The sequence below is a fragment of the Schistocerca americana genome, chromosome 4 (assembly GCF_021461395.2).
Source record: "Schistocerca americana isolate TAMUIC-IGC-003095 chromosome 4, iqSchAmer2.1, whole genome shotgun sequence".
Taxonomy (NCBI): Eukaryota; Metazoa; Arthropoda; class Insecta; order Orthoptera; family Acrididae; genus Schistocerca; species Schistocerca americana.
In genome coordinates this window covers 110,755,192-110,827,280 of record NC_060122.1, presented here as the reverse complement: position 1 = coordinate 110,827,280, position 72,089 = coordinate 110,755,192, and positions in this window count along the sequence as shown.

Sequence of the window (72,089 nt, the reverse complement as noted above, 5' to 3'; positions counted from 1 at the left end):
CCACAACAGATGGGAATCAACCGAGAGACACTGCGACAAATTGTTGTTGAAGACCTCCATCTCTTCCCACACAAAATTCAAACCCATCATCCATTAAGCCCCAGGGCCATGGAATGGCGGTTGTGTTTCTTCAACACTATTGTCCACAAAATTGACAAAAAGGACTTTGATGTGAATATGGTTTGGTTTAGTGATGAAGCTCACTTTCATTTGGATGGGTTCGGCAATAAGGAAACTGGCACATTTGGGAGACTGAGAATCCGTGATTCGCGATCGAGTAGTCTCTTCACCCTCAACGGGTGACTGAGAGGTGTGCAATGTCCATTCAGGGACTAATCGATGCGATATTCCTTGATGGCACGGACACTACCGAATGGTATGTGAAGGTTTTGGAAGATGATTTCATCCCCATTATCCAAAGTTACCCTGATTTCGACGAGATATGGTTCATGAAAGACGTAACTCGACCCCATAGAAGCAGCAGTGTGATGTCCTGGAGAAGCACTTTGGGGACCGCATTCTGGGTCTGGGATACCCAGAGGCCACTGGCATGGACTTCGACTGGACTCCACATTCTCCGGATCTGAACAATACGACTCCTTTTTGTGGAGCTATATTAAAGACAAGGTGTACAGCAATATCCCAAAATCTGTTGATGAGCTGAAAAGGTCATCGACTGCATCAATGTTCCGACACTTCAGCGGTTCATGTAGAATTTCGCTATTCGCCTGCGCCAGGCAATCGCCAATGATGGCAGGCATATCGAACATGGCATAACCTAAATCCAAATATCTGTAGTGACGTGTTGAATAAAGTGTGTGCTGTTTACGTTTTTTCTATATAGGTCAACAGTTGTCCCCTGTATATTCATCGTTACTATAAACATGTAGCTGTTTGAGAAGAGGGGAGAGTGGGCTCCGCGCAAGCGCTAAGTAAGGTTCTTTTTATGTCACTTCTACATCTACATACATACTCCGCAATCCACCATACGGTACGTGGCGGAGGGTACCTCGTACCACAACTAGCGTCTTCTCTCCCTGTTCCACTCCCAAACAGAACGAGGGAAAAATGACTGCCTATATGCCTCTGTACGAGCCTTAATCTCTCTTATCTTATCTTTGTGGTCTTTCCGCGAAATGTAAGGTGGCGGCAGTGAAATTGTATTTCAGTCAGCCTCAAATGCTGGTTCTTTAAATTTCCTCAGTAGCGATTCACGAAAGGAATGCCTCCTTTCCTCCAGAGACTCCCACCCGAGTTCCTGAAGGATTTCCGTAACACTCGCGTGATGATCAAACCTACCAGTAACAATCTAGCAGCCCACCTCTGAATTTCTTCTATGTCTTCCCTCAATCCGACCTGATAGGGATCCCAAACGCTCGAGCAGTACTCAAGAATAGGTCGTATTAGTGTTTTATAAGCGGTCACCTTTACAGATGAACCACATCTTCCCAAAATTCTACCAATGAACCGAAGACGACTATCCGCCTTCCCCACAACTGCCATTACATGCTTGTCCCACTTCATATCGCTCTGCAATGTTACGCCCAAATATTTAATCGACGTGACTGTGTCAAGTGCTACACTACTAATGGAGTATTCAAACATTACAGGATTCTTTTTCCTATTCATCTGCATTTATTTACATTTATCTATATTTAGAGTTAGCTGGCATTCTGTACACCAATCACAAATCCTGTCCAAGTCATCTTGTATCCTCCTACAGTCACTCAACGACGACACCTTCCCGTACACCACAGCATCATCAGCAAACAGCCGCACATTGCTATCCACCCTATACAAAAGATCATTTATGCAGATAGAAAACAACAGCGGACCTACCACACTTCCCTGGGGCACTCCAGATGATACTCTCACCTCCGATGAACACTCACCATCGAGGACAACGTACTGGGTTGTATTACGTAACAAGTCTTCGGGCCACTCACATATTTGGGAACCAATCCCATATGCTCGTACCTTAGTTGGGAGTCTGCAGTGGGGCACCGAGTCAAACGCTTTCCGGATGTCAAGGAATATGGCATCCGTATGATACCCTCCATGCATGGTTCGCAAGATATCCGTCTGGAGCAGATGTGTGTTGTAGGTTTAACGCCTTGTCACGGCTGGCGCAGACATCCGACTGCCCCTCCACACAGGGTGCGCACTGCGGGAGCGATCGCCGGAGCTTCGGCGCCACTTGATTAGCCAGCAGGCGGGCGTCCGCCTCCGCCGGCCGCCATTACGCGCTCCCCGCCTCCGCCAGCTTCCGGTGCGCATCCCGATGAGACCCTGCCTCCCCCACCCCCACCCCCTCACGCACCGCCATTAACGGCCGCGCGTCCGCCCCGCGCGCTTTGTACCCCGGGGCGGACGTTCGCTCGCGACTTAGGGGCCGTACTCTGTAAGGCTCCCCGCCAGTTCAGCGTGCGCCTTTCTGTTCCCAGAAGGGCTGTCGCCCTCTCGCGTAAGCCGCTTTTACGAGTGCGACTTCCTCGTCTCAATCGACTACCCGCGGTGAGTGTCTGGTGCTTTCGTTTACACGACAGCGATGAATTTGCGTGTGGTGTGACACACTATGCTGCGCAGTCTGCAGCCCGAACGGTGAAAGGTAGGTTACGAAGGGACCATCCAGCTTATGAAAATATCAGAGTTTTTGTAACAGCGTGTAGGAATAAGAATGGCCATAGAGTTAACTAGCCACAAAATATAAATTCTTAGTGCATGCTCTTGGGAAAGTTAATTCCCCACAGACCTGAGAACCGAACGGATAAGAAAATTACCTTTCAAGCATTTTAAAACATCAAAATTTATTTCCTCGACAAAATACGAGGCGCGTATTTTAAGGAAATAACGTTTTGAAATTTAAAAAAAAAGTGCTAAGATATCTCAATAATTTTATTTTCACGTGAAAGCCTGTACTTTGATCTACGCACTGACGCTATTACAGTCTGATTCTGCCTTGTTTACGTTATATACTGAGTGTTTAAGATGCCTCCAATAATCGTGAGTCCCGCCGACTGTGAAAAGATTTCTTAGTGCCAGAGCCCTAAAAGCTATCGATATTCATCGTGAGATCTGTGCAGTTTACGGATGTAATGGTAAGAAAGTGGATGAGAGCATTTAAAGATGGCCGCACAAATGTGCATGATGAACAACGGAGCGGGCGTCCTTCGGTCGTTAATGAAAGTTTGGAAGTGGATAATAAGGTGAGAGAGAACAGACGCTTTACGATTCCCTCCTTGCGGGATGACTTTCCTAATGTTTCTCGTAGTGTTTTCTATGGCATTGTGACCGAGCACTTAAATTACCGAAAATTGTGCGCACGTTGGATACCGAAAATGTTGACGGATGTGCAAAAAACCAAACGTTTAGACAGTGCATTGACTTTCCTTGAGCTGTGCCACAACGACGGTGATGATTTCTTAACCCGAACTGTTACGGGCGATGAAACATGGGTGGCCTACGTCACACCAGAATCAAAGCAATAGTCCATGGAAGTTGAGCAAGGGGATCGTTTTGCTGCTAGATAATGCCCGTCCACATGTGGCGAATCAGACCAAAGATCTCATCACATCTTTTCGATGGATGGGAGACTCTAGATCATCCTCCGTACAGCCCCGATCTTGCGCCCAGTGACCACCATCTGTTCCTGCACTTGTAGAAACACCTGGGTGGTCAGCGTCTTCAAGACGGTGACGAAGTCGAAACAGTGGTGATGCAGTGGTTAACAAGTCAAGCGGCAGACTTCTGTGAGGAGGATATTCAAAACCTGGTACAACGTTATGACAAGTGCCTCAATATTGACGGAAATTATGTAGAAAAGTAGATTAAGATACAGGCCTTCATGTAAAAATAAAATTGAGATATCTTACCACGTCTTTTTTTAAATTTCAAAACGGTACTTACCTAAAAAACATGCCTCGTACATAGCGATAGTTGCAACTATAGCCAACAATATTGAGACAAATGAAATTTTTACTCTGCATGCGCTAATATGAAAACTTCTGACAGATTAAATCTGTGTGATACTCGAATTCGGCATCGTCGCAAGTGCTCTACCAACTCAGATAGCCAAGCACAACCCACGGCCGGTCCTCACAGCTTTACTTCCGCCGACACCTAGTCTCCTACCTTCCAAACTTCACCACACTTCACACAAGATCTCCTGCAAAAAGTTAACCAGATTGTGACTAAACTATGCCTGCAGAGTTTCCTATCTTTCTGGAGTGCTTCCCGCACAAGTTTCACATGAGATCTTCTGTGAAGTTTCGAAGATAGGAGACGAGGTACTGGCGAAAGTTAGGCTGTAAGGACGAGTCATGAGCTGTCCTTGGGTAGCTCTGTTGGTACACCTGTCGCCCACGAAAGGCAAAGGTCTCGAGTTCGCGTCCGCGTCCGGCACATCTAATATTCAGAAGGCTCAAAACAAGCACCTTTTTTCCTTACCCTTTGTATCTTCTTTTCTTATTGGCCGGCCGCGGTGGTCTCGCGATTCTAGGCGCGCAGTCCGGAGCCGTGCGACTGCTACGGTCGCAGGTTCGAATCCTGCCTCGGGCATGGATGTGTGTGATGTCTTTAGGTTAGTTAGGTTTAAGTAGTTCTAAGTTCTAGGGGACTGATAACCACAGCAGTTGAGTCCCATAGTGCTCAGAGCCATTTGAACCATTTTTTCTTTTCTTATTAAGTGTAAAGTAACACTGAGCCGTGGTAAAACTTTCGTTTTGATGAGCGCGCCGCAGCGCTTAGTGTGAAGCAGTCGCCCTCCGTTTCTGCCGATGGCGCCGCTGTGGCAATCGCAGCTTTGGTGTCTCCCTCTGGTGGGAAAGGGGAAAGGTTGGCTGTTCACGTGCATTTAAGGGGCGCTATGAGCTCGTCAGTCGGGCAGTCTGGAGACAGTCTGGAGACAGTCTGGAGACAGTCTGGAGACAGTCTGGAGACAGTCTGGAGACAGTCTGGAGACAGTCTGGGGTCAGTCTCTCGTCCACAGCTTGCTAGTCTATCTGTCGTCCGAATTTGTGGCGCAGTGAGAGAACTCAACGAGTTGTCGCCCGGTCGAGGGCTTAGTTCCTGCATCTGCCGCGCGGGATTAGCCGAGCGGTCACAGGCGCTGCAGTCATGAAGTGCACGGCTGGTCCCGGCGGAGGTTCGAGTCCTCCCTCGGACATGGTTGTGGGTGTGTGTCTGTCCTTAGGATAATTTAGGTTAAGTAGTGTGCAAGCTTAGGGACTGAGGACCTTAGCAGTTAAGTCCCATGAGATATATAAAAAAAAAATCCTGCATCTGAGTCTGCGCGTTAGGCCGCCAGTCTGCTCGAGTTGCTCAGGCAACGGTCATTGGTGGTTGCATCGATCGGTTGGTCGGTCGTGCACTGAGACACAAGATGACTTGTCCGCCTTGAGCGTCGGCGCATGGGAGGTCGCCATCGCCACGTGAGTCCAGTGGGCCGCGCCGTATGTGAGGAGTAGTGTTGTTAAATTCTACCTGTTTTCTTGGTGAGGTCACCAGCCGCTTTGTTTTGGGGTCGTCCCACCATTCTTCTCCGTTTGACCCACCGCGGGAAGGTGGTTATTTATGAATTGGGTGGTCCGTTTTTTCCCTTGTGGAATAGGGGCGGGTTAGAGCAACCTGCGGTTCGGGTTGTTCGGTAATCTCCCTATCAATCTGCCGTACGTTAATAGCTGCCTCTGTCATGTTTGCCGGATTCGGTGTTAACGAATTTATTGATTGAAGTGTAACGGCCTAATTCCTGAAATAGGTTTTTATCTTGCCTATCATCTTGAGAGGCGGTATATGTGTACTGTAGAGCATGTTAACTTGTTTGGCCAACCTTGTATAAATTTATATAGGATTGCATTTCATAGGCTTTTATTTAAATAGTCACTTGTAGTATATAAAGTTGCCACCCTTCCACCGTAAGACTTTTCTTAGAAGTTAAAATCAAGTTGCACCTTCGGTGGCAAGTTAATCTTTTAATTTTAGTGTTTTGTACCATTTCCATCCCTCCTACGGGGTGCATAGTTTGTGTGCTTGTGTGAATTGTTAAAACTTTTACTTTAAGGTAATCTGGTGTGTTGCAGATTTGCACCAGTGTAGTCTTTCGGAAGGTTGTTGTGAGCGGTCGTGACTACGGCCGTGTCAAAAGGGAGCGGCAAGGTTCTCAGCCCGAAAGCTCATAAACTCAAAAATTTGTTTATTTCTGCCTCTGAATAAATTGTAACTTGATATTTAGAGGGTGCTTTCTGCATATAATTTTAAATCTGTTTCTAAAAAAAGCTTTTAGAAATAAAATTCCCATTTTTTAAAAGCAATTTCATTTTGATTTCATCAGTTACTCCCTGGCAACTACTTTCACGCTCAAATAGTGTGATTAAATGTGTTAATGTTCTTTATGAATCGATAGTAAATAAAGTAAATTCTTAAGAAAAAGTTTTGAAAGTAAATTCACGGTTCCAGCACTAAAATTTATTTTCCTCGTTCTAGTCAAAGTTTTCACAGTTGTAATAATTTTCATTAAAAATATGTATCCACTGAATCAGGCCTGGTCAACCTTTGGTGACCCATGTGCCTGAATCATATACTTATTTCAGCGAGCACTTCCGCCTCATCACATGACTCGTAAGCAGCGCTCTTACCACATGAAGTCCAAAAAACGAAAACGCGCTTTTTTGAGAGTACATTTATTTTCAGTTCACCCCATTTGAAGATATTTAAATATCTTTGAGTATTGTGGACATTTCTTCTTGGCTTATGTCCTTTTGCGATAGCTCCCGCAAAAATTTCCAATGGAAAAACTGCAGCTTCCTCGCTCTCTGTATCCCACAAATTTTCTTCACAGGCTGGACTGAAACAAGTCGCAGACTGGATCTGACCCACAGGTCACCAGCTGTGCAGCCTTGCAGTAGCCGTTACCTGTAGTTAATCTCACATACCAGCAGTTTTGTTATGATGGATGATGGTGGATAAATAAGCTGTAGTACCTGTAATAAAGTCAGCTGCCCTCACGTATTGAGAGGTGGCATGCCATTCTCTTACTTTGACAACTTTTCAGTAAGATTAATATTCGTATTTTAGGGCATGACCTCGCAGTTCCCCAATACTACCTTTGCTATGTGTGGCTAACGACTTTTTTTAGACGAGTAAATTGTGGGCAGAACGTTCTTGAAACTGCTTGGGTAACCTGTAGAGAGACAGTGGAGGCGACCAAGAACAGGGTGCGAGATGAAATGGGGGGCAATAAAAGCTGATCGCAGCGACTTGGGCGTTGTAGTGAGTCTGGGAAAGTTTAAGTGATTCTTACACGCAGAGGGACTTCTGACCGAAGCTCTCTCCTCCTCCTGCTTCGGATTGGACAGAAGGGTACCAGGACGCAAAACATTTTACTTGGGCCAGGCGCCAGTCTGGCGTGGAAGACAGCCAGAGGGCTGAAATTAGGCGGAGAGAATGCTATAAATTCAGCTTTTGTGCAAATGATCCGAAGGTCATAAAAATTGATGCATTCTCATGTTAGAAGTGGGACGATATGGACAGAGTGGCTGGCGTATATGTCTAGTGTAAGAAGGACTATACCCCCCCCCCCTTTCCCACACCAGGTTCTTTTAGTGAGTGGCAAAAACATATATTTCACAGGCACAACTGTCTGCGAATCTTAACATCCTTCTTTCAGAAACTGTAAATAGTTCAGATGGTTCAAATGGCTCTAAGCACTATAGGACTTAACATCTGAGGTCATCAGTCCCCTAGACGTAGAACTATTTAAACCTAACTAACCTAAGGACATCACACACATCCGTGCCTGAGGCGGGATTAGAACCTGCAACCGTAGCAGCCGCGTGGTTCCGGACTGAAGCTCCTAGAACCGCTCGACCACTGTAAATACTTGGCACAGAAGGATTAGAGCACTTTATAAATGAGGAACTGTGGTCCCATCTAGGTAGATGCTTTTTGCCATGCCTACTGTGAGAGCGATGTCTCCCCTGTTTTAAATCTTCCTCTTTCAGACAAGAGAGATTTGGAGTCGCTGACTAGCTCCTCTCAGTATACGCAAAGGAGAAGCGTGCCCTCCAGCATGGGAACCCCGGTGCTGTGTCTGGACTGGCTACCAGGCCATCAGAACAGTCAAGTTCAATGAGTAGAATACAACTCGATTGGTTTGTGCGATGTGAGAGCGATTTCCTTTTTACTAGTTCGGGTCCTGTACCGTGGCTTGATGAAAAGTGGTTGTGATTCTTTAGGGAACTTCGTCTTTTGTTCCTCCTCTGGTGGAGAACTTCAGGTCTTGCCTTAGTGAATGAGACTTGGGGTCTTGGTCTAGTGGTGGACTAAGAACCTGTGCCAGTTTCCAACAGTACCAACAGTGGAACTGCATATCATCTCAGACATATCGTGTGTCACAATGGTTGCCCCAAGTCAGTCATCTGATGTTCGACAATTCCAGCAGGCACCATTGTGTCTGTGAGTCAAATTGGTTTGGCCAGACCAGTGAACAGGTGCACCTCACACTGACATCTATTTCGGGGCTCTGATAGGGGAATTCGCCCAGTTCTGATAATCAAAACTGCATATTTGCACAATTGCATATTCTCGTGGATGTGTCAGAACAGTACAGATGCCACTGCGACCGCTCCTCACCCACAGCGCGCCATTTTATGCCGCTGACTAAGTCAAGATGTAAGGATACAGTACTGCTGCAGAAGCTTAGGGTTGCTAAATGATATTCACAGTTCCCTGTTCTCAGGTGAACCATAGTTTGTGCTGTATTTGATTGTAGTTTACTCCACTAGAATGCAGTTGGGTCCCACAGTAGATAAATGTGAACCAAGTCAGGTTGCTTTGTAAAAGGGATGAATTCTTGGGAGAATTTGTATAGCTTCCACCCCAGTGTACGCTTTGCCTATCAAACACCATTCCTTAACTGATTTGTGTTTGTCATTTCTTGTGTAAGATTTCTCAGCTGGTTCTCCAGAAAGTTGTAGTTATTAAAGGCCTAATAAAATTCGTCAATATTTCGTGAACTTAAATACGCCACTGTACTCATTCATATTCTCTCTACTATTCCCTGTTTTTATTTTGTTGCGGTGGAACATGAGTACATCACCGATTTAAAATTCAGTATTATTAATTTGACTTCTGAAAGTGATTACATGCATAGTGCAACAAAAGTGCCACGAGTACTCACTAATTAATACAAAGGACTCATGTAAATAGGACGCGATTTGAAGGTTATTGGCAAGATGAGACTCTTCTTTATGTAAAGGTAATAACATTATCTTCACTCTGACATATGTTTATGGTTAAAGCGACTGACGGTTTGCAGTATCTGCTAGCTGTGGTAAGCAGTTTGCACCCTCACCCTCCCTCACAATTGCTCTGCTGCCATAATTCACAATGCGCCCATGCACAGCATCATTGGCGAGTAGTGTGTGCGGAGAGGTGTGTACAGGAGCGTGTATCTATGGCTGGTGCTACTGAAGTAACTGTACATCATATAACGTGTACATGGTGTAATAAATTTTATAATGTAACATAGTTGATGTTCACTGGTGTAAAAAAGAATTCTATCCTCTACCTCACAATCATAAAAATCAATTTTTTTAGTTTCTAAAGTAGCCTATGTTCATCATTATAGTTCAGGCAATCTCCATACTAAATTACATCGAAATTTTTTTAGCAGTTTAGTCATAGAAGCATAACACACAGGGTTATATTTGCACTTAGAAAGTATGGATTAAACATGTTGAAGATTGTGGAAGCATTGATTTCATCACTTTCAATTGTGTTACATAGAATATATAAATCAATTAAACATTTTCACAAATATGATACAGTTCAGACATCAAATAGTAAACACCTCTTTCATAGACTAGATATGTTTCCCTGTGTCGTGTTACAGCTTTAAAATACGATATATTTTTTCCCCTGCTCTGATTTTGATGAAATCTTTCCCCAAGCTATGCTCACATTACCTGTGAAAACCTGAATGAATATTGATCTAGTGGTTTTGCAGGTTAGAGTATTCCAACAGATAAACACATCAGTTTTACACTGTCCAGTCACATGTGACTTGTGACCACCTGTCAAAATCGTGATTATCCGCCTTTAGCAGAGTGGACTGCTGTGAGACATGCAGGAAGACTCTCATGGAAGTTCTGGAAGGTACTGACAAGAATGTGGAACCATGCCAACTTCAGTGCTGTGGTCAGCTGTTCTAGTTCCATTGCGCAAGCAGCCCCCTGGTTACCAAAAACCTCTGTGTAGTGGAGCAACTGTACCATATCCTTCGCTAGGGCTTTGATTATCTCATCGTGCCCTGAAATGAGGGATGTCCTACCCAGGATACTTCCAATCCCTCCTAAAGTAGTGTTCCATCACCCACCCAGTCTAGTCCATCCCTATGCCACTCCCACTCCCAGCCACTTGCTACAGGGGTCATATCCCAGTGGCAGACGAAGGTGCAAGACCTGCTCCGTTCACCTACCTAGAACCTCCTACTCCAATCCTGCAGAGGCTTATCCTATTCCTTCAGAGGCCAGGTTGCACTTATACCAACCAGATTGGTCTTATACCAACTCTGCTGCAAACACTGCACAGCCTTTTATGTTGGTATGAATACCAACCAGCTTTCTAGAAGGATGAATGGCCACCGCCATACTTTTCAAGATCAAAATTGACCACCTCGCTGCACAACATGCTAAATTTCAAAGGCTGCTTCACAACCTGAGTCATCTCCATCACCAGCTGCTCTGAACTACGCAAATGGTAGTTACTCTAACCACACATTATCTGATCCTTCAATTGTCCTGGCGTCAATTTCAGCTAACCCACTGTCCCCAGACACTCCGCCCAGCAGTTTTCCCTTACTCCGTCCCTCTCCCAATTTACCCCATGTTACCTTCAGCGTGTGCTGCTTCCCACCGGGTTCTATAACCACATCTGGCACCCGTCCCTTGTGCACTCCTAGCTGACAAACCGACCTCCCTCTGAGCTGCTAGTCACTCACCCTCAGTCCCTCACCCTTCCTCCCTCTGCTCGTCCCAATTCACATTACCCCCAGCACAACCATCCCACGTGCTGCAAAAATAGCATTGGTATTGCCAGTCTAGCTGACACCATTTAGGGGCATAAGGAGTGTGTATGCGTGTATGTGAGTGTGCGTACATTTGTGCACTCTAGCTCATCAGAAGATAACTGTGAAAGGTAGCAAGTTTTCCTTCTTTTGTGTGTCCCTATGGACAATTCAACGGTTCTGCTTTTCAGTGAGTGGTTTTCTTTAATGCTAAAGTATTTACAATAATACAGTTTTTTTCCACACTAGTAAAGAAATTTTCACTCAGATATGTTTTGACATGGTCAGATGTTAGTTTACCAAATGTCGATGTTGCCACAAGAATACTTGTGGCTTCAAAGAGAGAGTCTTGGTTTCTCAGTACAAACTCTCCATTACTTTCTTTTAAAACTATGAAAATTTGAGTAGTCACTGTGAAAAAACTGTTTTAAGCATCATACCTGAGGAAGAGGAACTTGTTCAGTTGGTGATCCCAAAGTGCTCAACAAGACAGGTACAGCCACTGGACTTCTACAGCTTTTCGTGGTTGTAATAATGAACTGAAGATAATAACAGTATAGTTTATTACCGAGGGAACGGCCTTGCCGCTGCGGATACAGCGGTTCCCGTGAGATCACCGAAGTTAGGCGCTGTCGGGAATGCCGGCGCTTGGATGGGTGACCATCCAGGCCGCCATGCGCTGTTGCCATTTTTTTCGGGGTGTACTCAGCCTCGTGATACCAATTGAGGAGCTACTCGACCGAATAGTAGCGGCTCCGGTCAAAGAAAACCATCATAACGATCGGGAGAACGGTGTGCTGACCACACGCCCTCCAATCCGCATACTCAACTGAGGATGACACGGCGGTCGGATGGTCCCGATGGGCCACTTGTGGCCTGACGACGGAGTGCTTATTATAGTTTATTACCAAAGACATATAAATATTAATACAATAAAACAAACCTTTGTTGACAAGAACATTACAAAAATGTCCCCTACTATATGTATTGCTAACTAAGAGTTCTATGAAATAGCCACAGTAGCCAGACTATAAGGATCACAAACATAGTTTGTCTGGAATCAACATGCAAGAATCCTACAGATCTGAGGAACTGCTGATAAATAAGTCAGTGTTAGCTAACTTGCAGCTAAATAACCACATTCTCTGGTTTTCTAACATGCCTGTAAGCGATGTTGACTGTAATCTTCTGTGAGCTATGAGCAAAGTGGACATAGTGAGTCCCCAACTTGAGAATGAAGCAATAATCTGTCTTCTGTCGGCGGCTTTAGGTGCATCAGCTCTGATCTCATAATCACTTTCTTTCAATCTCATACCAACCACACCCTTTGCATGTATGACTCTCCAGGTTCTCTGCATTCCTAAAAACATAGCCTGCTACTGTCTTCCTGCCAATACTACATGCCCACCAAGCTTTCAAAAAGGTGCCAGAGTCACCCAATGGAGTAACTGTTTCGCAGACAAGATTTCATTCTCAAAAATGCCGAAACGCCAACAAGCCAATGAATCACATTTATTCCACTGTTCTCCAAAACACTTGCTGACGAATGTTCCATCCTCATGACACTACAATCGATGCTCATTCTGCCATCAACTAGTCTTGCATTAGAAATTCCATGAAAACGTAAAAAAATTTGCTTGGTTGTTCTCTAGTGTCCATCCGTAAAGTATGTTTTCAAGTTCCATAGGAAAGCCAGGAATTTTTTTTATCTCCAAAAGTACATCACATTGAAGATTAGAAACAGCTCGCCACAGCTGCGGCTGCTGGCTACTGTAGGTGCAGAGAACCATTTGTGCAACTTATGGCTAGGTCAGACTTGGATTGTTGTGAGTGCACCGCTGACTAGGCTAGACAAAGTTCACACAGCAACTGCAGCTGCAGCTGCTGCCTAGACCTTGCAGTAGCTGCAGTTGTTTCCTAGGCCACATGCTGCTCACCACAATAGGGGCCGCTGGCTAGGTCAGACATTACTCACCATAACTGTAACCACTAGCTAGGCAACAGACAACTACACAACTGCAGCCGCTTGCTAGGTTTGACAAATTTCACTGCAACTGTGGCTCCAGCGGAGGACAGATGTTAGTATGACAATGGCTGCTGCGTAGGCAGGATATGACTCACGATGGATGGTTAGGTCAGATGTAGCTCGCGTGACTCACGCATCTGTTATAGTTGCACAAGGAGAGGCAAGAACACAATGAGGTCATGTTTAAAGTAGTCAAAAATGGTTCAAATGGCTCTAAGGACTATAGGACTTGACATTTGAGTTCATCAGTCCTCTAGACTTAGAACTACTTAAACGTAACTAACCTAAGTACATAACACACATCCATACCCGAGGCAGGATTCGAACCTGCGACCGTAGCAGTAGCGCAGTTCCGGACTGAAGGGCCTGGAACCTCTCGGTCACAGCGGCCGGCTTTAAAGAAGTCCGCCACTGTTTTGTTTTGTGGTGGGCCTGCTTTTTGCATGATACCAGGGTGTAGCGTATCGACCGTATCTGGTCAAAAGTACACCAGAGTAGAAGTGAGTTGCAACAGAGCCAACCGCAGGCAGGTAAGAGTGATGTGCATTGTGAAGTAAAACGCAGCCAACAGGCATATGACACAGAGCCAGCTGAGCGTGGTATAGCAACAGCCGACAGTGCAATACGTTAGTGGAAGGAAAGTCTTTCCTCTCTTGTCACCATGGAAATGTTTAGAGTACACACGCCAAACCCTAAACGAACATAGTCTGGAGTGTGTAAGTACTCAGCCATTTGCATACTAAGATATCCTCATGTCAGTATCACAGCCTACACCACGAGCCTTTGACACCTGGAGTGAGAAACCAGAATCCAGTACAGGATCCACTGTTTGACCACAAGACGGAGCAGCCTGCCATGAGTAATGAGAGCAGCCGCCGCTGGAGCCGAGCCGCCCACTCGCTGGAGGGAGGTCACAGACTTGTCAGCTCCGCCGCTGAGCTGTCAGCACGGTCACAGCCGGAGATGTTGCTGACAGCGGCGTTTGAGTGATGCCATGCTCGACCCCGCTCTCTGCACTGTCAGCAATGACATGTCTATTGTTTCACATAAGAGGCAACTGGGCACTTCCATCTAGCTGTTCCTGATTTACTTCGGCTGAGGGCCGGAATAAGGAAGTTAATTAAACAAATTTACTGCCATCCTTATGACTTATTTCACTCGGTACAGATGACAACCAGAGGATCATCTTACAGGAGACTTTGTGTAGCTGTGAGCTATCTGTCGCAAGAATACCACGCTTAATATTATCTACCTAGACTTGAGTGCCAAATAATCTGAATTTCAATGAATATTAATTGAGTACTAGCCCTAGCAAACAGTACAACAGAAAATTTATTAGTGAACTCCACAACGACTCATCAGGTTTTACACTTTACTAAACATTTCAAGTAATTTCCTCTCACAGGGTACATGTGGTAAGAGATTAAAGGAGGGGAAAGGTGTGCAGGTATGCAAGTTGTGGAAATGTGTAAACAACTAAGTAGCTGCATAATGAACGTTTATTTCATAGATTGAAACTACATTTACGTGGACCATACATAAAAATGTTAATCCATGGAAGCAAACGGTAATAACTGCCAGATCATGACTAGTCAGCAAGGATTTGTGGACTAAGAAAACGCAACGTGGACGCACAATTGCCCACTCACAAAGATTCAAGCCCACCGAATTATCGAAAGAAAAGTCAGCCGTGCCGGCTCGTATCGATTGATCGATCGGGTCGGCATGGTGTGATCTTTGGGCGCCGCCGTTTGACGTGGCTTTTGGCCGCGACGGGCGTGTGGCGCTAGAGAGGGGCAGCCGGAGAGCCGCGCGACGCTGGGGAATCGGAGGCGAGCGTGGTTGAGCAGGCCGGGGCACGACGCAGAGGTTGTGGTGTGTCTGACACGTCTGCAAGACCGAACTTGGCTTGTAGTGTGGGAACTGTACTCGGCAACATTACCCGAATCGAGTCGTGTGGCCCTGATTTGGATCTGTAAAGGATTTCATAAAAGATTTGGTCTATCTGGATTTTGGTGATGTGATACAATCCGAGGAAGCGAGGTGTATTAATTGGTACTATTGCTGTTCGGAGTGACGGACGGCACAAGCCAGTATGGTGAAACTGTAATATTTTTCCTGGTACAGTGAGCTCTGTGGACGTTGGTATAGTTGGTTCAAAGCACAGGCTTAACATTGAATCTGTACGTTCTGTGTTACCTAATTGCATTACTTGTTCACTTGTGAACAGTGAAATGGTAGCCTTACTTGACTGTTTAAGTTTATCAGTATCCTGTTAAGGGGTAATTTAAATGAGCGCTCCTGTTTCAGTGATCATATGTTAACCTACTAGTGTAGTTTAAATTTCTAAGCTGACTTGATATTGTGCTCTTAGCCCTCGTCCTTTAAGGTTACGTCAAGGGCATTAGTTATTGATTCACCCTTGACTATTTTATTTCACTGTTTGTGAAATAGGCTATCATTTTATACATCGTAGTTATTTTACGTTTGAGGAATTAATGTTAGCCATTTTCTCCCCCCCCCCCCCCCCCCCACCTCCTGCCCTTTCTCTGAAATTGTATAGTAGCACGGGCTCTAAGACCTTTTTTCCTCAGTGTGTTTTAGTGTACTGTGTGCGGCACCCTGTCCAGCTCGCCCGCTTGCTGTGGGTTCTGGGTGTAGCCGCCTCTGGTATGGGTCCAGTGGGCCCCCCTTCTGCTACTTGAATTAGCCCGTGCCTTTGTGACGTCACCTGTTTTGAAAATGTGTCACGAAGGGGCGTATCTGTTTGTATTTTATTTTGTGTTAAAAAATTGTGATATCCATTATTGGTTAAAGTTTATCTCATTACTGTAGTCTCCTTTTCGGAGCTTTACTGTGTATAGAATTTATTTAACTTGCAAGTCACTTAATTCTTGGTTGAAGATTAATGTTGTTTGAATAGGGCAGTTGCCCGTGCTTGTAAGGATTTTGAATTTTAAAGATAAAATTTTATTTGGCCAAAGAAAAGTCAATAAAATCGTTGTTGTTATAAACTGTGAATGTTGCTTATGTGACCCGGCCCTCCCGCTCAGCACCAATTGGCTGATTGGGGTGGATTAACCACCACAAAAAGTTCAACACTTTCCATTAATAAATAAGTCATCAAAGCCACCTCATGCGTCAGAACGAAAAGAGTCGCGGAAATTAACTGGCCACATGATGCCTGAAGTGATTCCTCACCATTAGGGGCCAAGTTCAAATTCATCTGTAATTATATAAAATGTTACTAAATCATCACTCGCGAGAATCCTATGCTGCTCCTAATGGTCGAGTTTAATTCTTATAGAGAATTTTAACTCAAAATCGAGATAATCCCATCTAGAAACCACTGTTTCTGTGTGTACAGAAACACTCAATACATTGGCACGTTATGTTTACTGCTCTCTTGTCTTTGTGGTCTTTTGCTGCTGAATTGCACTTGAGCGTTGAGAAAGTTTCTGAATGAGTCGATCACCTGAACTAAGTAAAAGGTACTGTATCCACTTTTACTTTAACCGTGATACGCTAGGGGATAACACATCATTTAAAATGCTGGAAGAAGTAGGATTTGGACCGTATGGTACACCTGGGGTTAACACAAGGCAAGCTACAAGCTCGGTAAAATGACATTAAAAAAAGGATACCTCAGTTGGCTTCCTTTCCAACCATCTAATTATTAAAGCCGGGGCCGATGTCTCACACGGGCAAAGACTGACACCATCACTGTTCAGAGAGGAATGACCAAATTGTTCGTAACATCTCATGCGGGAAACGAATGCAAGATACATTAAGACGATATTCATTTAATCTTAGCACCACTGCTTGCTATGAGCAAAGACAAACTAATGACAAAGCAATGCACGCTCGGCCATTACGTCTCTCCACAGTGATCTTCCAGTTAAGCTGGTTTCAGTTTGAAAAATATTTCAAAGCACCAAAAGTTTTGAAACTATCCGCACTGGAAGTAGGTAGATTTGAAATAATTGCAATAGATGTAAATAGACATCATTTTCAGTTACTCTAAGCCATCAAAACAGTTAATTTGATTGTAACTTACATAACGTGTCTGTTCGTGACGACAGCCTACAGTAGAAGAAAACATAAGAGAGATAAAGCGCACTCTTACAAAAAATTTTCTCTCTTTTAGCGACAGGCCATTTCAGTATCGCTTTAGGTCGACATATTTCCACTACGAGGTGACAGAATACAGTTGCTATTACATTACGTAGAACAGCTAGAAACTGTGTGAAATCTTTTCTTTTTCCTTACACATAGACTATTAAAGGGAAAAAAACACACACCCATATGCACGTTGATGAAAATATATTTTACGCACAAGAAGAAACACCTCGTCATACTTACTCGATCACAAAACAGCGACTGTTAACTGTGACTCGACTACTCCATGCCCCAGTAAGTTCTGCCTAACATCTCAACTACTTCGCCTTTGCGTACAGGGGGCCAACAGACTTTGGTGAGGGGAAATGGCACTGACAAACCAAATCACCAAGATGATTTTGCCAGTAAGGTCAGGCGCCTCCTCCAACCAGAAGACACGAGCCTAAAATTTTGCCTTCCTTCCAATGGCTGAAATGTCGATACTGCGTCCCAGTGCTGGGATTTGGAAGGCTCAATCGCGCAGTCGCACGCCCAGGGACGCACAGCCGAGTGAAGTGACAGAGTGTCACTACAAATGTCACCAACAAAGGGAAATTCCCCATCTTATTCCCCTCAGATCTAGTCGTAAGAGGGCTCAGTTGACAGACCGCCAAAAACTGAACACAGATCACGCATAGAAACAGGGAGGTGTGCTGAACTGTGGAAAAGAGCAGAAAATAAACAGTGAACGGTCCAAGCACAAGTGCAACGTAGAGCATTACATACGAGCTACAGATTCGTGGAATAGTGGGAACGGTACTGGACTGTAAAGCGGACGAACCATGTTCAAAGCTCCCTCGTAGCAATATTTTCTCCGCTGTTCGCTGTATTCAAATTTCTGTCTGTGTCGGGGTGTAACATCCGTTTGCAACAGCGAGCTGTAAGCAAGGGCCCTATAATGAAAGGTGATTCTGCAAAGCTACTCTATTAGTAGCCAAAACGAAGTGGCTTCCCAATGGGAAACGCAAACGTTTGATGGCAAGACGACAGGTCAGCCGAATCCTCCACCGGAAAACACGTGTGGTGTGTCACAAACGACATTAGTGGCAGTAGGTGTGTCATATGATAGGAATCTCCTATCCGCGCACCTAATTTGCACCTCTGGTGAGTGAATGAGATATGTCCCCCTGCCCTGTTTAGGTGTTCGTGTGAATGTGAAAGTCATCACTCTCAATGAAATGATGAAAACATAATACACTCCTGGAAATTGAAATAAGAACACCGTGAATTCATTGTCCCAGGAAGGGGAAACTTTATTGACACATTCCTGGGGTCAGATACATCACATGATCACACTGACAGAACCACAGGCACATAGACACAGGCAACAGAGCATGCACAATGTCGGCACTAGTAGTGTATATCCACCTTTCGCAGCAATGCAGGCTGCTATTCTCCCATGGAGACGATCGTAGAGATGCTGGATGTAGTCCTGTGGAACGGCTTGCCATGCCATTTCCACCTGGCGCCTCAGTTGGACCAGCGTTCGTGCTGGACGTGCAGACCGCGTGAGACGACGCTTCATCCAGTCCCAAACATGCTCAATGGGGGACAGATCCGGAGATCTTGCTGGCCAGGGTAGTTGACTTACACCTTCTAGAGCACGTTGGGTGGCACGGGATACATGCGGACGTGCATTGTCCTGTTGGAACAGCAAGTTCCCTTGCCGGTCTAGGAATGGTAGAACGATGGGTTCGATGACGGTTTGGATGTACCGTGCACTATTCAGTGTCCCCTCGACTATCACCAGTGGTGTATGGCCAGTGTAGGAGATCGCTCCCCACACCATGATGCCGGGTGTTGGCCCTGTGTGCCTCGGTCGTATGCAGTCCTGATTGTGGCGCTCACCTGCACGGCGCCAAACACGCATACGACCATCATTGGCACCAAGGCAGAAGCGACTCTCATCGCTGAAGACGACACGTCTCCATTCGTCCCTCCATTCACGCCTGTCGCGACACCACTGGAGGCGGGCTGCACGATGTTGGGGCGTGAGCGGAAGACGGCCTAACGGTGTGCGGGACCGTAGCCCAGCTTCATGGAGACGGTTGCGAATGGTCCTCGCCGATACCCCAGGAGCAACAGTGTCCCTAATTTGCTGGGAAGTGGCGGTGCGGTCCCCTACGGCACTGCGTAGGATCCTACGGTCTTGGCGTGCATCCGTGCGTCGCTGCGGTCCGGTCCCAGGTCGACGGGCACGTGCACCTTCCGCCGACCACTGGCGACAACATCGATGTACTGTGGAGACCTCACGCCCCACGTGTTGAGCAATTCGGCGGTACGTCCACCCGGCCTCCCGCATGCCCACTATACGCCCTCGCTCAAAGTCCGTCAACTGCACATACGGTTCACGTCCACGCTGTCGCGGCATGCTACCAGTGTTAAAGACTGCGATGGAGCTCCGTATGCCACGGCAAACTGGCTGACACTGACGGCGGCGGTGCACAAATGCTGCGCAGCTAGCGCCATTCGACGGCCAACACCGCGGTTCCTGGTGTGTCCGCTGTGCCGTGCGTGTGATCATTGCTTGTACAGCCCTCTCGCAGTGTCCGGAGCAAGTATGGTGGGTCTGACACACCGGTGTCAATGTGTTCTTTTTTCCATTTCCAGGAGTGTAGTTTGTCACATAAGGTACAACAAATCAACGGAACAGTTTCACAATCACACAGTTTTCCCTCTGCTCTGTCAAAACATATGTTTTTAACGTTTTTGAAGTTTCGTTTCGTTTCGGACGTTTTGACTCTTGAATTCCTGTTTTGTAGGATAGTTCATACCCGTTTATTTGTTGTTTTAATTTCTGTGAGACATCTGTCTCGTATCTCGCCTGCTCTCACCTATTCACCATTTCTACCTGCGACGTTAGTGTATTCTTACCAGATGACTCATACTCTATGTCCAAGCATCCAGAAAGGGAACAAACTTTTCAATGGCCGGACAGATAGCTCATAATTTTGTGAAAAAAAAAATAAAAAAAATAAAGGACACTTACGAGTTTCGAACCCGACTGATCCCCGTCGCAGGCCAACACCGTGACCACTACACCACGACACCAAACTTATTCCCTTGCTCTCAGTATTATACTTATTGACCTTGCACCGTTCACTGTCCCTATTTTCAATTCTTTTTCACAGTTCAGTACACTTTCTTCCTGTTTTCATGCTTGATCTGTGTTCAGCTGTCAACTGGGCCATCTTACCATTAAATCTGAGGGGGAGTGCGATGTGGAGTTTCCCTTGTAAGATTACATTCAGTTGCCTTCCAAGGCTGCTACTGCAAAGTCGAACCAAGTACTTCCACCTGAATTTCCCCAGTTGTAGGCGTTTCTAGTTACACCCACATTAACTGAAACGAGCGATCATCCATGTTTTGGAACAAATTCACTGTGCTGACGATCAGTTGTAATTTAGATGAGAATAAGGACAAACCATTTAGGTTCCCACCGTGATAATCCTCCTTATCATGGAATATGAGTGCAAATGCAAGCAGAAATAGACACCCTACTGTTGATATAGCAACACCATACAATTCTGTGGAAGGCAGATTAACTGAACACTTTCAGGGTCCTTGACTGTAGTCCTGGATTCGCTTTCCTGTGGTTCCCCTTAATCGATTGAGGCAAACGTCAGGAATTCAAACACCACGCTGTCAACTCGTTTTGATATCAAGATGATATTACTAATTACATAAAATTCACTGGAAAATCCGTCGGGAATAAAAAACTAAACAATTTTATTAATTGATGAATGTGCGCAGTAGAACATTAACTTTTTGCATACTTTGAAGGTGACGGAAATGACGATAACGTAATGGTGTTCCACACGAGAAGGGGTACTTTCTCTTGATTTTTGTGAGTCGGTACATAATGGCATAAATAAGATATTCATTGCATATTTCCAAGATGAAGTCAAGTCAGGATCAGCTGAACAATAAAGATACTGTCTCGGATGAAAAACAGCCTACAGTTCCACTAAATTGTGTTTATTTTAAACCTTGACCATGGTTTCTGTTATAATAAAATAGCAATATAAAGTTATTTTATTGGTCTTGACGCAGCCGCTGGGCTTAGACATTTGTCATTTATTAGGGTATATGTAAGTAATATGTTATCACTTATCTAATTTTGAAGTTTATGTGTAGATTGTATCACTGGTCTAGATATTATTCTGATTATTTATTAGGACTTCTGAAGAAGGCTATATTATTATAGCAGAAACCATGGTCAAGGTTTAAAATAAACATAATTTAGTGCAAATGTGTGCTGTTTTTCATTCGAGACAATTTCGTAACGGTTGCTGTTGTCACTGCCATGATGAAAATAATGAAATAAAAATACTAATTATCGACAGAATGGCAATGTCCATTAAAATCAAGGCTTTGCATGATGAAAGCCTGCCCAGACATGCAAGGTGAACTGGACTGAGCTTGGCAATCTAAATTCGCACAGCAGTCCAGTTACTACTTGTAATAGATACCCATTTAGTCACTGTCACATTACATGCCTAACAAATGTTAGATTTCCAAAAAATGTAAAATTGAGAGAATCAATTTTTTTCTTGTTTCAGAATCTGGAAAGGCAGTCGTCTTGCGTTAAACAGAAGAGGCATCATCAAATTTCTAGTACCAGTCACAATTTAAAAAAAAGTATGTGTCAAAAGTGATGGGCCGCATGATGTTTGGCCACCGTGTCATCCTCTGCTATAAGCGAATGCGCTGTGGGGGGCATTTCGGTCAGCACTCAACTCTCCCAACCGCTGTCGGCTTTCCATGCTGTGGAGCCTCTAGTTCTCATTCAGGTAGCCTCAGCTGGCAGCATGAGGACTAGTGGACTCCACTCCAGTCCTCCCACCAAGGAACTCCCACTACTCCAGTAGTGGGAACGGAACCTGGATCCTCATCAAAATTTGGTACACACATTATTTCACCCGAAAGAATAGTACCCGCCAAAGCAAGATAGCTGCAGTAATAAATTTTCCTACAAACGGCCTGGTCCAAGTCCGCTTCAGCGACTTGTGCGTCCCCAATTATCCCACTGGTGTAAGGGGATATACGTAGTTTATCGTGGAGTGTGAACCACGTGCTGTTTCTGGCGACTCCTTACATCGTTGAGAGGAGAAGGCTATGTTAAAACGAAGACTCAAGCCCGACATGTGTGTAGGTAGTACATCTATAGGCTCGGATGAGTGAGTTTTCAAATATCAAAATATGCTACATAAAAGGTGTTCAAATTAATGTGTAATAATGTGTACACTCTTTGAAACTGAGTATCTCTTTAATTAAATACAATTTTTTGCGGAAAATAGTTCAGAAGGTGGCGAAAAACATAACTACGCTTTCTTTTTGGATCAACTGAAACTGGTGCTAAAGTCTTACTGGAAAACAGAATGTGAGTGAGGTACGACGACGTTGGAGGGTGTAATTTCGAACACCACCACCACCAACAAGGGTAGCAATTACAAGAATATTGTAAGTTTGACGTCGAAGGAACAGTGCAAGATATGAATAGGGAACATTGCGGAAGAAAGAAACGTTCAACAGACACTGAAAGTGTTAATGCAGTGATACTGGCGTATGCACACAGTCCCCAAAGAAACCGTGAGATTGGGGTCTGCAAAAGCAGTGTTCACAGAATTTTACGGGATCATAAATTTAAGTCTTACCTTCCGAGACTTTTCCATGCTCTTAACTGAAAATATCTGAAATTAAAGGAGATGGAAATACAGTACATTAGCCGGCCGGTGTGGCCGTGCGGTTCTAGGCGCTTCAGTCTGGAACCACGTGACCGCTACGGTCGCAGGTTCGAATCCTGCCTCGGGCAAGGATGTGTGTGATGTCCTTAGGTTAGTTAGGTTTAAGTAGTTCTCAGTTCTAGGGGACTGATGACCACAGATGTTGTGGTGTCACCGCCAGACACCACACTTGCTAGGTGGTAGCCTTTAAATCGTCCGCGGTCCGGTAGTATACGTCGGACCCGCGTGTCGCCACTATCAGTGATTGCAGACCGAGCGCCGCCACACGGCAGGTCTAGAGAGTCTTCCTAGCACTCGCCCCAGTTGTTCAGCCGACTTTGCTAGCGATGGTTCACTGATAAATTACGCTCTCATTTGCCGAGACGATAGTTAGCATAGGCTTCAGCTACGTCATTTGCTACGACCTAGCAAGGCGCCATTATCAATTGCTATTTATCTTGTGATACATGTACCGTCAGACCGATGTTCACCAATTATGGATTAAAGTTAAGTATTTCAGAAGCTACGTACCTTGTTTTGCCAGTATAATTACTTTACCTGTTCCAGACCTCACGCCAGCCTGCGTGAGCTTAAACGCGTGCCTTTCGGCTACCCGTCACAGTGGATTGGCTGTCTTGCCAGTCCACAACAGATGTTAAGTCCCATAGTGCTCAGAACCATTTGAACCAATACAGTACATTGTTTGCGGTGTATCTTAATGTCCAACTGAAGGGGGTAAACGTTCAAAATGGTCTCCATCCCCTGCAGTACACCGTCGACAACGACATAAGTACAGAGAGACATGCCAACTGTATTGTTCCTAAAGCAGAAGCTCCACATTCTTGCTCAGTTTGCTCTTTAAGATCATCCAGTGTTTGTGGGCTTGCAGCGTAAATTGTGTTCTTGAGAGCCGCCACCTCCCTCCCCCTCCCCCCCCCCCCCCAATTACACCCTCTTCCCCCGCCCCCCATACACACACACACACACACACACACACACACACACACACACACATTAGGAGCCACTCGACTGTCAAATTTCATGAACTGCCTCAATGTACTATGACACTTAAATACTCTGTTCACCACAGAAATGTGTAAGGTTGCAGAATCAATGGTCACATTCACACCTTACATGACACCTTTACAAATCGCAATGAAAAGGTGAAGATGACACCTAACGTAAATCAACAGTTATGAGAACATCTGCCTATCAATATGTAAAGTAAGAAGGGATGACGGTCAATCGATGGTAATTATCACACCATTCCTACACAATGCATGTCTTTGAGCGGAAGGTAGAACAGGGAACGCAAGTCGAGTCACTTTTAGTTTTGAAAAGCCAGCTCCACAATGGCGTAGCAAAACCGGGCTGTGGGAGTTATGCCGGCAACCACTTAAAGGAGTGGCAGAAAGGAGGACAGCGCCCCGGGCCAGGTGATTCAAACTGGAGGGCCACCTGTAATGAGGGCACCGGTACAAGAGCTGAGAAGAAGCTTTAGAAAACTGCGTTTCCAAATGCCAACGGGATACAAACAAAAGCAAGTGACGCATTTTCGTCCAGACACATGGAAAGGTCAATGTACTTTAGGCGTCTGGAACGGGCACAAAACGTCCGATTGTCGGAAACTCATTAGGAAGCAGAAAACTACTGAAGTTTCGACGCAGTTTGATAGAAGGGACGTTGCGATTGGTAGAGGGTGTTTCTACAAAATGAGAGGAATGCTCCTATTGGTCGAAAAAAGCAGTGACATGAAAAAGGAACTCAAGTGGAGGGAGGCAGTTCTGCCAGGAGTAAGACAAGAGAGAAATTTTGTGACAGGACTCTTCTCTGAACTGGCGTCAAGTGCAGAACAGAGCGCTTAACGCTCCGTATGACGCAGAGAAGAAATTTGTGTGGACACTGCGTTCGCAGTGGCTGCACTCCAGCTAAAATTAGCTGCTGCAACGCTTAGCTCCAACTGTGGAGCCAAAATAATTAATTTGTTCTTGTGAGAACTGAGAGGGCACCATAATATGCACACTGCTCCAATCATGCACATTTATACCACAACATAATAAGACTAGGGCTGTGTACATGTTTTCTCACATAACAAGAAACATAGGGAAAGTTTCTGCTAGAAAGTTCAGCAAAGGCCAGAGTAGTTTTGTAGGAATTTCAGTGGGAGAGAGCGGCCTTGCAGACAGCAGCACGTCGCAGCTTGAGGTAAATACCGCGTACAGAGGCATAAACCTTGTTGGTTCACCAGCTTACGTCCACTGTAAACTCGAGGGGCTTGGGTAATCGTGCGCTCAAATTTGTCACTTGACTAACCATCCACTGTAGACTTGATTGTCATCCTAAAAAGTACCGAACTTTGAACCGGGATCGACGATTTTGGTAGTACTGACCAACATCATAACGTACGTGTAGGAGCAATTTTGTAAAGAAACGTCCAATTAAACTTTGATATTATTGTGCTTAGGATTCATGTAAAGAAACTTCCAGTTAAACTTTCATGATATTGTGCTTAAGATTAATGTTCTTTCAGAGAGTTAATATTTAATATTGTTGTGTATAAATTTATTTCACTTTTTGATGTTGGCAAGATGAGTTATCCATTGCGCTGCTTTTATGTTGGCGAGTTGAAAACTGTGTGAAAATCTGTAATGTGGTGAGAAATATTGAGACATTAAAACTTGTCATTTCACCTCACACAATTGTTCTCAATTCTAGAATAAGCAAAAACAACCCCCCCCCCCCCTCCCCTACCTTACAAATGTGAATGCTGTTAGTGAACGACACTTTCACAGGTAGAAAATTACAGCCCTTAGGAGGCAGAGCTCGGTGCCGAACCCCCAGCGCCGCCCTGTAGTTGAGGTCTGTTATGACGACGACGAATGAATCATCGCCAGTGTGAATGACGGCTGGCTAATGCTAAATAGAAACACACAAATCTCTTCTTTGCATATACAGCAGGTTTGTCAGTGAAGTCGATAAGGAGCTGGCTGCATGGTCTGGACTGCAACGACTAAAATAAATAGAAGTTGTTGGAAAAAAAAGATATTGTACTTAACTGGTGGTACAGGAGTCTTCATAGTCAGGATGAATATAAGTACAAACAGGGAGCTATAGAGCCATCACAGAGGCCATACTTTACTAAGCGCCTTGTTAGAGGGTGCTTCCTATCAGCTGAAGGCTATACTACTTTCCTACTTGACGTCCCGAGCCAGAGTGGCCGAGTACACGCTAGAGACTTGTTGCAAGCCGCGGAGCGGCGCTAGTCTCGACTCGCGGGTCCAGCGATACCAGTATGGACCGCGGTCTGTAACTGCAATCCATAAAAAGTGTGGTAGAGAACGTTGATACCACACGGCCACTGACCCGTCCGCTCACCTTTAGCACAATTTTGTCGCCCAGGTACCCAGCAGGAATTCGCTTTCCTTAAAAGGGGCACCTAATAAACGAAACACCGGACCACGTGGCCTCCGCTCTGAATGACGTGAGGGGCGCTTTGGCAGCCACCCCCGCCCCCCCCCCCCTCCCCCTGGCTTGTTTCGGCTGTCCCCTTGTCTCTACCGGCTAAATTAAAAGCTGCCAGACGGTTCCAGATGCTCGCGTGTATGCCGCTCTGCAACCTCTGACTTTTCCAGGCCGAATCCGAACGTCGCCATAATCGGACAACCCTCCATTTGGAAGAGGATAAAAATGGCTTCCCACGTTCTATGTGAGCAGCTCCACACAATGCCAGAGCTTTTAATTAGTTAGACCTGGACTGATTTCGCTAGTGATGAGTATTTGTATGGCACAGCCACGGATCGATGTTGGAGAATGTTATGGTACTTGAATTACGTAGCCATTACGGCACCTCACCTCAACCTCTCGAAACCAGCAATATTCTACTGTGTTTCCGTAAAATAGTTAACACATTTCTGTGACGACATTCAGATTTGATTTCATTAATGTAGAGGTGCTTTGATACATCTATATGTTTGTATTGCAATGATATTATTCTTATGTGTATTCTTCCTTTTGTCATTATGATCTTTGACGTACTTGTAACTGTGGTTTTTGGGCATGTAAGCGCTTATTGGAGAGTCAAGTCTTAGTGGTCATGTTGAAAAGACGCAAATTGTAGTCAGTTTATGAAATGTGAACTTTAACAGTGAGGAAGATATTTTCAAGTATGTTTTATATTGTGAAATGATGTTGCAACAAAAGTAATAAAAAAGAAGTGTAACTTAAATTCGGAGGGCTGATTACTTTTTTACATCACCATTGTGCTAACTTGGAAAAGTTTAATCTTCAAGAATGGTTTATGAAACACATCTATAAAACTTTCGCATATCGCAGAATAACACCTAGGCCTCTTTGCATCCGAGCTTGGAATCGTCACTACCTGGATTTTCGACGATTGAGCCATGAGTTCACAACGAGACCAGCGTGGGAAACACGAAAAGATGAGTGCCTAGTTTATCCATTATTTCAAGAAATGACTTTATTAACTGTGCTCTAATGATACCTGCCACATAATATAACTTTGTTGTTGCCCGAAAATGCAATATTTAGCAGCGTGAGCAACACTACAATCATAATTAAATTTTGACCTTTGTTGTGGTAGGGTTGTTAGAAGGAAGATGAAGGAAGAGAAAGGGGGGGGGGGGGAGGGACCCATGAGCCCCGAAAAATATTTTAGTAGAAGCGTTGATACAGGGTGACAACTACTGAACTAAATTAAATAAAATCGTCGTAACTTCTGAACGGTTTGCGTTAGGATGTTCAAACTGCACTGTAGGCCTCGGGGCATGATGGGAATTAGTATGCGCAGTGTGGTTTCTCTCATTTATATGGGTTCTCCAATAAGCAAAACTAGCGCATTTGGAGGAATGAGAATGAGCATTTCACGATCGAGAAGTTTCTTCACAGTAAATGGGTCGCTGTGCGGTGTCATGGAATAATCGATCAGATATTTGTTGATGGCACGGTGACAACCGAACGGTACATGACGGTTTTGGGAGATCATTTAGTCCTCGTTATCCTAGTGACCTTGATTTCTACAAGATGTGGTTCATGTATGATGGATGTCGATCACATCGAAGCGAGAGAGTGTTTCATGTCCTGGAGGAGCACGTTGGGTCCGCATTCTGGCTCTGCAGGATGCAGAGGCCACTGGCATGGACTTCGATCGGTCTCCACATTCTCCGGATCTGAACACATACGAGTACTTTTTGTTGGGCTATATTAAAGATAAGGTGTACAACAATAATCCCAAAACCGTTGCTGAGCTGAAAATAGCCATTCAGGAGGTCGTTGACAGCATTGATGTTCCGACACTTCAGCGGGTAAGGCAGAATTTCGCCATTCGTGTACGCCACATCATCGCCAATGATGGCAGGCGTATCGAACATGTCATAACCTAAATCTGAATATCTGAAGTTACGTTTACATGTTGAATAAAGTGTGTGCATGCCGTAGTTTGTAACTAATTTACATTTTTTGCATGCAGTTCAATAATTGTCACCCTCCATTTTTACTTATACCGTAGCAGTTTCTTATGCTTTTACCAATCTGACTTCCGTGATGCTGCTAGTAATACTAATTCAACCTTTAGCAAACGACACACCTGTTGAAGGAATGTTCCCCGATACTGCCAATATAGTTAACGCACGAAAGTCTTTCGGACCTAGATCATCGCTTCATTTACAACGGTACACCAGAAACCTGATGTCCGTTTAATGATAGGTGACTCATCGTATGCTGTTCTGCGTCCGTTTTGCATAGCACGTTCTGCTATCGCAAATATCTCAGGATATACTAGGAGTAAACACATCATGCTATAGTGCGCACAGTCTGCTCGACATAAAACTGATCTCTCTCTCTCTCTCTCTCTCTCTCTCTCTGTCTCTCACTCACTCACTCACTCATCTCTCTCTCTCTCTCTCTCTCTCTTCTCTCACTCTCTCTCTTTCTCTCTTCTCTCACTCTCTCTCTCTCTCTCTCTCTCTCTCTCTCTCTCTCTCTCTCTCTCTCTCTCACACACACACACACACACACACACACACACACACATCGCAGTTTGCGTATCTATCCCTGGCATTCTTAAGCCTACATCAGCTTCCGAATGCGGCATGAGTTGTAGAATTCTTGCTGGAGACTTACCTACTGAATTGATTTTATGCTTCTTTGAGAGCCGAATTGCCCTCTTCTGTTGCTGAGCCACAGAACGGGAAAACCGCGCAAATTTCTTTGTCTGATCTTCGAGGACCTTCTGCTGACGATTCTTCGGAGTAATGGGTTACAAAATTGGTCGCTAGTTGTAGCCGTTTCCTTTGAACAAATTCCATAAGAGCCTCAGTTCCTTTCACAAGTTTTTAGTATCTGAAACAGCGTATGATTGATGCACCGAGGTTCTAAGAACAGGAAGGTTCTGTGCTAGATGACATTTGGTAGACAGCAGACACCAGTCCGTGTGGATGGGTCAAATACCGGTGCTACACTCGGCATTACTTTTTCTTCCCTTCTTCCTATTTACTGGGTTTCGATCCTTGTACCTTCAGCCATCTAGATAGTAACGTCACTTATGACGATACGAAAGTAAGGACGACGCAACACCCAGTCCCCGAGCGGAGAAAATCTCCGACTCGTTCGGGAATCGAACCCGGTTCCCTACGAGAAAACCCGGTTTAGGTCGACATTCCATAAATTACCAGTTTACCGCTGCAGAAGGTTCTGATCATTCTTCATTACCAAAAGGAGAAAGAACAGTAAAATATTATCTTCATCTACGTGGTTCACAATTAAGTGAATGGCAAACAGTTCATCGAACAACCTTCGAGTTATTTTTCCACCTTTCGACTCTCGAACGGCGCAAGGGACAAACGAGAAATCTTTCCGTAAGGGCTTTGGCTTCTCTTATTTTAATACGATAATCATTTCTCCTTATGTTTTTTGGGTGACAACACAATATTTTCGCAATCGGAGGAGAAAATCCTGCCGCAACGAAAAACTGCCCGTTTTTGAACTTTTTCGCTGTCCTCCAAAAGTCTCATCTGATACGGATCAAACACTGTACAGCAATACACCAGAAGAGGGCGGATAAGAGTGGTGGAATCAATTTCTTCAGTAGTCCTGCTGCACTTTCCAAGTACTCTGCCAATAAACCGCAGTTTTCGGTTTCTCTTCCCCACTACGTATCTATGTGATCGTTGCAGTTTAAGTTATTCGTAATTGTAGCCTCTTAGCATTTATATGAACTTATAGCCTTTAGATTTTCGTAATTTATCGTATAACCCTAATTTGGCGGACTACTCCTAGTAATCATGTTGACTTCACACTTTTTGTTATTTATAAACGGCCATTTTTTGCACCATGCAGATGGCATGTCTAAATCATTTTTTGAATTCGTTTTGATCATCTAATGACTTTACATAACGGTAAAAGATAGCTTCATCTGTAAACAAAGTAAGAGGGCTGCTCAGATTGTCTCCTAAATCTTGTATATAGATCAGGAACAGCAAAGGGCCCGTAACACGTCCTTGGGGAACGCCAGATATTACTTTCTTTTTAATCGATGGCTTTCCGTCAGTTATTACGAACTGTGGCCTCTCTGACATGAAATCGCGAATCCAGTCACACGACTGAGACGATACTCCACAGGCACACAATTTGATTAGAAGCCGTTTGCGAGGAACGCTGTCAATAGCCATCTGGATATCTGACGATATGGTATCAATTTGATGTCCGCTGTCGACAGCACCCATTACTATGTGGGAGTAAAGAGTTAGTTGCGTTTCACAACAACTATATTTTCTGATTCCGAGTTGGCTGTTTTCAAATGGCACTGAGCACTATGGGACTTAACATCTGTGGTCATCAGTCCCCTAGAACTTGGAACCACTTAAACCTAACTAACCTAAGGACATCACACACATCCATGCCCGAGGCAGGATTCGAACCTGCGACCGTAGCGGTCACGCGGTTCCAAACTGAAGCGCCTTTAACCGCACGGCCACACCAGCCGGCAGCTGTTTTCAATAAATCGTTTTCTTCGAGGTGATTCATAGTGTTTGAGCACAGTATATGTTCCAAAATCCCTCTGCAAATTCCTTTAGTGATATGTGTCTGTAATTCAGCGGATTATTCCTATTTTCCTTTTTGGGTATTGGTGTAACTTGTGCAACTTTCCTGTTTCTGGGTGCGGCTGACCGTGCGGTGGCGCGTAAGAAATCTAAGGAAAAAGGTTGCAATGACGGGGGTTCTGGTCGCCCGGTGTCTGATTCCTCTGTGGATTCCGCTATGAAACTTGACTCTCAGCTGTCTACCTAATTCTGCTCGGACGTTCCGTACATCCCTCTCCCGCTGTGATCCATGACCCAAGCCTACACGTCCCTTTCTTTAAACGTTATTCGTGTGGAATCAGAATTGCGATTGGCTTCGCTGAGTCAGTTCATTTATGATATGTGTGGACATAGTTTTCTTACAGGAGGAGTTATTTAGTAATTTCTCCTTACTTGGTTTTCTTATGATCTTTAATGTAGCACCCGAATATTCTACCGGGCCTGCATTATTCTTTCGCGAAGGCATTCCTATTGCTGAGGTGGAAATGTTGGATTCTGGCAGGGGCACATGTTGTCAACTTTTTAATCATAACCTTGGTTCCTTCATATGCCCCTTCTGGCACTGGTCACGCAGTGGATCGTTCACGTTTTTATAAAGATGATATTCTTTCTCTGTTGCGTAAGACTCCTCCGGGTAGTCCGTTGGATGGTCATTTTAATTGTGTACTGATTCCTACAGATCAATCTCCTAATTTTAATTTCGCTCATGAATTACTTGAGTTGGTCAGCTCCTTACGCCTAAAAGATTTCTGGATATGTAAATACCCGAGTTAAGTTAAATTTACCCAATTTACTGCGACTTCTAGTAGCAGGTTAAATAGGTTTTACTTATCAGACTGCCTGAGCGATAGTATTCTTAACGTTGAAGTTATCCCAGCTTCCTTTACGCATCACTGTGTTGCTCAGTCGTGAAAGGCAACCAATCAAATTGTTTCGCCCTCCGTGGATGTCAAACGTCGCTCACCTAGCTGACCCCTCTCTCTATGACGTGGTGCGAGTCGTGTGGGTGCGTACTCTACGGACCACTGGGAAATACTCTTCCACCCTTGACTGGTGGACACAGCTAGCGAAACCGAGGCTCAGGCAAAGCCTGATACTTAACAGTGCTGCCAAAGTGCGAGACTTTCACCCTGTGTGAACTTTATTCTGCTTCGGATCACGCCCCTCTGCGAACTGTGTATGTCAGGTGTGTAAAAGCTAAATTATTGACCTTTAAGAGAATACAAATAGAAGGTTTGAAAATCCGACCAAAACCGCGTTCACTGCTAACGGAAGAACTGACTTCCTTATATCATTTGCTTCGGCATCACACCCGTCGCCAACGAGCTTGTAATGGCTTCAAATGGCTCTGAGCACTATGGGACTTAACATCTGAGGTCATCAGTCCCCTAGAACTTAGAACTACTTAAACCTAACTAACCTAAGGACATCACACACATCCAAGCCCGAGGCAGGATTCGAACCTGCGACCGTAGCGGTCGCGCGGTTCCAGACTGAAGCGCCTAGAACCGCTCGGCCACACCGGCCGGCCAACGAGCATGTATTCATTCTCTCATGACAAATAACGGACGTATCGTAACGGTGCAAGCTGATAACGTGCGTGTCTTACACCAGTACTACGCTGACATCTACGAATCGATGCGTCGAATGAAACCTTTACGACCCACTTGTCAGCATCTTGGATACAACAATTACACCTGAACATAATGCAACGCTCTTATCCGCCTTTCAGCCTGAGGAAGTTTACAAACTTATTATGGGATCGCGTTCTCAAAAGTTCCCGGGTCTAGGTGAACTTCCCAAGGAATTTTACGTGGGCTTTTGGCCGTTGCTGGGTGCTACCTTTACCTCCCATTTCAATGAAGTGTTACGGGGTAGTGCGGACATCGTTCCAAGTGGGAAAAACTGTTTTAATCCCAAAACGCACTGGACCGACTACCCCTGATAGCTTTCGCCCACTTACTTTTTTAAGCTTTGGTTATAAGACTATGGCGAGGGCACTTAACATTAGGATGTCGGCTGTGATAGAGGCGGTTGTTTGCAAAACATCAAAGCTCCGTAACTGGTCGTACCATTCTTACTCCCGTAGTCGAGTGTCGTAACGTGGTTTCGGTTGCTGCTGTAACGTCCATTCCTTGTGCCCTTGCTTTTCTAGACTTCGATAAGGCACTTAATAGTGTTAGTCACGACTTTCTGCTTCGGATTCTGGAGGCAGTTGGTTTCACTGTTGACACACGGCGAGTTCTCTCAAATCCGTTTCCGGGCATTTCGGCTTCGGTGGTTGTTAATGGCCAACTGACGCCCCCAATAAATATCCGTAGGAGAGTGCCTCAAGGAAGCCCGCTGTCAATGACTTTGTTTACTTTCTTTGTCTTGTCTCTGGAGCCCCTACGTCGGATGCTAGCATCCCAGCTGACAGGTTGGACGCTTTCCGGCGGGACTATAGCTGTTCGTGCATACGCGGATCACGTGATGGTTCTACTTCGCAATCCTGCTGAGATACCTCGACTGAAGGATGTAATCGATGATTTTTGTCGGAGTTCAGGTGCAAAGCTTAATGAAGGTAAATACAAGCTTCTTCCCTCGCTGGGTTTTGATGACGCAGTTGTTCCATGGGCTACTGCGGTACATCGGCATACGTCTCGCGGTATCATCATTGATCGTTGTCCACTCAAAGTGGCGACTTTCAATTGGAAGTCCGTTACGGAAAAAATTCAGGGAGCGATACTAGAACATGAAAGACGTCCTCTTACTCTGTTCCAGAAAGTCTGAATACTGGATACATGCGTCTTATGCAAAGCTTATTATGTGGCCCAAGTTTATCCGCTTCCCCCAATGATGGCGAAGAACCTACAACGATTGTCTGGTCGTTTCTTATGGAAGACACTTATATTTCGCTTACGGTAAGAGGTGATTACGAAGACTCGTTATTTGGTTGTTGGGCCTGACTGATATACGAAGCAAGACGCAGATGTTATATGTGCGACGTACTGTTTTGACGCTGACTCAAGAAAGTCACACATTCACATATTTCTCTGTGCCCGTCCTGCTAGTTTTGAACCCCCTAAGTTATAAGTTAAAACTCATTCATGATTTCTACCTTGCGGTGAGCTACTTAGGGGCTGATATCTTACGGAGACCTGTCCTCACCATGAAATTCCTAAAGACTCGATGGTAAGCAGTCCCGTGCCCGAACCTCGTTGAAAGAGAATCGCCGCATACAACCTGGACGACAGTTTGGTTCAATATCAGTCATCCGATTTTTCCGATGCGCGTAGCGTCCTCGCGGTATAAGGTAGTAAATAACTTGATTCCAACGAACGAGCGACTTTTCCGTATTGGGCTTAGTCACAGGCATTTATGAGTCGCTGTACGTCTACATATACGATACGACATCGCTTTATGGGGGTCATATGGCAAACTGGTCTTGGATCAGGACACAATTCGCCTTCCTTACTCGATCGTCTGAGGGTGCATACCCTACGGATATCAAATTTTTGCGCCCAGTTTCTTCTTTCTTTCCACGGTCGAAAACCCTTACCGTTATGGTATTTCGCTCATTATGTTCTAGAAGGCGAGGGGAAGATCACATGAACTTCATGCAGTACATGATAACTACCTATTGGACATGCTCGCGAGTGCCTCGATATCGAGTACTCTTCGCCAACGTGTTGAATCTTGTTCTCCGGTGGCAAGGTGTTGGTTAATTTAATTTTTCTGATAAGTGTTTTTGTTTGTTATGTATGTTCCCGTCTGATTTGCTTCGCCTTGTCCTCTCCTCGTTTCCCTGTTCGTTTTGTTTTGTGTACTGGCTCAGCATCGCTCTAGTTCTACTGTAGAATGTGTATAGATGAAGTATAGATACACAAAAAAAGTAGCTGAGCTGTCAGCGCGGTGGATTGATAAGCGAAGGGGTCCGTATTCGATTCCCTGCCAGGTAGGAAATTTTCCCTGCACTGGAACTGGTTGTTCGCTGTTCTTACATTCGTGTCGTCATAATTGACATCATTATTGAGATAGCTGAATAGGCATGGCCCAAAAGCCAATAAATGGGCAAAAAAGAAGTTGTTGCCATTTCCCTTATCTGGTTGCACCTTGGCGTCTATTGGGCAAGGATTCTATGTGCGAAACTGGCTCATAGCCACGGGGGAACCAGTCTTAAGCCATAACTACTATGGGAAACAATGTTATGATGTTGATTACACTTGTCTGACATTTCTGTTTCTTAGCCTCAAAACGCTTTGGCATTGCAGTAAACGATTGTGATTCAGATTTTGGTATGTTTTCTTTCTCTCTCTCAGGATAATAATAAAACTGCAGTGGCTGGAAAGCATTGCGCTCAATGGCCATCATGGTGACAAACAATTCTTTCTTTTCCGGTAATTGTTATTGACTGTCTTTCTTACGAAACTTATGAAACCACCAGAACGTATCGATACACAAAAAGAACAAATAATAGTCGAGACGGCACTGCAGCGGTTTTGTTTTGTAATCACTCACCAGCGATGTTACGATTAGACTACTACGTATGTTCTGACAGAAGGCCCATCAGACCTCCTATTCACTGGTTTTAAAGAGTCTTAGGTACGTTTTAGAAGGGCCAGTACTGAGTACTTGGCTAGTGACTTTTGATGAGACGGTCTCTAGATTCCCAGAAAATCGATGTTGAAGTTTTATGCTTACCACCTATTTTTCGTAAAGCCGTCGGCAAACGGACCACGCTTACGAACGTCACCACGAACTGTTTAAAGCTCAGAACCGATGCGACTTGTGTATACGATGTACATGTCTCAACACAGTACACGCGATCGCATCGCTCTCGAGCGGCAGTCTTCGGCTCAATCTGGCTCACAAATCAAACAGTATGGGCGTACATTTCCCACAGTAGGTCTGTTAAAATCTACATTTCCTGTCTGGTCCCTATGCTGGTCATCTTGTTCTGTCTGTAGTAGACTACATACAAAAATTTCAGTTCCAATGAACATGGTATAAGATAATGAGGAAAATATCATGTCCAGTCATCGGCTTATAAAAGTCCCATTACAAATAGTGCGATTCAAATCTCCTCCCAGAATACTTTTTCACCTATTGTACATCGTTCAGATATTAAGTGAAAGCGCAGTGATCCAGTGTTTTTTAATTGAAGAATTTCACCTCATCGCAACTGTGTTTTTAAACTGTGTATGTTCTTTGTCCTTCTAGCTGTCCATCATGAGTCTTTTTAACCCAAAACGTAAATAGTCCTAATATTTTTATTTTTATATCACCTTTGTTGACTTTTTATGAATACTCTCTTGGCTTAAGAGCGGAATATTGTACCGCTGACAGCCCAACCCCGCATATAGGTCGTGGAGGATGAACAAAAATAAAGAAAAAAAAGTGCGATGGAAACTGACAGTAGCCCTCCACATGAGATAAAAATTATTGCTTGATTAAAAGAGTCAGAGACATGTAGTCACAAGCCACACGGAACTGTTTGGAGATACAAGAAGTTTAAAATTTCACAGAAATCTAAAAATGTTTAACACAAAACAGAAACCTTCTTTGTACTTCAAACATTTTCTTAACACTTACAAGGCATGTAGTGAGAAAGTCAACTCTCTTTATGCTACACAATATTAATTTTAGAGGCAGTCTCATTAAGATGTAGTCAATAGTGGGGGTATCACTATATCCCAGAACATAACTTAAAACATAAAATATAGATTTTCAAGGAATTATTTCGAATTAATCTTGCACAGTGACCAGTATTTATAATTTTTACATACTTTAAAGGTAACTGAGGGAAAGTATTTTACAGTTACATCCTACCCCCATGAACCATGGACCTTGCCGTTGGTAGGGAGGCTTGCTTTCCTCAGCGATACAGAAGGCCGTACCGTAGTTGCAACCACAATAGAGGGGTATCTGTTGAGAGGCCAGACAAACGTGTGGTTCCTGAAGAGGGGCAGCAGCCTATTCAGTAGTTGCAGGGGCAACCGTCTGGATATTGACTGATCTGGCCTTGTAACATTAACCAAAACGGCCTTGCTGTGCTGGTACTGCGAACGGCTGAAAGCAAGGTGACACTACGGCCGTAATTTTTCCCAAGGGCATGCAGCTTTACTGTATGGTTAAATCATGATGGCGTCCTCTTGGTTAAAACATTCCGGAGGCAAAATAGTCCCCCATTCGGATCTCCGGGCGGGGACTACTCGAGAGGATGTCGTTATCAGGAGAAAGAAAACTGGCGTTCTACGGATCGGAGCGTGGAATGTCAGATCCCTTAATCGGGCAGGTAGGTTAGAAAATTTAAAAAAGGAAATGGATAGGTTGAAGTTAGATATAGTGGGAATTAGTGAAGTTCGGTGGCAGGAGGAACAAGACTTCTGGTCAGGTGACTACAGGGTTATAAACACAAAATCAAATAGGCGTAATGCAGGAGTAGGTTTAATAATGAATAGGAAAATAGGAATGCGGGTAAGCTACTACAAACAGCATAGTGAACGCATTATTGTGGCCAAGATAGATACGAAGCCCACGCCTACCACAGTAGTACAAGTTTATATGCCAACTAGCTCTGCAGATGACGAAGAAATTTAAGAAATGTATGATGAAATAAAAGAAATTATTCAGATAGTGAAGGGAGATGAAAATTTAATAGTCATGGGTGATTGGAATTCGTCAGTAGGAAAAGGGAGAAAAGGAAACGTAGTAGGTGAATATGGATTGGGGGTAAGAAACGAAAGAGGAAGCCGCCTGGTAGAATTTTGCACAGAGCACAACCTAATCATAGGTAACACTTGGTTCAAGAATCATAAAAGAAGATTGTATACATGGAAGAAGCCTGGAGATACTGACAGATTTCAGATAGACTATATAATGGTAAGACAGAGATTTAGGCACCAGGTTTTAAATTGTAAGACATATCCAGGGGCAGATGGGGACTCTGACCACAATCTATTCGTTATGAACTGTAGTTTAAAAGTGAAGAAACTGCAAAAAGGTGGGAATTTAAGGAGATGGGACCTGGATAAACTGAAAGAACCAGAGGTTGTACAGAGTTTCAGGGAGAGCATAAGGGAACAATTGACAAGAATGGGGGAAAGAAATACAGTAGACCATCTGGTGAGCAAGATGTATGAGACAGGCAAAATACCCTCAGACTTCAAGAAGAATATAATAATTCCAATCCCAAAGAAAGCAGGTGTTGACATATGTGAAAATTACCGAACTATAAGTTTAATAAGTCACGGCTGTAAAATACTAACACGAATTCTTTACAGACGAATGGAAAAACTAGTAGAAGCCGACCTCGGGGAAGATCAGTTTGGATTCCGTAGAAATATTGGAACACATGAGGCAATACTGATCTTACGACTTATCTTAGAAGCTAGATTAAGGAAAGGCAAACCTACGTTCCTAGCATTTGTAGACTTAGAGAAAGCTTTTGAAAATGTTGACTGGAATACTCTCTTTCAAATTCTGAAGGTGGCAGGGGTAAAATACGGGGAGCGAAAAGCTATTTACAATTTGTACAGAAACCAGATGGCAGTTATAAGAGTCGAGGGACATCAAAGGGAAGCAGTGGTTGGGAAGGGAGTGAGACAGGGTTGTAGCCTCTCCCCGATGTTGTTCAATCCGTATATTGAGCAAGCAGTAAAGGAAACAAAAGAAAAATTCGGAGTAGGTATTAAAATGCATGGAAAAGAAATACAAACTTTAGGGTTCACCGATGACATTGTAATTCTGTCAGAGACAGCAAAGGACTTGGATGAGCAGTTGAACGGAATGGATAGTGTCTTGAAAGGAGGATATAAGATGAACATCAACAAAAGCAAAACAAGGATAATGGAGTGTAGCCGAATTAAGTCGGGTGATGCTGAGGGAATTAGATTAGGAAATGAGACACTTAAAGTAGTAAAGGAGTTCTGCTATTTGGGGAGCAAAATAACTGATGATGGTCGAAGTAGAGAGGATATAAAATGTAGACTGGCAATGGCAAGGAAAGCATTTCTGAAGAAGAGAAATTTGTTAACATCGAGTATAGGTTTAAGTGTCAGGAAGTCGTTTCTGAAAGTATTTGTATGGAGTGTAGCCATGTATGGAAGTGAAACATGGACAATAAATAGTTTGGACAAGAAGAGAATAGAAGCTTTCGAAATGTGGTGCTACAGAAGAATGGTGAAGATTAGATGGGTAGATCACATAACTAATGAGGAAGTATTGAATAGGATTGTGGAGAGAGAAGTTTGTGGCACAACTTGACTATAAGAAGGGATCGGTTGATAGGACATGTTCTGAGGCATCAAGGGATCATTAGTTCAGTATTGGAGGGCAGCGTGGAGGGTAAAAATCGTAGAGGGAGACCAAGAGATGAATACACTAAGCAGATTCAGAAGGACGTAGGTTGCAGTAGGTACTGGGAGATGAAGAAGCTTGCACAGGATATAGTAGCATGGAGAGCTGCATCAATCCAGTCTCAGGACTGAAGACCCAACAACAACAACAACAGTTACATCAAGGATGTTCCTCTACCTCATCATTGTTCACGTTATTTCCAGCGCAAGACAGAAAGTAATCTTGATTTGGTGCAGGTATGTATGACATGAGCGACAGTACATCATCAGTTTTCTGCTCGTTAATCGTAAGTGGCTTTCTATACTTTATTGGCCGCTGATACAGATCTGGTTCAACAGGTCTTCCTTTCCTCTTGATATGAATATCCACTGATATGAAGGATCCTACGTCTGAATAACAGTGCTTTAGTCTTAGCTTGAAGGGATCCTCAGACACAACTTACACAGCTCCACTGAAATGATGTGGATCCCCAGATGCGAATAACATTAATGTCTTCAAGGTTTCCAAACTTTTAAAATCTTCTCTTTCCATTTTAGTCACAATGAAATTTTTTCGACTCAAAAATTTTATCAGTACTGCCCATTCATCTGGCGTATACGCTATTGGACGTCTGTTTCTTGCGTACACTTCAATGCTACTGAAATGACGATCGCAAGGGAGTCTGGTGTGACCTTCCACAGGGAAGTATTGATGAACAGATTGAAATCTTGTGGTAGCAACACGCGACCTTTTCAGAGCAATAATAGTACAATTCTTTGCCTGTACCTTGCAGTTATCTGTGACTGTGTGAAGATGTTTTGTTTGAGGATTAGTTACCTCCAAGTACTTTAACAAGCGACTCCCAACCTCGTCTGAACCTCTCACTCTGTCTTTCTCGCTTCATAGAAACATATAACCCTTACTTGATTCGCAGTCGTTGACACCATAGTCGTATGACCATATTAACCTGTTGTAAAATGCTGGACCAGCTGTTAGTTCAGGTATGGAGAACGTCTGCTGCATGTCCATTGCTATCACACGGAACTCTTTCAAGTTATCTGTAGCCAAAGCAATTCAAGACGCAATCACATTTTGCCCACCGTCAGCCTTCCTGTGATGCAGCTCACATTGTTGTTTCCTTTCTGTAACTTTTTCTGCACATAATTCTGGATTTATCGTTGCCATTATAAATGCATCACAATTTGAACACGTGTCAGTTTTTGTCAGTTTGAAGCCTATGTTAAATTGAGATACGAAAATATTGCCGAATTTACTTTCATATACTGTACGAACCTGCTTTCCTTTGTATTATTCCGAGTATTTATTAGAAAATAAGAATGAAATTGTGAAATAACATTACAAACACACTTTGTTGGGGTTCTGTTGCCTACTGTAATGACTCTCACTTTGGTATGACATTGAGAAGATTTCTGACGCCTTGTACAGCTTCATCTTGGAATTTATGAGGGTAGTTTCCATGTTTTCCTCAAAGAAAAGAAAAAATATGGGTTTATATCCTCTTAGTGATACAAACATTTCTGTGATATTCAATTTGAGCAAATGTGTGACATAATACTACCGTGTGACATACAAACCTCTTAAATCTTCTTTTGGAACTGCAAAAAGCCTGCATCGTTTGCTGCTGCAAATTCCTGGCCCTTCCCGAGCGATTCTGTAAGCCATGAAGCCTTAAGAAAGTTTCCTTACAGATCATGATGTTAGGGCCCTCAGTGCTTAGAGCCATTTGAACCATTTTTTCCAATCTGAAACCGGAAGAATTTTCTCTGAGACCAAGCAACTGTAAATATAAGATCAAATTCGGTCTGCTGAGAAACATTTTCTAATTTGTGTTTTATTGCAGAAGAAAACTGGCAAATGAATCTATACAGCGAAAAGTGTGGAGTGATCCACATGAGTACTAAAAGCAATCTGCTAAATTTCGGTTACACGATAAATCATACAAGTCTAAATGCTGTAATTTCAACGAAATACTTTGGGATTACGAATAACAAACTGGAACGAACAGATAGATAATGTTAAGGGGGCGGGGGGGGGGGGGGGGAGAAGCAAACCAAAGACTGTGATTTATTGGCTGAACAGTTAGAAAACGCCACAGTTCGACTAAACAGAGGGCTTACCGTATGCTTGTCCGCCCTGTTCTGGAGTATTGCTGTGCGTTTTGGGATCTGCGTCAGATCGATTGACGGAAGCCATCTAACACGTTGAAAGAAGGGCAGCTCGTTTTGAACCATCGCGAAATAGGGGACAGTGTCACAGATATGCGAATTCGGCAAAATTTACCCATGGATTTTCAATCACCACTTTCTTCTCCGAATGAGAAAAGATTTTGTTGGCGTCCACCTACATAGAGAGAAATGATTATCGTGGTGTCACCGCCAGACACCACACTTGCTAGGTGGTAGCTTAAATTGGCCGCGGTCCATTTAGTACATGTCGGACCCGCGTGTCGCCACTGTGTGATCGCAGACCGAGCGCCACCACAAGGCAGGTCTCGAGATACGGACGAGCACTCGCCCCAGTTGTACGACGACATTGCTAGCGACTAGACTGACGAAGCCTTTCTCTCATTTGCCGAGAGACAGTTAGAATAGCTTTCAGCTAAGTCCATGGCTACGACCTAGCAAGGCGCCATTAACCTTATCTGAAGAGAGTCTTATTTGTATTATTAACAGCGATGTACCACAACATGGAATAAAGTTAAGTATTCGAGGAGCTGCATACTTTTCTTATTAGAATTCACTACTTATCCTGTCCCAGAATTCACGCCCGTCTGCGTTAGATAGCGTGCATTTAGGCCTCCTCTATCTACAAGGTGTTGGCACAGTTACCAACACATCAATTATCGTAATGAAAGAAGAGAAATAAGAGCTCGCACGGAAAAACTGAAGCTTTCCTTTTTCTGCCGAGCTACTTGGGAGTGGAATGGTAGAGAAACAGCTTGAAGACGGTTCGATGAACCTTCTGCCAGCAACTTAATTGCGAAATGCAGAGTAGTCCTGTGCATGTAGGAGGAGCACATCTACTTACTTGCAAACACTAATGAAATACTTGGCTTGCAGGACCTTGTTATTTCCTTTCAAATCGTAGTTTTCTCTCCTCAGCAGTTGTATCTCAGCTTTTAATCTGTGTGTTTCGTGTTCAGAAATGACGTCTAGGTAGAGAACTACCTCTGTGCTCATCGACTGTTGTAACTTAATTTTCTTGGGAGATAAAGCCCCCAAGGCAGACAGCGTATTTTTCTCTTTTCGCATCATCTGTCTCTTGCTCATGTTATTTATAAAAGCAAATCTGTTTCCGGGCAGCATTATTGTCGTTGTAGAAATAAAACGTTTATAAGCGCTATAAAAATAATGCGCGAATATTCCCAGAAACAATAATACATAGAAACGTGTTTCTAAGGAGGATGAATATCTGGTATTTATCTGGACGTCGTTCTTACTGGTGCTTGAGAAAACTGCAACTGCACGTCTATGTTGATTTGGAATTTATTGTGATGGCAAAAAGTCATCGTTTAACTATCTTTTCAAAGGAAACCGCAAAAGCTCATTTTTTTAAGTCCCGTTATTGTTCTTCGGGGAAGGAAATGATCTCGGCAGATCCTTGCATTATTTATGTCGAAAAGCATCAGTTCTTTTACAGCGTGAGATCCATTTGCGCTGTAGTTGTCGTATCTTTTCGAAATCGATGGTAAACGACATCCGCAGTTTTATATGGAGAAATTTCTAATTTTGCTCATAGTACTACAAAACGAAGAATAGCTGATAAACAATTGAATTTTATTTATTTCAACGCATGGATTTGACAGTTTGCTTGCATTATCAATGCACGTGTAGTGTTCTCAGTTCCCGCTTGTCACTTCCCATATTCCTAATGACGTCACGCCGTTTCGGCAGCAATCTGCGCGGGATGCCAGTGTGACGCTCACTCTGATACCTGTAGAACGAGCGCCTTTGCCGCATCCCGCCTCCTTTATGTTCTCCACCGCCTCCCACGCCTTCCTCCACTGCCGGCCGCACGCCGCTATGAGTGGAGTGGTGGGGGGACGGCCCCGCCGGAAGCTGCACGCCAGCTCTGATCCCTCAGTAGTCCTGTGTCTTGCGTCATGACCGGCGGTCGCTCTCGACTGCCGCTGTGATTTTAGGTGGCTGAGTGCTGGGACGCCAGATCTGCTCAGAGGGAACCCACTGTGTCTGCTGGTCTCCCCTTCAGCCATTCGTACCCTACTGTCCATTAAACCTGCTACACCAAGAATAAATGCAGATGATAAACGGGTTTTCATTGGGCAAATATGTTATACTAGAACTGGCATGTGATTACATTTTCACGCAATTTAGGTGCATAGATCCTGAGAAATCAGTACCCAGAACAACCACCTCTAGCCATAATAACGGCCTTGATACGCCTGGGCACTGAGTCAAACAGAGCTTGGATGGCGTGTACAGGTACAACTGCCCATGCAGCTTCAACACGATACCACAGTTCATCAACAGTAGGGACTGGCGTATTGTGACGAGCCAGTTGCTCGGCCACCATTGACCGGACGTTTTCGATTGGTCAGAGGTCCGGAGAATGTGCTGATACGGCAGCAGTCGAACATTTTCTGTATCCAGAAAGGCCCGTACATGACCTGCAACATGTCGGGTCGTAACACATCTGAAATGTTACGTCCAGTGTTCAAAGTGCCGTCAATGTGAACAAGAGGTGACCGAGACGTGTAACCAATGGCACCCCCTACCATGACGCTGGGTGATACGCCAGGATGGCGATGATGAATACACGCTTCCAATGTGCGTTCACCACGATGTCGCCAAACACGGATGCGACCATCATGATGCTGTAAACAGAACCTGGATTTATCCGAAAAAATGACGTTTTGCCATTCGTGCACCCAGGTTCGTCGTTAAGTACACCATCGCAGGCGCTCCTGTCTGTGACGCAGCGTGAATGGTAACAGCAGGCATGGTCTCCGAGTTGATAGTCCATGCTGCTGCAAACGTCGTCGAACTGTTTGTGCAGAGGGTTGTTGTCTTGCAAACGTCCCCATCTGTTGACTCAGAGATCGATATGTGGCTGCACGATTCGTTACAGCCATGGGGATAAGATGCCTGTCATCTCGACTGCTAGTGATACGAGGCCGTTGAGATCCAGCACGGCGTTCGATATTACCCTCCTGAACCCACCGATCCCATATTCTGCTAACAGTCATTAGATCTCGACCAACGCGAGCAGCAATGTCGCGATGCGATAAACCGCAATCGCGGTAGGCTACAATCCGACCTTTATCAATGTCGGAAACGTGATAGTACGCATTTCTCCTCCTTACACGAGGCATCACAACAACGTTTCACCAGGCAACGGTGGCCAATTGCTGTTTGTGTATGAGAAATCGGTTCTAACCTTTCCTAATGTCAGCACATTGTATGTCTCACCACCGGCGCCAGCCTTGTGTGAATGCTCTGAAAAGCTATTCATTTGCACGTCACAGCATCGTCTTCCTGTCGGTTAAATTTCGCGTCTGTAGCACGTCATATTCGTGGTGTAGCAATTCTAATTTCCAGTAGTGTATTTCAATAGCATCCTTCAGAACGCATTCCCAAAACGACGGGGTCTGTCCCAGCACTTCCGTTTCTTCGTACTTCATAGAGTCCCCTATAGCGATGCACTGTCCTGCGACAGCAGATTTTGTTGGTTGCTTCAGTCCGATGTGTCCTCTTGCACCTTTCTTCGATTGCCCGTACAGTCTCGCCGATATACCCCCTACCGCATTTACACGGAATACTCTAAACATCTGGTCTACGGAACCCCAAGTTATCTTTCACCGTTTTCACGTATTTTCGAAAGTGGACGGAAACGTATTTAATGTTATATCGAGCTGGAAATCTGCCGATTTTGTTCGATACTTCGCCGCTGGACAGCAGATATACCATTGTCTTTCCCTTATCATGTGATTGACTAACACTTTCTGCCTGAAAGCGCGCCGGATTTGTCTCTCGTCGTATCCTTCCTTCTTAAAAACGAGTTCAAGGTGGTTAAGCTCCCTTGGTAGGCTTTCTTCGTCATATGTAGCAGCAGTTGGCAAGAAAATTGTAATGTCGGTCTGGTGGCTGGTGAGGGGCAGAAAGCTGCAGCCTCGACCAGCATATTTCAACAACGGTAACATGCTTTTTTTCCCTCAAACGAACCGAACCGTTACCGAACGGTCAATACTCTTCTCCCTCCTGCCCCGCCCTCCACCCCAACATCCTCAAGTACACGGAGACTTTTAATGAACACAGAAACAATAGAAAGAAATTATGACGAGAAATAACGATTCTTTAAATGCGAGCTATTAGAACAGTGTGAGCAACCGGAAGCAATAAGAACACTCCCGTCAGAGCGAGAGCCATATTTTATAAGTATTACACAATAAGCCATTACTTGCAACAAGGGAAAGTGGTCTGACTTGTGGTGGTGAATCCAGCGAACGCCTGTTGACTTATCTGGAAGTCGTGCAGCCGAGTGTCTGCTGAAACCAGTGGGCAGGATGGGACTCTTGTCTGTGGTCTTGCAGCGTAAGGTCTGCCCAAGGTAGCTACGGGACTGGCTGAGTATAAGTTCCACGGAAGTGCAGTAGCAGACATGAATGAGTATAGAATTAATGGTATAGACAGCTTGCTATTCATATATAGTAAAAACATGGGAAAGCACATTAAAATACAGAGGCACAAAGGGTATAAGCATGGGCCAAGGAAAAAATAAATTTGAAGTGAAATGTTTAGCCTTTGCGGATGATATGGCAGTGATAACTGAAAACCGAATGGACCCAACAGTTATGCTTGATCTGTTACACGAGATTCCTGAAAAGACTGGGCTAAAAATATCCTAAGAAAAAACATAATACAGAAAAGTTTATGAAAACAAAGTATGGAAAAATTAAAAGAGTTGATAGATTCAAATACCTGGGGGAGTGGATCCAAGCCAATGGACTGGATAACACAACAAATAAAGAAAGAATAAAAAAGTTAGAATTTGCATATAAATTAACACAAAACTACTACAATAAGAAACCAATATCCATACAAGCGAAGATTAGATATTACAATTCAGGTATCAGGACACAAGCAACGTATGAATCAGAATGTCTAACATTGAATAAGAAACGCGAATTAAGAGAACTAGAAGAAAGAGAGAGAAAAATACTAAGAAAAATTCTAGGTCCTGAGAAAAACAAGGAAAATAGGTGGATGAAAAGGAGAAATGAAGACCTATACAAAAATACAGAAAAGATCACAGATACAATGAGGAAGAGAGGACTAAAATATTATGGACATTTAAAAAGATTGGAAGAAACACGGATTACAAAGAAAACTTTTAATTACGTTAATAAGCTGAAAAAACTGTAGGATGGATAGAAGCAGTAAGGAAAGACGCCAACAAAATAGGCGTTACAGAAGAAATAATACGTTGACAGGAATCACTTCAGGTTACTGATAGAAAACGCAAACTATGAAGAAGATGAGCCAAAATCTCGACCCAAGAGAGTGTGGACAGATGAGCAGAGACGAGCAGTTGGCGAGAAAATAAAGAAGTACCGGGAAGAACGGAAGAAAAAGAAACACCATAAGTATTAAGTTGTACGTGGTCCATAGCTGGCCAAATTCATAAATAAAAAAAAATATTTACGTCTTGCAGTATTTCTAAGACTTTTTATCATTATGTGGTAGTAATTGTTTTAAAAAAATTACACGTCGATCTATATTTACTGTGCCCAATACTAAAAAGATATCATGATTAACTCCTAAATTCCACCAAATGATAATATTTGATTTCGTAGCTGCTGTGACCCAGACGTGAAGAGCAACAGAACTGATTTCATAATTTTAAGAAATACAGCAGCCGAACACTTTTTTAATATATTTTTGTTTAGGCTAATACGCGTTTCGCAATTCCACCATCTTCAGTTAGCGTAATATATACCTGAATGTTCAGTCAGTACATCTTTACAACATAGACTGCAAACTGGATGCTGCAGCTGCCCTGAGATGCATACTAACAATTTACTTTAGCTACTACACTTCACGTGTAGTATATTTGCGATACATTGCTGTTTACGTCTACCTACTTTCTACTCCAGTTATTGTTATTTTGATTTTCGCTTTTATACATGTGGCACATACACTTATCTACGTCTATCTTGCACAAAAACAATCCCGTACCCAGCATGTTGCCGACTACCATCGTTGTTTACTTCCGAAAATTACATCTGTGGCCAAAATTACATTTTGTTTACAGGTTCTGTATGGCAAAAACGAACTGTGCTGAGCACTCTCTATGGTTATTAAATACACTGAACTGGGATAGCGATATGCACGTACTGAGCTGGCGGCAGTATCGCGTACGCAAGGTAGATAAGGGCAGTGCATTGGGTGAGCTGTCATCTGTACTCAGCTGATTCACGTGGAAAGATTTCCGACGGAAATTAATAGATTTTGAACAAGGAATGCTAATTGGAGCCACACGAATCGGACATTCTGTCTCGGAAACCATTAGGGAATTCAATATTCCACAGTGTCAAGAGAGTGCTGAGAATACCAACCTTCACGCATCACCTGTCACCACGGACAACGCAGTGGTCGACGGCCTGCACTTACCGACCGAGAGCAGCGCCGTTTGCATAGAGTTGTCATTGCTAACAGACAAGGAACACTGCGTGAAATAACCGCAGAAATTAATGAGGGACGTCGTATCGGTTAGGACAGTGCGGTGAAATTTGCCTTTAATGAGCTGTGGCAGCAGACGGTCGACGCGAATGCCATTGCTAACAGCACGACATCGCCTGGCCTCATGACCATATCGGTGGATCCTAGACTACTGGAAAACCGTGGCCTGCTCAGGCGAGTCCCACTTTTGGTTGGGAACAACTGACGGTAGGGTTCCAGCGTTGCGCAGACCCCAAGATGTCAACAAGGCACTGTGCAAGCTGGTGGTTGCTCCATAATGGTATGGGCTGTGTGTACGTGGAACGTTGGCTGGAAATGATTATGTCCGCTCAGTTGGAGGCTATTCATGGACTTCATGTTCCCATTATTGTCACATCTGTTTCCCTACTCAAATCAGAGAAGCAGGCATCAAAACGTGTAAACTTTTCCCCTCTTAGTGCCACAGGCCGTTTTCATAGCTAACCGTCCTGAGCATGCGAGCGTAACGTGGAAGAGATGCTTTTAATTCTTGATTCTGCAATCGTCGTGAAACCAACTGGGGAGCGACTTGAGTGAGAAGTAGCGGTTCCAACGTCCGGTAAGCCGAAGACGACTTAAGAGCAGTGTGATTACCCCACGATCGCCCGTACCGCACACAAATGATGCCGTACGGCAGGGAATGGCGTGGCAGCTGATCGACATTGTGTGATCCTCTGACCACGACAGTGCCGTTGTTTTCTTTTCCCGGTGTTACAAAACCTTTCTGAAACAACACACAAGTATGGCCAGTGAAACAGAACACTTCCAACACATTTTCATGTACGGTAACTTGATGTGGTGGAGGATGATCAACAGTATCGAGACACCTCTTAGAGGGCACTGACGCGAGCTGTGTCCACGTACACTTCAGGGTGACTGGAACTCTATTGGCGACACTTTCAACGAGGTGTCTGAATGTCTGTGGAGGATGGCAGTCCAGCCCGTTCTTCCTCAACAGCCGAGACCAGAGAAAGTAGTGATGTCTGACGCTGCGTCTCTAACGAAGACGACTTCATAACTCATACTATTCCATTAGATTTAGGTAGCGTTTCTGGGCAGGCAGGTCCATTTCAGGAATGTTGTAACGTATTACTATCTTTACTACGTTTCTCATCGAGCCATATACGTTATCTCGCATTTCTAGCTGCTTCTCTCACGCAAATAATGATAAAAATTCAGAAATTCAGGATCGCCACCAGCCCAAGCCCTTCCTAAACAATTAAAAAAAACGGAGCTGGAAAATATTAGTTTAATTACTTTAATAATTTAATTACAAGTATGCAAATTTATTTAAGTAGTCATAATGTTAAATGGGATAAGACGTTTTGAGGTACTCAAAAAAGTAGGAATACACCATAAAGATAGAAAAACGATATGGAACTGTACAAAAACGAGACAGCAGTTATCCGTGGACGGACAAAACAAGAAGAGGTGCAGATACGGAAAGGTGCCCGAGAAGGTTGCGCACTATCCCCTGTTATCATTAACGTATACATTGAAGAGGCGCTGAAAAAAGTAAGGGAAAATTCACAGACAGGTGTAGTAATTCATGGCCAACGAATAGATACGATAAGGTATGCCGATGATATAGCTGTCCTGGCTGAAAGTGAAGAAGATCTTGTAGTCCTACTGAATAGAATGGATAAATTTATGGGTGAAGAATATAATATGAGAATTAATAAAGCAAAAACAAAAGTAATGGCATGCGACAAAGAAGATCAAGTGAAAGCCCAAGTTCATGTAGGCAATGAACTGCTTGAAAAAAATTGATAAATTTACTTATCTGGGCAGTAATGTTACCAGGGATGGAAGGAGCAAGGCAGAAGTGAGAAGTAGAATAGCTCAAGCAAAGGCTGCTTTTAACAAGAAGAAAAACATATTAACATCTAAGAGCATCAGCCTTGAAATCAGGAAAAGATTTTTGAAATCATATGTGTGGAGTGTGGCATGATATGGGTGTGAAACATGGACTCTCGGGACATAGGAAGACCAGAAGCTAAATTCTTTTGAAATGTGGTGCTATAGACGCATGCTCAAAATAAAATGTATCGACAAGGTCACAAACGAAGTGGTTCTGGAAAGAGAAGGTGAGAAGAGAAGCTTCTGGAGTTTCATTGTTAAAAGAAGAGTGCAATTTACAGGCCATCTATTAAGACATAAGGGACTCCTGAACACAATCATAGAGGGATATGTCGAGGGAAAAAGACCAAGAGGAAGACCACGACTGAGGTACATGGATCAAATCGTGAAAGATGTGGGATGTAACACCTACAAAGAAATGAAGAGAAAAGCTGAAAGACGCACAGAATGGAGACAAGCTGCCATTGTAGCTGTTGCAAACCAATCCTTGGATTGTCCACTACAGAAGAAGAAGTCAGATAAATAGCACTCCATGTCGTGCATGAAGCAACTTGACTAATTCAGGATTGGAAATCGGACTAAGTAGGTGAGATCAACATCACAGAATTTATCTTTCCCGTAGATTATTTATTGTATCTAAGTATTTGGTTGCACATCCTAACTACACATAACTTGTGCCTGACTAGAAATATTTAAGTAAAATTACGTGAGAATGTAACAGAGCACAATTTAAATACAGCAAGAAGAAACACAGGAAACAGGGGTGGGAGACAATGATACTATAACCTCCTTTGCATCCATACCATAAAAATATATCAGTGAGATTCGCATTACGATTCTACGCTTGCATTATTCTGGACAGAGGTTTAGCCAATGGACGAGGTTGTGCGATAATTATTCAACATACTAACTGCGTCTGCTGCTTGCAAACGGCCGAACTAGAGCACGTGGTGCATTCTGACTCAAAACAGTTGTGGTGCTTTGTAGAAAGCGCACGAAAGAACAGATATTCTTGCAGAAATTATAGCTCATTAAACAAGCAAACTGTTAAAATAAAGCCTATTGCGGAGCCGTGGTGGACCAGAAGGGTCATTGATTACCAAACACGTGTCACAAAATCGACACACAAAGACAAAAGCAACTTCCACAAAATATAAGATTAAAAATCATTAAAATAATCATACTCGCTTCACACGCTTCAGTTAAGCTGAAATTCTTAAGTATTTCAACAGTTAAACATAACGAAGTCCTAACTCAACCTGCTTCCTATCACCTGAAGACCCCCTTAAGAGCTACGATCCGTACTCACCAAGCGTTCACCGAAGAGTGCCCCATTCTTTGACGAGATTACCTAGCTCCCCGTGCAGCGGAAGCTACCAGCCCTCCGTCACCAACCTCACACACAAAAACAGCCTTCGACTAAGATGGGTAAACGTCTCTGTTCAGGTACAGGAAACCTAAGTTGGCCATCCTGTGCTATCCTTCGAACGAGAAGCAACATCGTCTGCTCCCAGCAGACGATGACCAACTCAGCGTTTCCCACAAAACAAAACCGAAACCCCACATTAAAACACACATATAATATTCAATAGGCCTTATTTGCGTGCTCAGTCTTTCTGGAAGAGTTCATGAATTGAGCTAAAATCAGGTAGTAAAGAGAAAAAGTTGTGTCGAATTCGACAAGCGTCTTATGAAACGACTTCACAGAGACGTTTCAATGTTACTGTCCACAAATCATTGCCTCAACGATGCTGTTTTATCACAAGGTCGCACTGTAATGCTGATGCGAGCAACCATCCCTTCCGAATGGTTCCTGTACTGCATGCAGTACGTAATGCCGTTGAAAATGTGTTCAGTCCGGTTAAAGTGTTTAACATGGAGACCACACCCTAACCGCGAAATACAACCTCATGGCGTAACATCACCTTCTCCGTACTTCTCTGTTGGCACCACACGTCGTGGCAGGTAACGGTACCCAGGCATTCGCCAGACAGAAACACTTCCATCGGATTTCTGCGGTCTTTTTCGAGTCATCAGTCTCCTGACTGATTTAGTGCGGCCCGCCACGAATTCCTCTCCTCTGCCAACCTCTTCATCCGCTATTTCGATCAATTTCTTTTTAAGTTTGTGTACATATTGAAAATGGCGACCAATATATCTAAATGTCGATATTTTTGTATCGATAATATCGATAACCATTAAAGTTGCAGGTACTATATGCATCGATTTTCTTAAAAATTTGTCCATTCCCTATATAGTAGATACAGTTTCCTTTTTGTCCACATGATACCTTTATTCCTAGGGAATTCCATGTTTTATTTTTAGACTTCTATTTGATTAGGGTTACCTTTATGTGAAAACAATTTTGAAATGAGGAAGTAACCTTATTATTGAATGCTTTGTATTATCCACTTGAGTCTGAACCATTGTAAACTTCTATCCAGCTCGTGTCTTTGATCAGTCTCCTAAAATTCTCAATTTTTGACTGATTGTAGTTAGTATTTAACATTTCAGTATTTCACAAAAGATGCTCCATGTCGAGATCAGATAGCCCATTTACTATTGGTTTTGTGGTGTGATTTTTCTCTACATTTGCCTACAAAGGTATCAACAGCAGCCCAGAGCATTTACATACCCTAGTTGCAGTGTTCGCTGTAGGAATTAAACTGAATGAGTGTGTGACAGTGTTACTGATTGCAGTTATTGTTTGCTGACAGAACTTTTCATTAAATCCACATTTAAATCGCCAACAAACAGTATGTCCTTGTTTTTCACTGTGAGAGGGGACAACAGAGCTTCCAGATTTTTATGTTTCCTTTATGTACATCCTTTTTAAGCACTTATCATGAAATACTACAGATGCTGCAGAAGCTTTTAAGTGCTGCTCTGAGAAAAATTTATTAATATCAATATTTTTGAAATTAAAACAGCTTCTGACAAATTTGGCAACTCCTCCTTTCTAATTTCCTCGACAGAAGTAAAAGGTTACCTTAAATGCTGTAACATTTAATGTACCTATACGAGAGGTCATGTGATGTTCTCAGAGGCAGATTATATCACCTGATATGCTCAACTATAATTCTTCAACACAAATAAGCAACTCATTAAGCTAACTTCTCAGTCTTTGGTCAGTCTGATGCAACAAGAATAACGTTGTGCACAGGCTGATTTACAACTGGAACCTAATTTGTCTGTCAATATCTGAACATCACAAGTTTCAATTACGTGCTGTCTACCTTAAAATTTGCTTTCTGGCTGCCTGTTTTATCAATATGAATATGATTTTCAACCTGTCTCTGAACTTCTTTTGTTACCGTCCTCACTACCCTAAAAAACCCTCTGTTCTGTCACTTGTAACCACTGATAGTTTACCACATATGATAGTGCCCCTTTAAGTTATTTCCTGTTAGCCGAGACAGCTTTCCCTTCCGCTTCCTGTTAAGGTGAAGGCGACGCCTTATGTAGTCCCACCTACTGATGGAGTCAACAGCAACCACACCAGTATGAGATCCCACACCTGATGCAGGCAGCCCTACCACCTCTAAATTATCTCTCGTAACAGAAGAATATTTAAAAGTAAAAGAGATAGCGGACAGGTAGAAAAAAGTACATTAAAGAAGGGGAGGAACTGTCTGCTGACGTTATAGGAGAAAATAAGGAAGCCAGTCTTGAAGATTTGGGCATTCAATATTACATTCAGAGTGACAGACCTGTGCAAGGCTTGCGATCAAATAAGACAGAAATCCTACATAACATTTCTTTGGAATGCCTGAAATCATTGTTTGAACTATTGAAGCCAGTGTGTACCATCTATGAGACTGGAAACATGCGATAAGACTATCAGAAATATATCATCCACACAATCCTGGAGATGGAAAGGCCACGTAAGTGCGAGAATCATCGTGCAATTAGTTTGATAGCCCATGCATCCAACATTCTGAGAACAATAATACGTAGAAGAATAGAAAAGAAAACTGAGGAGCTCTGAGGACACGATTAAGTTGATCCTACTAAAGACAAACGCATCAGAGAGGCATTTTTTGACATTGTGCTTGATAGTGGAAGCAAGAATCAAGAAAAATCAAAACAGTGCCATAGGGTTTTTCAACCTACAAAAACCGTTCGAAAAAAATGTAAAATGGTGAAACATGTTGTAAATTCAGAGAAAAATGGATGTAAGCTAGAGGGAAAGATGTGTACTGTCCAATATGTCTAAGAACCAAGAAGGAACAATAAGAATGGAAGAGCACGAACGAAGTGCTTGAATTAAAAAGGGTGCAAGACTGGGCTACAGTCTTTCTCCCCTACGCTGAATCTCTACATAAAAGAGACAATGACGGAGCAGCAGAAATGAGATTAATGAGAAACGTACAATCAAAATTATGCACTAAAAGTAGCCGAAATGAAGGTATTTTGCAATCTTGGAACCAAAATAATTTACACACATCAAAAGCGGTTTTGCACCATTGGTTCCGAGAGTTCCGGAATCTGTGCAGAAAATTGGAATAGATATCAACATAAACATCATTTCCCCCCTTTCGATTGCTCATTAAAACCACACATTGCATGTTGTACCACCATACAGCGAGACCTTCAGAGGTGGTGATTCATATTGCTGCACGCTCCGGTACCTCTAATACCCAGTAGTACGGTCTCTTGCATTGATGCACCGTTGATCCAGAGTGTCCGACTCCTCAACACCGATTCAGCGTAGACCCCTCAGAGTCGTTGGTGGGTCACGTCGTCCATAAGCAACCGTTTTCAATCTGTCCCAGTCATTTCCGATAGGGTTCGTGTCTGGAGAACATACTGGCTACTCTAGTCAAGCGATGTCGTTATACTGCAGGAAGTCATTCACAAGACGTGAACGATGGGAGCGCGGATTGTCGTCCATAAAGACGAATATCTCGCCAATATGCTGTCGATATGGTTGTACTATGGACGTCTCTAAAAAGGGCCATCACAGAAGTAGGGAAGGAAAACATAGGTTCAAAGAAGGTAGCTGCGAAGAAACCATGGGTAACAGAAGAAATACTTCAGTTGATTGATGAAAGGAGGAAGTACAAACATGTTCCGGGAAAATCAGGAATACAGAAATACAAGTCACTGAGGAATGAAATAAATAGGAAGTGCAGGGAAGCTAAGACGAAATGGCTGCAGGAAAAATGTGAAGACATCGAAAAAGATATGATTGTTGGAAGGACAGACTCAGCATACAGGAAAGTCAAAACAACCTTTGGTGACATTAAAAGCAACGGTGGTAACATTAAGAGTGCAACGGGAATTCCACTGTTAAATGCAGAGGAGAGAGCAGATAAGTGGAAAGAATACATTGAAAGCCTCTATGAGGGTGAAGATTTGTCTGATGTGATAGAAGAAGAAACAGGAGTCGATTTAGAATAGATAGGGGATCCAGTATTAGAATCGGAATTTAAAAGAGCTTTGGAGGACTTACGGTCAAATAAGGCAGAAGGGATGGATAACATTCCATCAGAATTTCTAAAATCATTGGGAGAAGTGGAACAAAACGACTATTCACGTTGGTGTGTAGAATATATGAGTCTGGCGACATACCATCTGACTTTGGGAAAAGCATCATCCACACAATTCCGAAGACGGCAAGAGCTGACAAGTGCGAGAATTATCGCACAATCAGCTTAACAGCTCATGCATCGAAGCTGCTTACAAGAATAATAGACAGACGAATGGAAAAGAAAATTGAGAATGCGCTAGGTGACGATCAGTTTGGCTTTAGGAAAAGTAAAGGGACGAGAGAGGCAATTCTGATGTTACGGCTAATAATGGAAGCAAGGCTAAAGAAAAATCAAGACACTTTCATAGGATTTGTCGACCTGGAAAAAGCGTTCGACAATATAAAATGGTGCAAGCTGTTCGAGATTCTCAAAAAAATAGGGGTAAGCTATAGGGAGAGACGGGTCATATACAATATGTACAACAACCAAGAGGGAATAATAAGAGTGGACGATCAAGAACGAAGTGCTCGTATTAAGAAGGGTGTAAGACAAGGCTGTAGCCTTTCGCCCCTACTCTTCAATCTGTACATTGAGGAAGCAATGATGGAAATAAAAGAAAGGTTTAGGAGTGGAATTAAAATACTAGGTGAAAGGATATCAATGATTCGATTCGCTGATGATATTGCTATCATGAGTGAAAGTGAAGAAGAATTAAATGATCTGTGTGAACGGAATGAACAGTCTAATGAGTACACAGTATGGTTTGAGAGTAAATCGGAGAAAGACGAAGGTAATGAGAAGTAGTAGAAATGAGAACAGCGAGAAACTTAACATCAGGATTGATGGTCACGAAGTCAATGAAGTTAAGGAATTCTGCTACCTAGGCAGTAAAATAACCAATGACGGACGGAGCAACGAGGACATCAAAAGCAGACTCGCTATGGCATAAAAGGCATTTCTGGCCAAGAGAAGTCTACTAATATCAAATACCGGCCTCAATTTGAGGAAGAAATTTCTGAGGATGTACGTCTGGAGTACAGCATTGTATGGTAGTGAAACATGGACTGTGGGAAAACCGGAACAGAAGAGAATCGAAGCATTTGAGATGTGGTGCTATAGACGAATGTTGAAAATTAGGTGGACTGATAAGGTAAGGAATGAGGAGGTTCTACGCAGAATCGGAACGGAAAGGAATATGTGGAAAACACTGATGAGGAGAAGGGATAGGATGATAGGACATCTGCTAAGACATGAGGGAATGACTTCCATGGTACTAGAGGGAGCTGTAGAGGGCAAAAACTGTAGAGGAAGACAGATATTGGAATACGTCAAGCAAATAATTGAGGACGCAGGTTGCAAGTGCTACTCTGAGATTAAGAGGTTAGCACAGGAAAGGAATTAGTGGCGGGCCACATCAAACCAGTCAGTAGACTGATGACAAAAAAATAAAAATGGTTGTACTATTGGTCGGAGGATGGCATTCACGCATCGAACATCCGTTACGGCGCCATCCATGACCACCAGCGGCGTACGTCGGCGCCACGTAATGCCACCCCAAAACGGCAGGGAACCCCCAACTTGGTGCAATCGCTGGACAGTGTGTCTAAGGCGTTCGGCCTGACTGGTTTGCCTCCCAACACGTCTCCGACGATTGTCTGGTTCTACATCTACATCTGCCTCTACATGGATACTCTGAAAATCACATTTAAGTGCCTGGCAGAGGGTTCATCGAACCACCTTCACAATTATCTATTATTCCAATATCGTATAGCGCGCGGAAAGAACGAACACCTGTGTCTTTCCGTACGAGCTCTGACTTACCTTATTTTATCGTGGTGATCGTTCCTCCCTATGTAGATCGGTGTCAATAAAATATTTTCACATTCGGAGGAGAAAGTTAGTGATTGGACTTTCGCGAGAAGATGCCGTCGCAACGAAAAACACCTTTCTTTTAATGATGTCCAACCCAAATCCTGTATCATTTCAGTGACACTCTCTCCCAAATTTCGCGATAATACAAAAGGTGCTGCCTTTCTTTGAACTTTTTCGATGTACTCCGTCAGTCCTATCTGGTAAGGATCCCACACCGCGCAGCAGTATTCTAAAAGAGGACGGACAAGTGTAGTGTAGGCAGTCTCCTTAGTAGGTCTGTTACATTTTCTAAGCGTCCTGCCAATAAAACGCAGTCCTTGGTTAGCCTTTCCCACAACATTTTCTATGTGTTCATTCCAATTTAAGTTGTTCGCAATTGTAATACCTAGGTTGTTGTTGTTGTGGTCTTCAGTCCTGACACTGGTTTGATGCAGCTCTCCATGCTACTCTATCCTGTGCAAGCTTTTTCATCTCCCAGTACCTACTGCAACCTACATCCTTCTGAATCTGCTTAGTGTATTCATCTCTTGATCTCCCTCTACGATTTCTACCCTCCACGCTGCCCTCCAATACTAAATTGGTGATCCCTTGATGCCTCAGAACATGTCCTACCAACCGATCCCTTCTTCTGGTCAAGTTGTGCCACAAACTTCCCTTCTCCCCAATCCTATTCAATACTTCCTCATTAGTTATGTGATCTACCCATCTAATCTTCAGCATTCTTCTGTAGCACCACATTTCGAAAGCTTCTATTCTCTTCTTGTCCAAACTATTTATCGTCCATGTTTCACTTCCATACATGGCTACACTCCATACGAATACTTTCAGAAATGACTTCCTGACACTTAAATCAATACTGGATGTTAACAAATTTCTCTTCTTCAGAAACGCTTTCCTTGCCATTGCCAGCCTACATTTTATATCCTCTCTACTTCGACCATCATCAGTTATTTTGCTCCCCAAATAGCAAAACTCCTTTACTACTTTAAGTGCCTCATTTCCTAATCTAATTCCCTCAGCATCACCCGACTTAATTAGACTACATTCCATTATCCTTGTTTTGCTTTTGTTGATGTTCATCTTATATCCTGCTTTCAAGACACTGTCCATTCCATTCAACTGCTCTTCCAAGTACTTTGCTGTCTCTGACAGAATTACAATGTCATCGGCGAACCTCAAAGTTTTTATTTCTTCTCCATGAATTTTAATACCTACTCCGAATTTTTCTTTTGTTTCCTTTACTGCTTGCTCAATATACAGATTGAACAACATCGGGGAGAGGCTACAACCCTGTCTTACTCCCTTCCCAACCACTGCTTCCCTTTCATGTCCCTCGACTCTTATAACTGCCATCTGGTTTCTGTACAAATTGTAAATAGCCTTTCGCTCCCTGTATTTTACCCCTGCCACCTTTAGAATTTGAAAGAGAGTATTCCAGTCAACATTGTCAAAAGCTTTCTCTAAGTCTACAAATGCTAGAAACGTAGGTTTGCCTTTCCTTAATCTTTCTTCTAAGATAAGTCGTAAGGTCAGTATTGCCTCACGTGTTCCAGTGTTTCTACGGAATCCAAACTGATCTTCCCCGAGGTTGGCTTCTACTAGTTTTTCCATTCGTCTGTAAAGAATTCGTGTTAGTATTTTGCAGCTGTGACTTATTAAGCTGATAGTTCGGTAATTTTCACATCTGTCAACACCTGCTTTCGTTGGGATTGGAATTATTATTTTCTTCTTGAAGTCTGAGGGTATTTCGCCTGTTTCATACATCTTGCTCACCAGATGGTAGAGTTTTGTCAGGACTGGCTCTCCCACGGCCGTCAGTAGTTCCTATGGAATATTGTCTACTCCGGGGGCCTTGTTTCGACTCAGGTCTTTCAGTGCTCTGTCAAACTCTTCACGCAGTATCATATCTCCCATTTCATCTTCATCTACATCCTCTTCCATTTCCATAATATTGTCCTCAAGTACATCGCCCTTGTATAGACCCTCTATATACTCCTTCCACCTTTCTGCTTTCCCTTCTTTGCTTAGAACTGGGTTTCCATCTGAGCTCTTGATATTCATACAAGTCGTTCTCTTATCTCCAAAGGCCTCTTTAATTTTCCTATAGGCGGTATCTATCTTACCCCTAGTGAGATAGGCCTCTACATCCTTACATTTGTCCTCTAGCCATCCCTGCTTAGCCATTTTGCACTTCCTGTCGATCTCATTTTTGAGACGTTTGTATTCCTTTTTGCCTGTTTCACTAACTGCATTTTTATATTTTCTCCTTTCATCAAGTAAATTCAATATTTCTTCTGTTACCCAAGGATTTCTACTAGCCCCCTTCTTTTTACCTACTTGATCCTCTGCTGCCTTCACTACTTCATCCCTCAAAGCTACCCATTCTTGTTCTACTGTATTTATTTCCCCCATCCCTGTCAATTGCTCCCTTATGCTCTCCCTGAATCTCTGTACAACCTCTGGTTCTTTTAGTTTATCCAGGTCCCATCTCCTTAAATTTCCACCTTTTTGCAGTTTCTTCAGTTTTAATCTACAGGTCATAACCAATAGATTGTGGTCAGAGTCCACATCTGCCCCTGGAAATGTCTTACAATTTAAAACCTGGTTCCTAAATCTCTGTCTTACCATTATATAATCTATCTGATACCTTTTAGTATCTCCAGGGTTCTTCCATGTATACAACCTTCTTTCATGATTCTTAAACCAAGTGTTAGTTATGATTATGTTGTGCTCTGTGCAAAATTCGACCAGGTGGCTTCCTCTTTCATTTCTGTCCCCCAATCCATATTCACCTACTATGTTTCCTTCTCTCCCATTTCCTACACTCGAATTCCAGTCACCCATCACTATTAAATTTTCGTCTCCCTTCACAATCTGAATAATTTCTTTTATTTCATCATATATTTCTTCAATTTCTTCGTCATCTGCAGAGCTAGTTGGCATATAAACTTGTACTACTGTAGTAGGCGTGGACTTCGTATCTATCTTGGCCACAATAATGCGTTCACTATGCTGTTTGTAGTAGCTTACCCGCATTCCTATTTTCCTATTCATTATTAAACCTACTCCTGCATTACCCCTATTTGATTTTGTGTTTATAACCCTGTAGTCACCTGACCAGAAGTCTTGTTCCTCCTGCCACCGAACTTCACTAATTCCCACTATATCTAACTTCAACCTATCCATTTCCCTTTTTAAATTTTCTAACCTACCTGCCCGATTAAGTGATCTGACATTCCACGCTCCGATCCGTAGAACGCCAGTTTTCTTTTTCCTGATAACGACATCCTCTTGAGTAGTCCCCGCCCGGAGATCCGAATGGGGGACTATTTTACCTCCGGAATATTTTACCCAAGAGGACGCCATCATCTTGTAATCATACAGTAAAGCTGCATGCCCTCGGGAAAAATTACGGCTGTAGTTTGCCCTTGCTTTCAGCCGTTCGCAGTACCAGCACAGCAAGGCCGTTTTGGTTATTGTTACAAGGCCAGATCAGTCAATCATCCAGACTGTTGCCCTTGCAACTACTGAAAAGGCTGCTGCCCCTCTTCAGGAACCACACGTTTGTCTGGCCTCTCAACAGATACCCCTCCGTTGTGGTTGCACCTACGGTACGGCTATCTGTATCGCTGAGGCACGCAAGCCTCCCCACCAACGGCAAGGTCCATGGTTCATGGGGGGGAATACCTAGGTATTTAGTTGAATTTCCGGCTTTTAGATTAGACTAATCCTGAGCGGCCTATTTGGCATGTTGTTGGGTTCAACTGTACCGCGCTGCAAGGTGTCGTGGTTGCAAAGATGGACCTCGTCATCGACGTCGGGAGTGAAGTTGCGCATCATGCAGCCTATTGCGCACAATTTGAGTCGTAACACGACGTCCCGTAGCTGCACGAAACGCATTATTCAACGTGGTGGCGTTGCTGTCAGGGTTCCTCCGAGGCGTAATCCGTAGGTAGCGGTCATCCACTGCAGTAGTAGCCCTTGGGCGGCCTGAGCGAGGCATGTTATCGACAGTTCCTGTCTCTCTGTATCCCCTCCATGTCCGAACAACATCGCTTTGGTTCACTGCGAGACGCCTGGACACTTCCCTTCTTGAGTGCCTTCCCTGGCACAAAGTAACAATGCAGCCGCTATCTAACCGCGGTATTGACCGTCTAGGCATGGTTGAACTACAGACAACACGAGCCATGTACCCCCTTCCTGGTGGAATGACTGGAACTGATCGGCTGTCGGACCCCCTTCGTCAAATAGGATGGTTTAGTGACATCTCTGTGTCTGTGATACAATACCCACAGTCAACGTCTATCTTAGGGAGTTCTGGGAACTGGGAAGATGCAAAAATTCTTTTGATGTGTGTATAGCGGAGGTAGCGAGGAAGACACAAATAACAGATTAGCACAGACCAAGATGGCATCCTGGGCCAAAAGAAATCAATTAGTATCAAAGTTTGGTGCTAATTCGGGGAAGAAATTATTGAGAATGATCGTCTGGGGCAGAGAGGTGTGTGGTAGCGAAATATGGACTGTGGGGGGAATTGGACAAGAAGAGAATCGAAGCGTTGCAGATGTGGTGCCATAGAAGGGTGAAAATGGACTCAAGGAATGAGAACTTTACGTGCACAATCGGCGAACGAAAGAACATAAGGAAAATAACAAAGTATGGAGGAGAAAAAATGAGAGGACACATTTTAAGATGTTGGGGAATAACCTCCATGGTAGCAGAGAGAAATATAGTGGGCAGAAACTATAGGGGGCGACAGAGATTCGGGTACACCCGAGAAATAACTCAGGAGGTGCAAGAGCTACTCTTAGATGAAGAAATGAAGGAGGAGTTAGTGGCACACTGTGTCAAGCTTGTGAGCAGTCATATAAAATACACTGACAGCAAAATAAAAGAAATCGCAGCACAAACGAGTTGTGGGACATGAAAGATCTGAAACATATGTCTATTCACTTTTTCCTCCGGTGGCGTAAGAGTGGCTTGGGGACCTGGCGCATCGTATTGCATCTGCAGCAGCAATTTGGGCTGCGGTCGGCACTTACTTCAAGGACAGCTCCAAGCCAAACGCCCTGTAGCGTGCAACCACTGACCCAAAATCACCGCCATTTGCGACTTCAGTTGTTTCAAGCGAGAGCTCATTTGAGGGCAGGGTAGAGATCTGTTGTGTTTTCGGATGAAAATTTGTTCTGTCTCGATGCCAGTGATGGCTGTATGTTGGTTAGGAGGAAGCCAACTGAGGGCCTGTAACCAACTCGACTGTGTGCTAGAAACACTGGGCGTACACTTTGAGTTATGGTCTGGGATGTGTTTTACTATGACAGCAGGGGCACTCTCGTGGTTATCCTACGCACCCTGACTAAAAATTGTACGTCAATTTGGTGATTCGATCTGTCATTTATCTGCCATTTATGACCAGCATTTTAGGAGGCTTTTTTCCAACAGGATGACGCGTTGTAACCCAACATGCTCTACAGAGTGTCGACATGTTGTCTTGGCCTTCTCGATCATCAGATTTGTCTCCAACTGAGCATATATATATATATATATATATATATATATATATATATATATATATATATATATGACATCATCGAATGATAACTCCAGCGTCATCGACAAACAGCATTAACTGCCCCAGGATTGACTGACCATGCGCAACAGGCATGGAACACCGCCCCCACAAATTGACATCCGGCACATATACAACACATTGCATCAATGTTTACATGCTTTTGTTCAACAGTTTGGCAGTTACACCGGCTATTAATGTCCCAGAACTTCACATTTGCGCTTACATTGACCTGTCGTCGTGCAATGTTAATCACGTAAGTATGTTACCTAGACAAATATAATCCCAAAATCTCATTACTGTACATTAATCATTTTTTGTTGATGCGGTTTTTTTTCCGACAGTGAAATTACTGTCTCTTTATTCGTCTCAGTTGAAATTTTATTCATAACTCCTTCCGAACCTTTAATAAAAATGTTTATCTAGCATTAAATACAGCTCTGGTAACTGCAGCATGCGGTGATACGAAACAAAGTGGAGAGAGTGTACGATAGCTCACAGTATCAATATTTTCTAAAAACAGGCGCGCGAAAATTTATATCCTTCAGGAGGTTATATCTCGGTTTCTGTTGATCACACATTTAAGGGATCAAGTGTTTTTGGAAGCCCTTGGCCTGGCGATCATTTTTATATCTCTGGAAGCACTGGCATACTGAAACTATCTTACACAAGAGAGTCAACATTTAAACACTACACATTTCCTCCAGCTCAGGAAAATTGAGCAGATCTGTTGGTTCTTCTGCATTAAGTGTGTTCTAGGAATGGACGTTAGGTGGCTTATGAAACCACCATTTGTTCATGGACGCTTCCAGAGATAACTCCGGAAAACCATGATTTATGGGGACAAAAAGTATCAGTTATGCCGATGGCCACTTCTTTGATTTATGTCCATGGCAGATCGTCAAAATTTTTACCTTATGTACGAAAGATTGTATTTTCTGGAAATTTCCAAACGTTTTTCGATTTCATTATCCGAGATGAAAGCCTGCAATGTTATCGTGCTTATGCAGGTAAAATAGGCACATAATATCCGATCTGAGGCATAAATATGGTTTTAACCATCGTAATCGTCACATGTAAAGGGTTCTAGATCCATCACAGGGTTTCTGAGGTCATGAAAAAAAATGTACTACTGGAAAGACGGCAAATTCAGTAAAATATTTCAAATATCATTTTTTCTCTTGTAAGTATCGAGGAAAGATTTAAAGCAACCGATTTTGTGTTAACCATACATTATGCGTAGTTCTCTGTATGTGTTGACATATTTAAATATGCAGAAATATACAAATAAACTGTCAAAACTTTACTGACCTACAAAATTCGTTTTACACAGAAGAGTAAAAGAAACTGATACACCTGTCTAATATCACGTAGGGCCCCCGAAAGCACACTGAATTGCCGCAACACGACATGGCATGGACTCGCCTAATTTCTCAAGTAGTACTAGAGGAATTGACACCACGAATACTGCAGGGCTGTCCACAAATTACTAGGAGTACGACGGGGTGGAGATTTCTTCTGAGCAGCACGTTGCAAGGCATACGAGATGTGCTCAATAATGTTCATGTCGGGAGTTTGATGTCCAGCGGAAGTGTTTAAACTCAGAAGAATGTTCCTGGCAGGGGCGGTGGTAAGGGATGGGGGTGAGGCTATGGGGGCTATAGCACCCCCCCACCCCCTCAATGGAGTATCATATTACACGGGATAAAGTGCCTTTAGAAATAAATCAGCGAATATATTACTTCCACAGATTCAATCATTTATTATATAATTATGTGGGAATATAGGTTCCAATGTATATCAAATACATTTTAACAAAAAAATAAGAGCGGCAAACAGCTTACTATCTAAACCAATAGATATCATTTAAATTAAAATGGGCGTATTATTATTTATTTATATACATGTGATGTATGTTAATGTATGAGTACCACTTACAATAATCAAGAAAGCTAAATATGCCAGGTATGCCTACCAACACTTAAATTGCTGACTCCAGACAAAAACTTCGAAATCGCTGGACATCTGGGTGAAATCTTATTATTTTCCCAGACACACACATTTTCTAGACACGTTTTTACCCTGAATTCCAAAACAGTTATCGAAAACTACTTTAAGCAACCCCAAATGTTACCAATTTGTCGGTGAAGGATCGCAACTCTCCTTTTGTTTAGCTATATTCCATTCCACCAAAGCCCCCCCCCCCCCCCCCCGACCCCCCGCCATTAACCTTTCCCCCTTGCCCAACTTCTAGAATCGCCCCTAGCTCCTGGAGCCACTTTGTAGCAATTCTGGATGTGTACAGTGTCGCATTGCCCTGCTGGAAATGCCCAAGTCCATTGGACTGTACAATGTACATGAATGGATGCAGGTGATCAGACAGGGTGCTTACGCATGTGTCACCTGTCAGAGTCGTACAAGCACAAGCACCACACCATTATAGAGCTTCCGCCAGCCTGAACAGTCCCCTACTGACATGCTGTATTCATGGATTCATGAGGTTGTCTCCATACCCATACATGTCCATCCGCTCAATACAATTTGAAACGAGACTCATCCGAACGGGCAACATTTCTCCAGTCATCAACAGTCCAATGTCGGTTTTGATGGGCCTAGGCGAGGTGTAAAGCTTTGTGTCGTACAGTCATCAAGGGTACAGAGCGGGTTTTTGGCTCCGAAACCCAATATCGATGATGTTCGTTGAATGGTTCACACGCTGACATTTGTTGATGGCCCATTATTGAAATCTGCAGCAATGTGTGGCAGAGGCGCACTTTTGTCACGTTGAACGATTCTCTCTGGTCGTCATTGATCCCGTTCTTGCAGGATCTGTTTCTGGGCACAGAAATGTCGGTGATTTGATGTTTTACCGGATCCCTGATATTCAAGATACACTCGTGAAATGGTCGAACGGGAATATTCCCACTTCATTGATACCTCGGAGATGCTGTGCCCCATCGCTCACTTAAATCTTGATAATCTGCCATTGTAGTAGCAGTAACAGATCTAACGACTGCGCCAGACATTTTATTTCTTATTTAAGTGTTGCCTACCGCAGTGCCGTATTCTCTGTATTTGAATACACATGCATATACCAGTTTCTTTGGCGCTTCAGTGTATATAGGCAGTACACCCTGCTGTAGCCGAAAATAGAAGAGAACCACTATCAAAATGCTCCTGACACCGCACGAAAGAGGTGAGTATGTTCTTCAAAAGACTGACAGAAAAGTGGCACAGCAGCTGCTTGGAGACAGTGAAGTAGAGAAAATGGCAATGGAAGAGAAAGATGGATGAAGACAACAGCAGTTGGCGTCAAAGACAGAGGAGATATTCATGGTCAGTGAAAGGCAGCTGCAGTGGGGGCAAATGGGAGACAGTGAAAATGAAAAATACAGATGGTTGGATACCTTACATAGTTTTTGGGGGCCCTATACCCTCCCAGACCGGCGACGTTTAACACCTAGCTTTAGGCAGGACCGAAATTTTAATACCGTGGGTGTGGGGGATCAACCAGAAATTCTGTGCTGCTGAAGTATGGTGGGAAAGGAATACAAATGGAGATGGTGTAAGTGAGATAGTAGGCTTTGGCAATGGGATACACGATAAATCAATGGGAGGAAAAGGAAACAGTAAGAGGAAGATGCTGAACATGAAGGCGTAACTACAACCAGAGACTGCGTAAAGAAATTTGGGATATTCCGCATGCCAAAATTTTAGGTGAGTGAGGTGAAATGATAATTCATGATTGGCTGGTATTATATTGTCGGATTGTATGTAGATTGAACTTTTCCCCGTTTGTTTCTTTGTGGGGGTAGTACATTACGAGACTTGGAACAGGACCACCTGGAATCATTCAGTCTGAATGGTGCTAGAATCAATTTGGTCACTCTTCCTGTCAGTGATACTTTCTAAACGATCTGTGACTCAAAGTGAAGCTTTTTATTCGACATTGTTAGGTATTGGAACTTTCTATAGAAAGTGCTACTTGTGTGCTATCAGTACATGTATTAGTATGTTTATTTGCTCTTATAAAGTGAATTACACGAGTTTACATTCAACTGTTATTGATATTCAATTTCCCTAATCCCATATTTGCTATAAAGACGCGTCAGCAAGACTAGTTTGTAAGGCGTTAAACAAATAACACATCTACACTGAATTCCTGAAACAATTCTCGTTAACTCAATACGTCATACGACAGTTACCTGAAAATGTACGAACTTTATTGATAGGCAAAGCGAATAAACAAACCGACATTTCGTGAATGTAAACAACTAACACTCACATTAGAAATTGCATGCAAGTAATTTCCCAGACCCGAGCTACGAGACGCAGTTCTAAGGGAACAAGAATTTACGACGGAGTGCCAGTCCCATGTTCGGTTGAAACTTTCACAGCGGGACATCTAGCAGACACAATGAGATACCAGAGCCACTGTGTAAGCCACCAGCAAAAGCGACCCTTGCCCCTGCTTTTAACGATAACCATTCAGAAAGCTTTTCTACAGGATCACAGCAGGAGAGGCCAGATAAACAGCCGGAGAAACCAAACTCAAAACATTGGTTACTCACTATAGCCACCTATGTTAAGATTCACATGAAAGTAAAAGTTGTTTATCTCAGTATTACGTAGCAGGAGTTAAACTCTCCCCTTTGAAAGAAATGACTCCAATGATAGGCTACAAAAACTCTAGTGGCTGGAGTTGTTAACAACTACCAACGTTCTGATTGGCCAGAAAGAAAACACGTGGCCACCAACTTTGATATAGGAAAATTGCAGACAGAGTAATTCACTTCTTCTCTTGCAGAAAATCGTCGAATGACTGAGCAAGGTGACTCATGCCACGCTAAGACGATTGCGAGAGTCATTATGAGAACACGTGTTCATAGGCTCATCTTGTAAGAAGTTAAACTGCAATGTCTCTTAGTACAGAGAATTGCACCAAGCACTGACAGTTAACACTCGTGAGCGATTTGAAGACAACGATGTACACACTATTCCAACCAAACACTGTGTACCATGCCAATTAACTTAGCTTGGGAATAACTAGGAGTCTTGGCTTCACCAAATACGTAGAAAATGTATTTGACTGGTGTTTAATAAGAGATGAGAGAGATTAGAATAGATTCTCAGGTTCACAGCTCGCGCCGACAGCAGCCACTGCCGCCGCTGACGAAAGGTAAACACATGTGCTCATGCTATGCCAGCAAGTGATATTCAATTGACACCCAGAACTGTGGTCGTCTCCCCCCCCCCCCCCCCCCCCCCTTCTCTCTCTCTCTCTCTCCTAATTTTTGTGCATTCGACCATGACCCGTAGTTACACATATTCCTGATTGTTAGGCTTAATTGAAGCAGAAACGCGATATATCCGATTTAACAAGAATTAATCATCCACTAGAGTGCTTTATACTCTTCCACTATGGAATTGTTTTAACTGTGTACTTCCCTTTGATTGCTTTCTACTGAGCTCCACTCAATTTGGATATTTTCATTGTGCATTTTAGCGTAATTGACATCGCTGGCCCAAATTGTACTTCATTTGTTTGTACTTTTATCGACCCCCAAACATGGCCATAAACCATAACACCATTAAAAAACCTTGTAATAGTTAGGGATTTCGTTTCACAGTTCTGAACACCTAATAGCAATATTTTACCATCCTGTACATAATTTTGCTAACATTGCTAAGTCATGAAGTCATACTTAGAGTAAGAATAAACAATACTGACGAAAATCTAAGATTTTCATTTTTGATAACATGTAGTTACAACTGAACCTGTACACTAATTTCTGTTAGCAATAACGTTTCCTTTACAGGGAGTGTAGTGGAACCAACATTGCGATCATTGTCTGATTACAGCACTGTCCATACTGCTGCAGTCTTCTGAACTCTGCATGTGTGAGACGGTATCTTCCTACCTTCCAGGCTGTAGGTTCAACACCAAATTCCTAAAACACTCAGAGAGCGTCCTTGCGCAACTGTGGTAGGAAGCTAGATCAGAACGAGTCTTACACGTGTTAGATGTTCTCTGCGACGATTATTCGGTCGTACGAAGAAAAACGCAACCCTTGCCTTTAGCAGTTCATACAGTTGTCAATTTTCTTGCTCCACTTCATGTGAAAGCTATCATCCTCTGTCATCCGTTACTCTGAATATGTTAACTGCTCAGGTTAGGTCCTTTTATCATGCTATAATTAGATTGCGCTCCTAAATGTAATGTAGGCATGAAAACTTTGTGTAAGAAAGGGCATAACTTTTCCAAATCGGGCATTTTATCAGTGGCAGCTCTTGAGCATACATTCTGGGTGCTCACAAATTTTTACACTACTGGCAATTAAAATTGCTACACCACGAAGATGATGTGCTAAAGATGCGAAATTTAACCGACGGAAGAAGATGATGTGATATGCAAAATATTAGCTTTTCAGAGCATTCACACAAGGTTGGCGCCGGAGGCGACACCTACAACGTGCTGATGGTTCAAATGGCTCTGAGCACTATGCGACTTAACTTTTGAGGTCATGAGTCGCCTAGAACTTAGAACTAATTAAACCTAACTAACCTAAGGACATCACACACATCCATGCCCGAGGCAGGATTCGAACCTGCGACCGTAGCGGTCGCTCGGCTCCAGACTGTAGCGCCTAGAACCGCACGGCCACTCCGGCCGGCAACGTGCTGACATGAGGAAAGTTTCCAACCGATTTCTCATACAGAAACAGCAGTTGACCGGCGTTGCCTGGTGAAACGTTGTTGTGATGCCTCGTGTAAGGAGGAGAAATGCGTACCATCACGTTTCCGACTTTGATAAAGGTAGGATTGTAGCCTATCGCGATCGCGGTTTACCGTATCGCGTCATTGCTGCTCCCGTTGGTCGAGATCCAATGACATGTCAGTTCTAGTATAATATATTTGTCCAATGAATACCCGTTAATCATCTGCATTTCTTCTTTGTGTAGCAATTTTAATGGCCAGTAGTGTAAATTCAGAGAAACACGAGAGTGCGAAATTAATGGCATCTGCTGTATAACAGTTATGCTTATCAACATATTTATACAGCTTCAGTTGCTGTCAGTAATAATAATATTATAATAATAATAATGCACATAACTTGTCTGAAAAATAGGAAGAATTGTTTCTGTGGAATTTTGTTGTTTTATGTGTAATTAAGTACAGTTTATGGCAAGAACGAAATAATGTATAAGCTTTCACTACTCTCCATTTCGCATTTACGTGAAAGTAGGAGTTTTTTCGTTTTTTTTATTTTTTCAGACATATGTACAAGATCCCTAACTCATGTATTAGTTAAAGAATTAACTTGCGGGCTGAAAATCAGCCGTTCTCACTTTAGAATCACACAGCAACTTACTTTGTACACTTGTAGTCACGCTTATTTGATTCTGTCACTTTCTCAGTCACTGGATCTGGTCTGTGAGGTCCTAATTCTTTTCTGACTAACATTTCATGGTAATTTTCTTTTCTGTTACCTTTTAAAACAGACTCAACAGAGTTCATGTTGATGCTACAGGCGAAAGCAAACTTCAGCATAGTAAACAACGAACTCCAAACACAAATTTCCGTTTGTGGAAATATAGTTCTGTCTACAAACATGATCACTTGACTAGAATACAAATGAGGCACATGAGATCCATAAGGGCCTAAAGCACACTGCAGTCGAGCCCACATTTCACTGAATATCAAAGAAACCAGCGAGGCAGCTTTTCGCGAATTTTCATATATACAATGTGGGCCAACATCACTGATAAACCTGACATACCAAAACATCAATAGATATCAGAAGCGTGAATAAATGTTACAGTTAGTCCCTTTACTCTCCAACCCAACCAATCAACCAACCAAATGCTACAGTCTGACAATCAATGATGATGTACTTTATGGTTCTCGGCGCCTCAAATGAATTACTGTATCATAAAATCCAAAACTTACTATATTATACCTAATTCATAACCACGCAAAACAGGTTTTTCCGTCAGTATGTATTGATATCCGACCTAATTTTACTGTATAGTGAATGGATTGACATATCTTAGGAGTGTGGTACTATCTAGCGGGATTCATGAGAAGCGAACGTGGATAAAAGTCTGTTGCTGTGTGCTACCACCTGGTGGCACTGACGTAAACTTATAGCTGAGTGGTAAATGCTAGTAGTGCACGCTGTGAACCGTGCGTATTGTTTATCAAATCCGTACGTATTTAGCCCATAAGTAAATAACGTCACGCCAGCTGCGCATGCGTAAAAGCTTCTTAAAACGTGCACAGCTGAAAGTGTGCTCGCGACTCTGATACCAAGTTTTACAGGGTCTAGAGGAGTAGCAATGAAGTATAGTGTAGTAGATTTAGCGGGCTTGTATTTCAGATTGCCGCATCTACATTACGTTTAACAGCATTCAGAGAAAAATAACCAGTAAAGGTGTCAAAAGTTAGAGTGTTCATGTGCTCTTACACAACAGCTGCCACTGCATATTATGATTTAGTTAAACTAGTAAGCCAGCCTTTAACCGAGCAGTTCGCTTACGAACTGGAGCATGGGTAGGCTGTACGACCATCTTCCAAGGTCGCCCTTCCAGCAGAAATGCGCTTCTGCTTACAGTTTTGGCAGGCCGTGTAAACTGTGGATGCCCCATTAAAGTTTCGTGATAACAAACAGACGAAAACGTGGTGCTTTGCTTCTCTGAATCTCTCTTTAATTCTTGTGTTGCTAGTAGGTCGGACGCCCAGCAGTTCGTCGCTTCCGACATCTCTAAACACACTTCGTGAGACTGTGCTCTGGCTGTTTAAAGCCACTTCTCGCCTCGTATAACTCCTTCCTTTCCAGACAACCGTTTCAGTCTCAAGACGCTGCCTCCTGTAGAGTGCACAACGGAATAAGGCGAAACGGCTGCAGCCGTTTCTTCACGAATCTGTTGATCGTATTTGGCAGAAATACTACAGCTAACGGATTTCAATTCTATTGAGTCGCTATAGGAACTAAAAATCTGGTCCGTTGTTACGCGGGTAACGCGCCAGTGGGTCATCAGGTAATCATTGTGGTCAGTCAAAATCAGGAGATTCGTATCAAAAAGAATCATCCGATTTAAGAAATCATAACTACTATGTTATTTTAGATTTATGCGTGAACAATGTACTGTTGGAAAGAGCAAACACTCAAGTTTTAGATGGTTCCCG